This window comes from Microtus oregoni, unplaced genomic scaffold (assembly GCF_018167655.1).
Source record: "Microtus oregoni isolate MIOR12 unplaced genomic scaffold, Mior012 000105F_ref0000443, whole genome shotgun sequence".
Classification (NCBI taxonomy): domain Eukaryota; kingdom Metazoa; phylum Chordata; class Mammalia; order Rodentia; family Cricetidae; genus Microtus; species Microtus oregoni.
In genome coordinates this window covers 1-71,525 of record NW_024544720.1, presented here as the reverse complement: position 1 = coordinate 71,525, position 71,525 = coordinate 1, and the positions used below count along the sequence as shown (strand labels likewise).

The 71,525-nt window shown below is 46.9% G+C and overlaps 2 protein-coding genes across 2 annotated transcripts; one reads left to right on the top strand and one right to left on the bottom strand.

Moving 5' to 3' along the window:
• Positions 1-4,328: 4,328 nt before the first annotated feature.
• LOC121443392 (procathepsin L-like) lies at positions 4,329-7,504 on the top strand. Its single transcript, XM_041645149.1, has 7 exons — positions 4,329-4,454; positions 4,728-4,850; positions 4,945-5,091; positions 5,275-5,499; positions 5,995-6,157; positions 6,920-7,028; positions 7,405-7,504. The coding sequence occupies exons 1-7, from the start codon at positions 4,329-4,331 to the stop codon at positions 7,502-7,504; spliced, it is 993 nt and encodes a 330-aa protein (XP_041501083.1).
• A 25,821-nt stretch (positions 7,505-33,325) lies between these two features.
• On the bottom strand, positions 33,326-71,521 carry LOC121443335 (death-associated protein kinase 1-like; the record flags this gene model as incomplete). The annotated part of the gene is made up of 14 exons (XM_041645054.1): positions 33,326-35,831; positions 38,810-38,998; positions 41,272-41,392; positions 46,013-46,151; positions 47,011-47,208; positions 49,071-49,259; positions 50,214-50,436; positions 57,242-57,319; positions 61,779-61,877; positions 66,775-66,972; positions 68,243-68,440; positions 69,220-69,318; positions 70,325-70,423; positions 71,465-71,521. Coding segments are annotated over 14 exons (3,120 nt in total), but the record flags the coding sequence as incomplete, so codon positions are not given.
• Between the last annotated feature and the right edge of the window lie 4 nt (positions 71,522-71,525).

The following is a 71,525-nucleotide window of genomic DNA, read 5'->3' as shown; positions in this document are numbered from 1 at the left end:
GAGCACAGACCAGGCAGTGGGAGCACAGCCAGCCAGCGGGAGCACAGCCAGCCAGCGGGAGCACAGCCAGCCAGCGGGAGCACAGCCAGCCAGCGGGAGCACAGCCAGCCAGCGGGAGCACAGCCAGCGGGAGCACATGCTGATCAGGAGGAGCGAGAGGGCCCTGATTGGAGAGGACTGGGAAGGAGGGCGCTCTTGCTGCATCCTGCTCTTGAGCTTAACTGGATATGACAAGGAAGTGCACAGTGGGACAGCTTGAGACTGGAGTCTAATGTGATTCGGGCCCCTGCATCATTTTGCAGACTTTGTAGGAACCGGTGTTTTCCATGATTGACATGGATATTCATACCTTCAGCTCCCCTGCTTCAATGTCCTTCCCCACTTCTCCAAAACTTAGTTTCCTGGTATAATTTTAACTTCAGGTCACTGTGAGCAAGTTAGGCACAGGTGCCATAGCTTTCTCCCCTGATATGGCTGATGTTGACTCAGGGTTATTCAGTTATTTTAGTAAGATTTTTTTTGTTTTACGGGTATAGCTTCTGGTGTTATGAGGAGAAACAACCTCACAGCAAAGACCCCAGCCCTATGGCTCTTACCGTCTTTACGCCCCCCTTTCCCAAATGTTCCCTGAGCTTTAGCTGTGGGAGAGTTTTGTAGATGTAACCACTGGGACTGGACTCCACAACTTCTCCTTTTGGTTGGTTGTGGTTTTCTGGAATATGAATGTATATGCCAATACATATATGCATATAAAACAATTTATGATAAAAAAAAAGCATCCATGAAGTTGAGGAACAGGGAAGGGTATGTGCAAGGTTCTGGGAAGAATGGAAGTGGAGGGGATGGTAATTAAATTACAATCTCAAAAGGAAAAGTAGAAAGAAAGACTAATATGTAAAAGGCACAGACAACTGCTTGTGTAGGCAAATTTAAATGCTAGATGGAACTTCAGACACCAAGGCGCAAATGCCCGGTGAACACTGGGTGTGAACAAAGCTGTGGTGAGGAATCCAGGGCTGTGCTGGAACGTGACCTCCCTGAAGCTTCTCATCCTAACTGGAAGAGCAGCAAGGTGTGTCAGTCCAGACCTCCGGAGCTCCGGGAATAGCATTCCTTCTTCCCAGGCGTGGGCAAACCCTCCTGGTGAAGGTCAGCCAGCCTGCTTCCTGACAGCCTAGCTCAGGTGAGCCCTGTGGAAGCAGCTCAGGGAAGAAACTCTGGGTGGGAAGGTAGCAGAACCTTCCTGGATGCACTGCTTTGTAGGAAATGGATCATGGTTCTGAAGACCAAGTGGGGTTGTTTATTCTCCCATCAAGGGCTGAGAAGATAAATAAAATGGGATATCTCCATATGGAGCAGTAACTCAACTTCAGAGCCATGAGACTGACGTATGTGTGGAGACTGCCCATGTTGGAATGGTCACAGCTCTTCAAACAGTTGGAATAGTGGTTTACTTCCAACATGGCTTCAGTATTGAGGGGGATACCAGCTTCGCCCTGCAGCACTCCTCAAACTCACACAGAAAACTGAGGGGTGGACACAGGACTTGGGAGGGAAGAGACACTTACAGAGAACAGATTGTCAGTTTAGGAATACAGAATAATAAACTCTGCAGCTCTACGGTGAGGACCGTGGCAAGACCGTGTGTCAGTTCCTAATTCCAGGGATGGGCTGATGAAGGGGTCACACTTCCTGTTCCTCTTCTGTAACAATGAGAAAGTTATAGGTCTGAGTTTGTTTTGAAATGAATTATAAAGAGTCCTAAGTAGGAATAAGCTTATAAAAAGAATGTCACATGACTCTATGTTTTAGTCAAAAAACTCAGAACAGACTTAGCAAAGGTTTTTTGAGAAAGATCACAGCGACGTCTCACTAAAACTTATTTTCAACAATGTACTTCAGGTGAGGGATGAGGGAGAAGAGTTGGGGTTTATTTTCCTTAATGGGTCAACGACAAGAGCTTCTGTCTGCACATTGTAGATTTACAGTGTTTCCTCACTCACAAGATGTACAAAGTAAACCCCAAGGCAGAGACTGAGGGACCACAACATAGGCTCAGATCTGCCCATCAAGCAGACACCAAATTTTGATGACTTCCCTGTTCTTCACCTGGGTGTGTGCAGAGACCTCACAACTTTTTATTTTGTTTTAGGTTTTTTTTGTTTTTGTTTTTGTTTTTTTGTTTTTTTTTTTTTTTTGAGATGGCTTTCTCTGTAGCTTTGGAGCCTGTCCTAGAACTAGCTCTTGTAGACCAGGCTGGCCTTGAACTCAGAGATCCTCTTGCTTTAGCCTGGCAAGTGACAGAATTAAAGGCATATGTTACCACCGCCCAGTTTAAGACCTGACATCTTTTGCTGTAGCTAAAGATGTGAGACAAGAAAGACCCCAGAAAGAGCAGACAGGATGGAATGAGGTACAAGAGCCCCAAGTCTCAGAACACACTTCATGCCAGTCCATTCCTAGGTTTGCTTTGACCATCTCCTCCCTGTTTGGGGATTGACTTCCCCTAAAGATTCTTAGAAACCCAGCTGCCAGCCTCCCTGACCCTGGGGAGAATAAGGCCAGAGTCTGCAACCACCAGGAGACCCAGCTTAGCTGGGGAATCCAGGGGAGACTCTCGGCTAGAATATAATTGCTCATGGGGCAGCATTGACAATAAATTTAACCAAAATTTCTCCTTCTAAAGAAAAAGTAGGATTATGATGGAAATCCACCCAGAGCTAGCTAGGCCCTTCTGTCCTGAGCCAAGTGAGTACTTTCTCTGCTGTCACTGGACTCACACATTCTGCTTTCCCGGAGCAGGGACCCACTGCTCCTTCCCCACAGACCATACCCAGTGCCTCAGGACAAGATGGAAATCAATGTCAGTGTCAGAATGAGCCTGAGGTCCCAGAGCCTGGAGGTCCAGCCCAATTGCCCACCCAGTCAATTCCAGGGAGGGGTAACTGGGCAGGGACACTGTCCTGGAGCCACAGATTTGGGATTTAAAGCCTGGATCCACGCGCAGTTGGGACAGAGCCTGGGATCTCAGCAACCTCGGAAGACCTGAGACTGTGAAGAACACCTGCCCAGTGGTGGACGTCCCAGGTGAGCCCCATAACTCTCCCAAGGCCGACTGGGAACTGACACTGGAAGAGCACCCTAGAGAGACTCCTTGCTGCACCAGACAGCTGCCTCAGGAATGGGAATATCAGCTTAACCTTAGCAGCCTTGGTGTGGGAATGCAGTGTGGGGTGGATGGGGAACCCGGGGTGTCCCCAGATCTTCAGGAGTTCAGGTGTGTGCCAAGTCTCCCTAACGTCAATCAGGCAAACTTTTCCCTCTGAGTGAGCAGAGCCTAGTGGACTGCCACTGGTTACATGGGTACAGGAAGTACCAATTGTCCTCTATTTAAGCTGCCAGGGCTATCACCTCTTGTGCCAAAAGAGATCACCATTCTCATGTAAATGAAAAAAGGACGATCCTCTGGGCTCATCAGGCATGTGCCCGAGGAGTAGCATGTGGCATGAGTCTGCTGGCATGGCCCTTTCTGAAGAGTCCCTCATAAAGCCTAAACCTGGCATTAGTCTATCCTTGCGTCCCCACTGAGTAGGTGACTACAGCAACCTGTACTCAACCGTGGGACCCTCTTCATTGAGACAGCGAGGGAGAATTCTGAAGGCTCTTCCCAGTTGTGGGGCAGACAGATTCCTACCTGTCATCCTTCTGAGACTCTCTAGAGAAGACCTTTCAGAAAGATTTCAGAAGGGAGAGTGGGCAAGGCTTAGTTGACTCCAGGTGTATATCGGCCAAGAAAAGATGCCTGGTGATCCTACCCAAGTCTTGCAGATCTCTTTGTATGTAATGGGGTCACATTGTGCTTAAGTTGTGCTTAGCGTAGGATACCTTAATGTCCAGGTAACAAAACCTGGGCCAACTATGTCTTAAGAAGTCAGTTGTTGCTTTAACCTTCTGAATCTCAGGAGCATCCAGACCCTGTGGTGATCTAAATGCACAGTATACACACACACACACACACACACACACACACACACACACACAGAGAGAGAGAGAGAGAGAGAGAGAGAGAGAGAGAGAGAGAGAGAGAGAGAGAATCCAAACCCTGGCGCTCTGGGCAGCTGCTCTGCATGTTGTTAGAATCAGGGAATGTTTTTGCTCATCTGTGTTTTAAGCCAGACTCATTCTAAGCTATGTCAACAGTCATTAAGATGGTTAAAATAATTTTATTCTGCCCTAGTGGCCTTAACATCTTCTGTAGAAATAAGAGTTGACTGAAGAATTTCTGAGCTCATAGTCTCGTTTCTTCTCCATCTCTAGGTTCTGGAAGCATGAGTCCTCTTTTCTTCCTGGCCACTCTTTGCTTGGGGGTGGTCTCAGCGATTCCAATGCATGATCCTAGTTTGGATGCTGAATGGCACGAATGGAAGACAAGACATGGGAAAACATACAACATGGTTGGTACCATAAAAACTACCAGGGGCAACGCAGAGAGAATGGTCTTGGCTGTGTCAAGTGTAAAGAGGGTTTACATAGTGAAAGCCAGTTTCTTCAGGGCATGACCACAGTTTAGGAGCTATGAGAGCAAACCACACTGTTGACTGGGGACTGGATTGTGGCTTCCAGGGGTGTACAGTCTCCCTGGGTTCCCACCATCTGTAGCAGCAGGTCCACCAAGGGACCGAGGATTGGTCTTACAGTAGAATGACCACACACTGTATTGATTCCAGCATGAAGAAGGACAGAAGAGAGCGGTGTGGGAGGACAACAGGAAGGTGATTGAGCTGCACAACGAGGACTATGCCAAGGGAGTGCATGACTTCAGCATGGAGATGAACGCCTTCGGGGACTTGGTGAGTGCACACGGACGACAGAACGGGATCTCCTCTCTTCAGCTCTTCGTCAGCCATCTCTCCTTTGCAATGATGTCTTTACTCTTTCTTGAAGACCAATACAGAATTCAGGGAATTGATGACTGGCTTTCAAAGCGTGGAACCCAAGGAGATGGATGTGTTCCAGGAGCCTCTGCTGGGTGATGTCCCCACGTTTGTGGACTGGAGAGATCATGGCTATGTGACTCCTGTGAAAAACCAGGTAGGACATGTTGTATTCTCGGTATCACCGTCCACCACCAAGTCAAGAAAGAAATGCCATCCTTGTCTTGCTGACTATTGGGGCAGCAGGCAGTTCACTGATAGTGAAATTATTTCTTCATGTGAATTGCTGTCAAACATCTGTCTTAGTTTTCTAGGTGAGAGCTTTTTCTTTCTTTTCTAGGGTCAATGTGGTGCTTGTTGGGCATTTAGTGCTGTTGGTTCCCTAGAAGGACAGATGTTCCGGAAAACAGGCAGACTGGTTCCTCTGAGTGAACAGAACCTAGTGGACTGCTCCTGGTCATACGGGAACAGCGGCTGTGACGGTGGCTTGATGGAGTACGCCTTCCAGTATGTGAAGGACAACAGAGGCCTGGACGCAAGGGCGTCTTACGCGTATGAAGCGCGGGTAAGTACAAATCCTAAGATGCTGTCTTTCCTGATCAAGTTTACAAAGCAGAAAAATTGCAGAGTTAATCTACTGTCCTCAGAACTTGTTTCCATGGTAGAATCCATCCTATTAAACCCCGAGTGCAGCGATTAAAGTGTCAGCTTGTGCATGCTGGTCTGATCCCATGACTTCCATGTAGCTGTCTCTGCTTCTGTTCCCACAGAGTGCATGCAAACCTTCCACACATAGTTCATATTGCTCCGCCCTGGATAGCTAGTATCTATAGGAACATACATGGCATGTCATTGAAGATGTGGGGTGTCATTGAAGGCTGTTCATCCAGCCACCAAAATCTACCAGCTTCTCAGGTTCTGAGACGCTTTATGAGTGTATAGACATGGAGTTCACCTGTGTGGATGGCAGCTGAGCTGAGCAGAGTTCTGACTCAGGGTCCCCAGGAGGTGTACAGCAATAACCATGACTTTTTCTTTTTTTAACCTTTGTCTTTCAAAGAATGGACCCTGCAGATATGATCCTAAGTCTTCTGCAGCCAACGTCACAGGCTATGTGAAAATCCCAGTTAGTGAGGCAGCCCTAATGAATGCCGTGGCCACTGTGGGGCCCGTCTCTGTGGGAATTGATTCTCATCACTATTCCTTCAGGTTCTATAGTGGAGGTAAGTGTTCTTCCTTCCAGTAATCAGGGGAACGTGCCTCCAACACCGTCCATGAGTTTGACTTGTTATATAAAATCTGATGTAAATATTTTGAACTGGAGAAATATTTATGCTGTTTCTACAGAACATTATTTAAACACAATTCCATGAACATACAAACATATAGATATCCATTTTCTTAATTAGCAAATAGGGTTTATGTGTGTTAATTTTATTTATTTATTTGTGGCTTGTTTTTTTGTTTGTTTGTTTGTTTTGTTTTGTTTTTGGTTTTTCAAGACAGGGTTTCTTTGTAGCTTTGGAGACTGTCCTGGAACTCACTCTGTAGACCAGGCTGGCCTTGAACTCAGAGATCTGCCTGCCTCTGCCTCCCGAGTACTGGCACGCGCCACCACCACCCAGCAGGTCTTAATTTTATTGAATTTTCTGCAGTTACTGAATCTTTAAGATTTTAAATAGCTAGTCCATTCCTGTCGTTCAGTCTCAGAGGTCCTTCTTGATTCCCGTATTTTGTATTTTCATGTACTTTCTATGGACTGACACACTTACAACCATTCAAGCAAGTATTTTCCCTAAGGACTTATGTGAACCCTTTTCTGTTATGTTACCTAAAAGTGTCTGTGCCCCAAGCCATGCTAACACAGGATCACTCCCATGTGTATGACATTATACCAAAATTAGAAATTCTTCCATTAGTGTGGGTGACAGCAGTCACAGTGGGGTTACTGGAGCCTCTCATTTGGCCTTGATTTTGTCTCTCAGGCATGTACTATGAGCCAAACTGTAGCAGCATTGATCTGGATCACGCCGTCCTGGTGGTTGGCTATGGTGAAGAATCAGATGGCAAGAAATACTGGCTGGTCAAGAACAGGTATAAATAACCAAAAAGCGTTTATGTCGGAGACACTAAAGGAAAGAACTGTTGGCAGGCAGTATTTGGGTGCAGGTGTTAGCAATTTACCCCACATATTTTAAATACAGACGTTTCAGGTTGTGGTTATAATGATAAGACTCTCATGGTTTGGAGAGTGTTAAGATGGAATTTGAACCCATGCATTTCTAGTTCTGAGCTAAATGGGGGTGGGAAGATGCCCTGTCCTATCGCTGCTGTGGTTCACAGTCGCATGTAACCAGGTGTGACCCTCTGCCTTCTCCCATCCTGTCTGTCTCTGTTTCATGGGAGTTAATGTCATGAAGCCTCTGTGCTGTGTTCTTTCCTCCTAATGGCGAATATGCTCTTCTTCCAGCTGGGGCACAGGTTGGGGCATGAACGGCTACATAAAGATGGCCCGAGATCGCAACAACAACTGTGGAATTGCGACATATGCCGTGTACCCCACTGTGTGAGCTGCTGGGCAGCAACAAGGAAGAAGTGGGAATGGCACGGAGGAGGGGGGCTCCCCCTTCCTGGACCAGCCTCTGCTGTGGGGGAGTGACACCTGAGTCACTGCAGATCCACACTCGATGTGACTTCTGGGACATTTTCCTCCAGTCAAATGTGACTGCCGCTCTGCTACTGTGAGCAGATTTGCATTAATGAGTTATGAAATTTCGTTTTTTTACAAGATGGACACAGTTCTTATAAAGCCTACGTTTAGAAGATGGGCGGGGTTTCCTTCTGTCTTTGTTGCCATGGCTTCTCTTAGTCACACGTGTGATTTAGTGTGAGGACACAGAGGAGGTGGCGGTGGTTTAGGGCAAAGGATCAATATTGTCGTCAGGTCAATATTTCAGCCATGATCAGAGTTCATTCTAGACTTTTATGTAGTCACCGTCAACCATGGTGCAACAAGTAATAAAAAAAATCTAATTGAAAATTCTTGAAATTTGAATTTATTTTAATCCACACAAATTTTTAGGTTTAAATTGTTTGCCATATGGCACTGTGGGCTGTCCCGCTCACGTGGGCTGGGTATGGCACTGTGGGCTGTCCTGCTGACGTGGGCTGGGTATGGCACCGTGGGCTGTCGCACTGAAGTGGTTCTGGGTATGGCACTGTGGGCTGTCCCGCTGACGTGGGCCTGGGTGAGGCACTGTGGACTGTCCTGCTGGCATGGGCCTGGGTAGGGGACTGTGGGCTATCCCACAGATGTATGTGGGCCTGGGTGTGGCCCCGTGGGCTGTCTCACTGATGTGGGCCTGGGTAGGGGACTGTGGGCTATCCCATAGATGTATGTGGGCCTGGGTATGGCCCCGTGGGCTGTCCCAATGACATGGGCCTTGGCTTACCTTTTCTTTTTTTTTTTTTTTTATTGCGAAAAGAAGAAAAAAAAACATAAACAAAAAACAAGTTTCCACCTCCTCCCAGCCTCCCATTTCCCTTCCCCTCCTCCCACAATTCTCCCCCTCCTCCCACCCTTCTCCCCCTCCCCCCACTCCTCTCCCTCTCCGTCTCCAGTCCACAGAGCAGTCCTGGTTCCCTGCCCTGTGTTAAGTCCTAGGTCCTCCCCCCTCCGTCCATATCTAGGAAGGTGAACATCCAAACTGGCTAGGCTCCCACAAAGCCAGCACATTAAGTAGGATCAAAACCCCCTGCCATTGTCCTTGGTGTCTCATCAGCCCTCATTGTTCGCCATGTTCAGAGAGTCCGGTTTTATCCCATGCTTTTTCGGTCACAGTCCAGCTGGCCTTGGTGAGCTCCCCGTAGATCAGCTCCACTGTCTCAGTGGGTGGATGCACGCCTCGTGGTCCCGAATTCTTTGCTCATGTTCTCCCTCCTTCTGCTCCTCCTTGGGACCTTGGGAGCTCAGTCCAGTGCTCCTGTGTGGGTCTCTGTCTCCATCTCTATCCATCACCAGATGAAGATTCTATGATGATATGCAAGATATTCGTCAGTATTGCTCTAGGATAGGGTCATTTCAGGTTCCCAATCCTCAGCTGCCCAAGGAACTAACTGGGAACCTCATCTTGGGCACTAGGGAGCCCCTCTAGGGTCAAGTCTCTTGCCCACCCTAAAGTGGCTCCCTTAACTAAGAATTGTGGTTCCGTGCTCCCCTATCCACCTTTCCTTTATCCCAATTCTCATGTTTCCCAGGTCCCCCCTCCTTCCCTTCTACCTTTTCTCTCCCCATCTCCCCTTACCCCCATCCCACCCCCCCCCCAAGATCCCATTTTCTCCCCAGAAATTTGGTCTACTTCCCTTAGCCAAGAGGACAACTATATGTTTTTCCTTGGGTTCACCTTCTTCCTTAGCTTCTTTAGGTTCACCTATTGTAGACTCTGTGGTCCTTATTTATGGCTAGAAACCAATTATGAGTGAGTACATGCCATATTCATCTTTTTGGGTCTGGGACACCTCACTCAGGACAGTGTTTTCTATTTCCATCCATTTGCATGCAAAATTCGAGAAGTCATTGTTTTTTACCGCAGCGTAGTACTCTAGCGTGTATATATTCCATACTTTCTTCATCCATTCTTCCATTGAAGGGCATCTAGGTTGTTTCCAGGTTCTGGCAATTACAAATAATACTGCTATGAACATAGTTGAACAAATGCTTTTGTCATTTGATAGAGCATCTCTTGGGTATATTCCCAAGAGTGGTATTGCTGGGTCCAGGGGTAAGTTGATCCCGAATTTCCTGAGAAACCGAAACACTGACTTCCACAGTGGTTGCACAAGATTGCATTCCCACCAGCAATGGATGAGGGTACCCGTTCTTCCACAGCCTCTCCAGCAAAGGTTATCCTTGGTGTTTTTGACTTTAGCCATTCTGACAGGTGTAAGATGATATCTCAAAGTTGTTTTGATTTGCATTTCCCTGATTGCTAAGGAAGTTGAGCACGACCTTAAGTGTCTTTTGGCCATTTGAACTTCTTCTGTTGAGAATTCTCTGTTCAGTTCAGTGCCCCATTTTTTAATTGGGTTAATTAGCATTTTAAAGTCTAGTTTCTTGAGTTCTCTGTATATTTTGGAGATCAGACCTTTGTCTGTTGCGGGGTTGGTGAAGATCTTCTCCCAGTCAGTAGGTTGCCTTTGTGTCTTAGTGACCATGTCCTTTGCTTTACAGAAGCTTCTCAGTTTAAGTAGGTCCCATTTATTCAATGTTGCCCTTAATGTCTGTGCTTCTGGGGTTATACATAGGAAGCGATCTCCTGTGCCCATCTGTTGTAGGGTATTTCCCACTTTCTCTTCTATCAGGTTCAGTGTGTTCGGACTGATATTGAGGTCTTTAATCCATTTGGACTTGAGTTTTGTGCACGGTGAGAGATATGGGTCTATTTTCATTCTTCTACAGGTTGACATCCAGTTGTGCCAGCACCATTTGTTGAAGATGCTTTCTTTCTTCCATTGTATACTTTTAGCTCCTTTATCGAAAATGAGGTGTTCATAGGATTGTGGGATAAAATCCGGGTCTTCTATACGATTCCATTGGTCAACTTCTCTGTTTTTATGCCAATACCAAGCTGTTTTCAATACTGTAGCTCTGTAATAGAGTTTGAAGTCAGGGATGGTAATGCCTCCAGAAGATCCTTTATTGTATAGGATTGTTTTGGCTATCCTGGGTTTTTTGTTTTTCCATATAAAGTTGATTATTGTCTTCTCCAGATCTGTGAAGAATTTTGATGGGATCTTGATGGGGATTGCATTGAATCTATAAATTGCCTTTGGTAGAATTGCCATTTTTACTATGTTGATCCTCCCAATCCAAGAGCAAGGGAGGTCCATCCATTTTTTGGTATCCTCTTCAATTTCTTTCTTCAATGCCTTAAAGTTCTTGTCAAATAGATCTTTCACTTCCTTGGTTAGATTTACCCCAAGATATTTAATGCTGTTTGTGGCTATCGTGAATGGTGAAGCTTCTCTGATTTCCCTCTCTGCTTCCATATCCTTTGTGTATAAGAGGGCGACTGATTTTTTGGAGTTGATCTTGTATCCTGCCACATTACTAAAGCTGTTTATCAGCTGTATAAGTTCTTTGGTGGAGTTTTGGGGGTCGCTTATGTACACTATCATATCATCTGCAAATAACGAAAGTTTAACTTCTTCCTTTCCAATTCGAATCCCCTTGATCCCATTATGTTGTCTTATTGCTATTGCTAGAACTTCAAGCACTATATTGAAGAGGTATGGCGAGAGTGGACAGCCTTGCCGTGTTCCTGAGTTAAGTGGGATGGCTTTGAGTTTCTCTCCGTTTAATTTGATGTTAGCTGTCGGCTTGCTGTATATAGCTTTTATTATATTTAGGTATGACCCTTGTATCCCTAATCTCTCCAAGACTTTTAACATAAATGGATGTTGAATTTTGTCAAATGCTTTTTCAGCATCTAATGAAATGATCATATGGTTTTTTTCTTTCAGTTTATTTATATGCTGGATTACATTGATAGATTTTCGTATGTTGAACCAGCCCTGCATCTGAGGAATGAAACCTACGTGATCATAATGGATAATTTTTCGGATGTGTTCTTGGATTCGATTTGCCAGTATTTTGTTGAGGATTTTTGCGTCGATATTCATGAGTGAGATTGGCCTGTAGTTCTCTTTCCTGGTTGAGTCTTTGAGTGGTTTTGGTATCAGAGTAATTGTGGCTTCATAAAAGGAATTTGGTAATGACCCTTCTGTTTCTATATTGTGAAATACATTAAGGAGTATAGGTATTAGGTCTTCTTGGAAGTTCTGGTAGAATTCTGCATTGAAACCATCTGGTCCTGGGCTTTTTTTGGTAGGGAGGTTTTTGATAACAGCTTCTAATTCTTCGCGACTTACAGGTCTGTTTAGATTGTTCACCTGGTCCTGGTTTAGTTTTGGTAAATGGTATTTATCTAAAAAAGCGTCCATTTCTTTTACATTTTCCAGTTTTGTGGCATACAGGCTTTTGTAGTAAGATCTAATGACTCTCTGAATTTCCTCTGTGTCTGTGGTTATGTCCCCCTTTTCATTTCTGATCTTATTAATTTGCGTGTTCTCTCTCTTTCGTTTGATTAATTTGGATAGGGGTTTATCAATCTTGTTGATTTTCTCCAGGAACCAGCTTTTTGTTTCATTGATTCTTTGGATTGTTTTCTGTGTTTCTATTTTGTTGATTTCAGCCCTCAATTTGATTATTTCCAGTCTTCTACTCCTCCTAGGTGAGTCTGCTTCTTTTTTTTTCTAGAGCTTTCAAGTGGGCTGTTAAGTCTCCAATATGTGCTTTCTCTGTTTTCTTTAGGTGGGCACTTAGTGCTATGAACTTTCCTCTCAGGACTGCTTTCATAGTGTCCCATAAGTTCGAGTATGTTGTTTCTTTATTTTCATTGAATTCAAGGAAGACTTTAATTTCTTTCTTTATTTCTTCCTTAATCCAGGTATGGTTCAGTAGTTGACTGTTCAGTTTCCATGAGTTTGTAGGCTTTCTGGGGGTAGCATTGTTGTTGAATTCTAACTTTAATCCATGGTGATCTGATAAGACACAGGTGGTTACTAATATTTTTTTGTAACTGTGTAAGTTCGCTTTGTTACCAAGTATGTGGTCAATTTTCGAGAAGGTTCCATGAGCTGCAGAGAAGAAGGTATATTCTTTCCTCTTTGGGTGGAATAATCTATAGATGTCTGTTAAGTCCATTTGCTTCATTACCTCCATTAATTCTCTAATTTCTCTGTTAGGTTTCTGTCTGATTGACCTGTCCATTGGTGAGAGAGGAGTGTTGAAGTCTCCTACTATTAGTGTGTGCGGTTTGATGGCTGCCGTGAGTTTTAGTAATGTTTCTTTTACGTACGTGGGTGCTTTTATATTAGGGGCATAGATATTCAGGATTGAGACTTCTTCCTGATGAATTGTTCCTGTTATGAGTATAAAATGTCCCTCTCCATCTCTTCTGATTGATTTAAGTTTGAAGTCAACTTTGTTAGAAATTAGTATGGCCACACCTGCTTGTTTCTTAGGTCCATTTGCTTGATAAGCCTTTTCCCAGCCCTTTACTCTGAGTAGGTGCCTGTCTTTGTGGTTGAGGTGTGTTTCTTGTAGACAGCAGAATGTTGGATCCTGTTTTCTTATCCAATCTCTTAGCCTGTGCCTTTTTATAGGTGAGTTGAGCCCATTGATATTAAGTGATATTAATGACCAGTGGTTGTTAACTCCGGTCACTTTTTAAGTAGTAGGGTTTGTGTGTTTTCCTTCTTTGATTTGCGCTGGTGAAGAGTCTCTAGATGTCTGAGTTATTGTGGTCATTGTTGGACTCCTTGGTTAGTGATTTTCCTTCTATTATTTTCTGTAAGGCTGGATTTGTGGCTACGTATTGTTTAAATTTGTTTTTATCCTGGAAAATTTTGTTTTCTCCATTTATAGTGAATGAAAGTTTGGCTGGATATAGTAGTCTGGGCTTGCATCCGTGGTCTCTTAGTTTTTGGAGAACATCTATCCAGGACCTTCTGGCTTTCATGGTTTCCATAGAGAAGTCAGGTGTAAGTCTGATAGGTTTACCTTTATAAGTAACTTGGCCTTTTTCCTTTGCGGCTCTTAATATTCTTTCTTTATTCTGTATATTTTGTGTTTTGATTATTATATGGCGAGGGGATGTTTTCTTTTGATCCAGCCTATTTGGTGTTCTGTATGCTTCTTGAACCTTCATAGGTACATCTGTCTTCAGGTTGGGAAAGTTTTCTTCTATAATTTTATTAAGTATATTTTCTGTACCGTTGAGCTGCACTTCTTCTCCTTCTTCTACTCCAATTATTCTTAGGTTTGGTCTTTTTATTGTGTCCCATATTTCCTGAATGTTTTGTGATGAGAGTTTGTTGGACTTGCTGTTTTCTTTGATCAGAGTGTTTATTTTCTCTATGTTATCCTCAGAATCTGAGATTCTTTCTTCTATCTCTTGTATTCTGCTGGTTATACTTGATTCTGTAGTTTCTATTCGTTTACCTAGATTTTCCATGTCCAGTCGGCCCTCTGTTTGTGTTTTCTTCTTTGCCTCCATTTCAGTTTTCAAGTCATGAACTGTTTCCTTTATCTGCTTGATTGTTTTTCCTTGGTTTCCTAGGGTATCATTCACTGATTTACTCAATTCCTCGAACTTTCTATTATACTTCTCATCCATTTCTATAAGGGCGTTTTTTATATGCTGTTTAAGGGTGTCAATCACTTTCATGAAGTCAGTTTTTTCTACTTCTTCTTGATTAAGGTGTTCATGTCCTCCTTTTGTGGGGTCACTGGCTTCTGGTGGTTTCGTGTTGTTTTTCAGATTGTTGGGAGAATTCCTGCATTGGCGTCTGCCCATCTCTTCCTCCCAATACTCCCCTTTGGATCTTCTTTTATAGGATCAGGTCTTCTTGCAGACTGATGTACCTTCCCAGTGATGTCACTCCCCAGAGATGTTTCTCCACAATGAGGTTTCACTCGGAGCCCAGATCGAAACTCTGCGCTGCTTGGTTAGCTCGCGAACAAAGGGCCCACCCCGCTCGCTACCGGCCACCCCTTTGTCCTCCCGGTTTGGATTCAGTCCCAGCGCCCTAGCAGGCTGGGCAGGGAGGCGCTATGCCCCAAAGGAGGGAGGGAGACAGGGGGTGTGGGGATCTGGATGTAAGCTGAATGGGATAGTAAGAGAGAGGCGGTTTGGGCAGTATAGCCCCTGTAGGATGGCCAGGAAGTGTGGGCGGGCTGAGGTATGATCCCAGCTGCCGCAGCACTCACTCACCACAATGATGTTTCACTCGGTGCCCGGATCGGAACTCTGCGCTGCTTGGTTAGCTCGCGAACAAAGGGCCCACCCCGCTCGCTGCGGGCAGGCTATGGGAACAAAGGAGCTACTGGCCTCCCCTTTGTCCTCCCGGTTCGGATTCGGTCCCAGCACCCTAGCAGGCTGGGCAGGGAGGCGCTATGCCCCAAAGGAGGGAGGGAGGGAGGGAGACAGGGGGTGTGGGGATCTGGATGTAAGCTGAATGGGAGCTTGGCTTACCTTTTCAAGCGTATCTGAACAAAGCCATCACTTCCGTTCATTCTGTGACTTTTGTCTATGCTTTTTAGGGTTTGAAAAATTTTACCACATATATTTCTTTGAATTTTGAATCAGGAGAAATATTGGACCTGAAGGGGAGGGCACTACAATTTTGGAGAGGCAATGTGTCTCCTACTTCAGAGGGGAAACAGAACATTAAACATGTGATATTATCTTACAAAGTACAAGGGTTTCTCTCTGTACATATAATCCCTTTCCAAATACGTGCATACGCAGAGATACTTTAATTTTATTGCTACAGCAATATCTCACTGGGACACTTCAAGTAAGATAATGCTGAGTAACAAAAACTAATGCAATATTAAAACCTAGCATTTCCAACCAGACCCCACTTCCTCCCATTGCCAACATCACTGGTAACAATTTGCCACACATTCTTCCTTTCCTTCTTTATGAATAATACACAACTATTTACCAGTTTCGTAGATAGAGACCTTAAATTCGATTTGCCCTTTGATAATATTCTGGGATGCATGTTCTAAGATTTCACTTTTGTGCTCAGTGGTGAATGCTGAACCCTCCCATGCCTCTAAATGTGAACCGTATCTAATGATCTCTGGCAAATACTTAATACTAATTATATAAGTCTTTACATATGTGAGAGACAGGGTACCGACACTTACGTGTTCACCTCTGAAAGATGGCGGCGAGTTTCCAGGCACAACAGTATGCTTACTCAAAAAGCATTTGCCATTCCTGGGTATTATCCACTCCAAACAACCCACTCCATTCTCAGGAGCAAACAAAAGGCCCTTCCTTCTCCACAGTCTCACCAACCCTAAACCAATCCTCAACAGTTTGGTCACAGCAAGTGGCTGGAGATAAAATCTTCCCTGACTCTCCTCTATGGTTAGGGGAGAGTTTGAGGATCATGCCCAGGGCTTTATCCCCTGCTGCTCCAGGTGGTGGTTGTGGCGGGGGGGGGGGGGGGGGGGGGGTAGCAGGACCTCGAGGAGCAGCTGCAAAGGAATAGTGGCTCTCATAGAAATGGAGGAAGATCAATGAGACACCTATATCCTCAGAGATTCATCTCAGAAGGCTGAAAACAAGATGCTTTGGAGGGTCCTGCAGGAAGAGCAGGCAGGTCCACAGAGCAGGGGTTCTTAACATTTGGGTCGCAATTCCTTTTGGGTCCACCATCAGATCTCCTGCACATAAGATATTTATATTAGCTGGGTGGTGGTGGCACATGCCTTTAATCCCAGCACTCAGGAGGCAGAGGCAGGCGGATCTCTGTGAGTTGAGTCTACAAGAGCTAGTTCCAGGATAGGCTCCAAAGCTACAGAGAAACCCTGTCTTGAAAAAAAGAGAAAAAAGATATTTATATTATGATTCATAACAGTAGCAAAATTATAGTTATGAAGTAGCAACAAAATAATTTTATGATTGGGGGTCACCACAACATGAGGGACTGTATTAAAAGGGTCCCAGCATTGGGAAGGTTGAGAACCACTGTGTTAAAGCCCCCGCCCCCCCCCCCCCATCCCACGGAGTCCTAAAGTAGAAGAGAAAGAGTAATGGTGATTCCATCAGGGAGGAATGCTGTCTTCCGAGTCAGTGCTCTCTATAAGGCCATGGTGAAAGCCTGAATGATCAGATGTCAAGTCCCACACAGGTGACACAGAGCTTGCATCTAAAGGGCTATTCCACTACTGTTCCTAGAATGTCCACTCTAGACACAAATGTGGGTAGAATCTTTGACTTGAGAGCCAATCAGTGCGTTCCTTTGCTTTTAGCCTCAGGCTCCAGCTTCTCCTCTGGCTTTCTATTTGATTGTCAGTTGCTAAGATTCTGGTGGCATCTGAAGTCAAGGAAGCAGCTCTATCTGTCACAGGGAGGTCATGGGCTTATGGGGGACTAGAGTCACAGGTTTCAGGGACCTGGAGATTGTGGCTGAGCACTGACAAGCAGAATACTGTTCTGGGTGAGTATGAAACTTTATCTTCATGGTGAAGTGATATGCACAAGTGCTGGATTTCAGGTTTGTCAGTCACAAGATTTAGCTGCGCCCTGGGGCCATTTTCAACTTCTTTATCCTTATCAGAACACATTCGTGTCTTCAGGGCACCTAACACAGGGAAGACACTCTGTTTAGTGCCTGACAGAATACAAGGAAGACAAAAAAAAAAAACAGCTGATAAAGTGCTGGGTCTGTGTACACAGATGCAGACTGCACATCTGTGGGTCCAAGCCCACTACCTGGGGTGCACAGGCAGAATGACGTCATTGACCCGCATCATGGAGCTGTACAATGTCTAGTCATTGCAAGGAGGGTGGAGGTTGAGAGGGGACTTTGTGGACCATGGAGCTGAATTCTTCTGAGATTGTTATAATGTCCCTGACCGTGAGTGACCGCTAAATACTTAAAGAGTTGCAGAATTTGTGGGTCAAAAAGTCGCATAGGTAAAGAGACAAATTTGTCTCTTCATCTCAGGCATTCTGATTGGGGTCAGGTGAAGTTTCAACGTTTTAATTTGATCTAGAGTTATCTAGAACACAAGCCTGCAGCCACCCTCGTGACCAACTTCTTTCTTCCCCACATTTCCGATGCTAGGACTCTCTGCAGAGTGAACTGTACCCTGGAACTGTGATTCAGAATGAACCCTTCATTTCTCAAAACATCTCTTGTCAGAACATTTTATCAAAAACAGAAAATTGACAGGTGATACTTGAGTTTAAAAATCCTTACTGATAATATTGCCTGTTGTTTTTTAGAGATTCTTTGTAGATACCAAGCATGTCAATGTTCCTTATACCATACTTGTGTATGTAGAACCAACACAATTTTCAATGAAATTCCATGTGAAAAGAGAAAACAATGTTAATTTTGTTTTGTTTTAAATTGATAAATGACTATTGTGCTTTCTAATTTCTGTTGGCATGATAAAACACCGACCAAAAACAACTTGGGAAGGAAAGGGTTTGTTTTAGCTTATAGTTTACAATCCAACATGAAGGAACTCAAGGCAGGTGCCTGGAAGTGTGAATCCAAGCAGAAACCTTGGAGGCACTCTAGTTACTGGCGTTTCCCCCAGGGCTTTCTCCACCTCTTTTATAAACGACTGTGACCACCTGCTCAGGGATGACACCACCTTCAGTAGGCTGGATCCTACCACATCAATCACTAATTAAGAAAATGTCTCAGCTGGACAAGACTGGAAATGGAGGGGTGTGGATCTGGGGGAGAGGGGAGGTGTGGAGTGAGTTCAGAGGAGTGGAGGGAGGGGAAACTGTGCTTGGGATGTATTATATGACAGAAGAATCTATTTCCAATAAAAAAGAAATATTTTGGGGGGGGAGTTTCTTTTATAAGGTATTTAATAAGATCCAAAAATTAAAACTAAGCCCAATTTGCAATTACAAGGACACGCAGTGGGTACTTGATTGAATAATGAACAGACATTAAAATATTATGAATAGTTAACATTCTATGTAAGATTTCCTTAGAATATGGTTGAATGTTAAGTGTTGTCTGAAAAGAAAAATAACACTATTATATAAAAATACTGACAATAAAAAAAGAAAAAAATTATAAAAAAAAAAGAAAACGTATCAGAGACTTGCCTATAGGTCATTATGATGGAAGTATTGTCTCAATTGAGGTTCTCTCTTCCCAGATGACCCTAGCTTGTGTCAAACTGACAAAAAAAAAAGAAAGAAAGACAGAAAAAGCTAATCAACATACTTAAACTGTTTGCATGGTATTTATTATAATTTAATTAAGCGAAATGTATTATCTCCACTGAGGAGTATATATTCTCCCCAGTAAGTTTCTTAGGGTCCATCTCATCTGTTTTCGATGGAGCTGATATTTATGTCAACCTTTAATTAACAAAAACTTTTTCATTTATTGACATATTTTTTTTAAAAAGATCCACAGGTTAAAAGTTTCACAGGGGAATTTTAAGAAGGAAGGCAATACCTTAGTTACTGCCCAGACGGCTGCACCTTTGTATAAAAATTGATTCTTCTCCCTGCAGACTGCTTTTGTAGTTCTCAAGGAGGCTACTTATTGGGGCCCTTCATCAGGTGCAGTCCCTAAGAGACAACTGTCTTCCTTGGTGCCATTGTATAGGTAAGATGACCACATCAGTGGAGGGTGCAGGAACACACAAATGTAGCACTGAGAAGCTCTCTGAAGGGAAGAAGCAACCAAGATGAGCAGCCTTTCAGTGAGCAGAACTTAGCTGAGTGGGAGGATCTTGACTTTCACCCTTCCCTTATACCAATCCCCCATCTGCCTGCATCAATTTGCTTTGAAAAAGGGGGGGGGGGATCTCAAGACTGAGAGTACTATGAGAAGTGGAACAAACTTTAGCCATCATGAGAAGGTGAAAGTCCAAGACTCCCTAGAGCTCTTATCTCTGCTTGTATTCTACTCACCTGTTGTCATGACAGAGTAGTGAAGAAAAGACTAACTCTTTGACAAGGAAAAGAGTTACCAATGGCCTTCAACCATAATGAAATACATTATGGACCATTGCAATAGGCAGAGGCACCATTGCAATGGGGCCTTGGAGCTGAGGAAGGAGATAGGTTTAAGTACAGCACAGTCATAGATGAGAGGCCCAGGAGCACATGGTGGAATCTCCGAGGTAAGGAGGACTCTGGCCAAACAGCCCTAACAAGATTCTTGCTGCAAAGAGCCCAGAACGAGCAGCTGTCAGCTAGGGCATGGTGGGGAAAGAGCAGGAACCTGATCAGATATGAAGCACAAACAGATATTCGGAATACGGGCTTCGCTTAACTGACTTCAAAAGACTCTTTGCTAAACCCGGTCACAGATGGAACCAGTAGAAGACTCAAGAGCCTGGCTGGAGTCGGCCCAAATGGAATCTTTGAAGTCAGGCTGGCTGGACAAGGCTGAGGTCCCGCATCTACCTGGAGCCTCCAGCACCTAGAATTGCATGCTATCCTCTATCTCACTGGAGTGTCCACCCTTGACTGTTTAGAGCAAACAAAATTCTGCCCCTTCTTAAAACCTAACTTTTAAGTCAAGACATAAAGATCCCTAAGTGAAAATCAGTTATTCAAACAGTGGAGTTCATTTATCCACTGACCCTAAATGCATACCTGAGCCACGTTTTCAAAAGAAGACGCTGCTTCCAGGTATGGTGCTGGATGTTTGCAACTCTACCTTTTGACAGGGAGATCACAAGGGCAGCCTGGAGACATGGTGAGACCCTGCCTCAAAAGAAAGGGAGAAAAGGGGGTAAAAGACGCTTGCATAAATCATCAGCGTCTTTTGTGATCCCCTCAAAATCAAAACCAAGGAGCTCTGAAGATCTGCTAAATCATTGCTTCCACCCTGTGAGGTGATGGTTCTTTCCTGTGTGCTCTGCCCCTCTTCCCAACTACTCAAATTATAGGTTGCTGCTTCCTGTTCTTGATGCAAGTGATCCCAAGCTTTATCCCCAACTCTGTAGGGTCCAAGGAGAAACCAGTTTCTACTCCATAAAACACACAGAGGCTAGTCTTCCTTCCAGCCCAGTGTTCAACTGCCCAAAGCACTTACAAGTTCAGCGTGGGCTGCACAGATCCTAGACAAGGAGGCGACAGCCACTTCTCCAAGTGCATTTTACACTCACATGGGGTCTCGACTGGTGTGATGTCCTCTTCTGTAGAAGTCAGATGGTGGCAAAAAGTACAAGTTAGATCTACGAAAGAGAAACTCTAAGACCTGGAAGAGGGTTTGTGGGTTACTGACCTGGGGTGAGACTGGGAAGGTGAGGATTAACCCCCACATACTGGCTCCTTACTATCTCCTGAACCAGGATGCTGAGCAATAATCCGACTTAAACATATGTGCCATTATCTACGTCCCTGGCTATGAAATAGTGGCCCAACATGGAATAACCGAGGTTCAAAGAAAGATAAGCGCAGATTGATTCCAAAGAAACTCTCTAGCCATTCCACCTGAGGACAGTGAGATACTACACCAAGATACATCTGCTAAGAGCAGTTGTCAAAGTCATTTTCCTACAACATGAGCAGGGAAGAGGAGCAGGGAAGGCCAAACACAGCACCGTGGCCTTTCTAGGATGCACCAATGCCTTTTGTATCTGCAGATATTTCAATAGTCAGGCACAAATGTGCCTTTTGCTCTCTTGCTAAGATGGTTCTCTCCCTCTTGATCCTACATTTAGACATCTCTTGATCAAGATTCACTCGGTAAAAAAGAGTCCATGAATTCTCTGATGCATTTCCATTCCTTTCCCACAGAGAGACCACTGTTTAGAGCAGCAGCTTCCACACGTCCTCTGCCTGGCTCAAGCGATAGTGCTAATGCTCTGGCTGGGTTTCCACCACTTAGAGAGCTGAAGCCCAAGGCAAAGGTAGAGCAGGAGTGAAGACCTGGTGATGGAGGGATCACACTGAGCTCTGCTGCCTTAGGGATGGAGACCTGTTGATGGAGGGATCACACCAAACTCTGCTGTCTTGGGGATGGAGACCTGTTGATGGAGGGATCACACCAAACTCTGCTGTCTTAGGGATGGAGACCTGTTGATGGAGGGATCACACTGAGCTCTGCTGCCTTAGGGATGGAGACCTGTTGATGGAAGGATCACACCAAACTCTGCTGTCTTGGGGATGGAGACCTGTTGATGGAGGGATCACACCAAACTCTGCTGCCTTAGGGGTGGAGACCTGTTGATGGAGGGATCACACCAAACTGCTGTCTTAGGGATGGAGACCTGTCCTGTTGATGGAGGGATCACACCAAACTCTGCTGCCTTAGGGGTGGAGACCTGTTGATGGAGGGATCACACCAAACTCTGCTGCCTTAGGGATGGAGACCTGGTGATGGAAGGATCACACTGAGCTCTGCTGCCTTAGGGGTGGAGACCTGTTGATGGAGGGATCACACTGAGCTCTGCTGCCTTAGGGATGGAGACCTGTTGATGGAGGGATCACACTGAGCTCTGCTGCCTTAGGGATGGAGACCTGTTGATGGAGGGATCACACCAAACTCTGCTGCCTTAGGGATGGAGACCTGGTGATGGAGGGATCACACTGAGCTCTGCTGTCTTAGGGATGGAGACCTGTCCTGTTGATGGAGGGATCACACTGAGCTCTGCTGTCTTAGGGATGGAGACCTGGTGATGGAAGGATCACACTGAGCTCTGCTGCCTTTGGGATGGAGACCTGTTGGCAGATGAATCCCACTGAACTCTGCTGCCCTTCCAGAGACAATCTTCTTCCGGTCACATGCAGGTGCGTTTCCAAGCCCCTGAGCTCCAGGCACTGGATATGGGATAGTTTCTTTATTTTCAACATCTTAAGGCCGTGTGTGTATGGATGACTTTGAAACTCTTCTGCTGCTGACAAGGTTATTTACTGGGGAAAGTACACAGTTGCCAGCGATGGTGCCAGGAAATCCAGTTTTCCACATATAATGAATGGAGCTCATCATTGGCTTATAATGTATACTGACATTATTTCAGTGGGTCCGACACCTGCACATAAGACATAGAGCTGCAGTGGTCTGGAGAGTTGGCCTGGTGAATAAAAGCACTCACTACCTACCTGATGGCTGAGTTCAGCTCTCAGAATCTACACGGTGGAGAGAACTGACTTCCACAAGCTCCTCCAACCTGTAGGTGTGCACTGTAGCATATGTGTGTGCATGCCACACACACACAGACACACACATGCACACATACACGTACACACACACGCCCACATGGCCAATAAATGCATGCTTTTTTTTTTTTTGATTTTTCGAGACAGGGCTTCTCCGTAGCTTTTGGTTCCTGTCCTGGAACTAGCTCTTGTAGACCAGGCTGGCCTCGAACTCATAGAGATCCGCCTGCCTCTGCCTCCCGAGTGCTGGGATTAAAGGCGTGCGCCACCACCGCCCGGCAAATGCATGCTGTTTTAAAGCAAACTGTAACCAGAGAAAAGTTTTGAAGCATAGAGTTTGATTTTCAAACATGACACAATAATTAAATAAATCAATTGAATTTCATAAAAGTGGACCTTATTTCATTCAGTGTAATAGAAAAACCAATGCTCAGAGAAAAAGCATTTGCCAGTCATGACTCTAATGAGGAGCTAACATCTAGAAGATTGGAAGAACTCCTAAATGCCAACTCCAAAATGACCAAACAAAACAGCCCAGGTAAACCACAGAGCCCCAAAAGAGAGTGTCCTTCATGGTCAACACTGAGCACTCAGCACAGAGAAGACACTCCATCTCATTAGTCACTAGAAATGGACAAATCAGAGTCAGAATAAGATGAAAGAAGAGCAAAAGGAAACAATGTGGCTGAGGTGACCGGAGACGTGTGCCGCATGCGGGCAATAAGGGTGAATCCACTATTACAGACATAGAATTATCTGCCCAGGACTCTCACTTTTGGGTAAATCTGTACAAGGAGTGAAAGCAGTTATTTGTAGGTCAACACTGACCGGAGCATTGTAAACAGTGTCCGTCAAGGAATAAATAAAATGTGGTGTGGACCAAAAAAGTGGAACACTGTTATTCAGCCTTAAAAATAAAGGCATTTGTGACGTAATCTCTGGGCAGCATCATCATTATATTGTGTAGAGGGAATATTCAGACGTAAAAGAGCAAGTCCAGCATGGCTCCATTCCCATGCACCTAGAGATTCCTACGTCTGTTGTGTACTGCTGTCCTGGAGCAGTGGGGGCGGGGTAATTTATGATGAACATAATTAATCGTCTCTCAGTTCTAGGGGCTCAGAAGTTCATTATCAAGGTGCCAGGATCTACGAGTGCCTTCTTGCTGGGCCTCAACATGGCAGAGGGCTTTTTGACAAAAGAGCAACAAGAGGGTGAAGGTCAAAGGTCAAAGGGTTAGGGCATTCCACCCTCAGGTAAAAGCACGACCTGGGACAGACTGGGACCAAGAAACCACACCCAGAGAGGCAGAGAGGTCTCAGGCCACACCCATCAGCTGTGACAGCAAAGATGGGAGGGTTAGGCTCCCAGCAAATCTGTGATTTCAAAGCCAGAGGCCAGGTAGCACAGTCCCAGGATTGCAAGATTGCAATCTCTGAAGAGCTGAATCTGGGAGAGCACCTGCGTAGCTGTATCACCTCAGGTAAGCTTCCCCAGCCCCGTGAGGAAGGGTGAGGAGAGGGATTTGAGGAGGGGATCCTCCAGGGGACAAGCTCTCTCAGGCTAACCGGACCTCCAGAAACAGGAATGTCTTCTCCAGCGGAGCCAATGGCAGAGAGTGAATGGGGCATCCCGCGAGACCTCCAGATCACACGGGGTGGGAGGGGGTGTCCCAGAATGTGCAATTATGTCAAGGTCTAAGTCTGGCAACGTGAGACAGAAAAGCTGGACTCGTGCACAGGAGGATGAGATGCTCACCTCTTCCTGTACCGCCTCTGCCAGGCAAAGTCCTCTCATTTTCAGAAATGGAGACGGCAAAGTGGACAAGGGGTCCAAACACTAACCAAAAAGTTAGCTGCATTTGATACCCGCTGGCAAAGGGAAAATCGGTTTTCTCCAACCATGTGTTATGCAGATCCGCCATGTTCCAGGGCAAACCCTGTGCCCAGGCATATTTGATCAACACAGAATGAACTCAGTGCTGTTTTCATGAACTTTTATTTTGTTTTGGTTTGCTTTGACATTTTCTGTCCTACTGGTCTTTTTCCTATCTGTTTTTTTTGGGGGGGAGGGGGGTCTTACTTTGGTTTTGTTTCTTGTCTCTATTTTTAAGAAGAGGGGGCAGAGAGAACAAGCTTGGGTGGGCAGGGATCTGGGACAAGTTCTAGCTTTTGTGGAACTGTTGTTGTTGCTGCTGCTGCTGCAGTTGGTTTCTTCTGAGACTGAAGGTTTTTTATTTCTTCTTTTATTTTTTTGAGATCATAATATAATTACACCATTCACTTTCTCTCTCCTCCCTCCAAACCGTCCCATATATACCCTCCCTTACTGCCCTATCAATATCCAGTCTCTTTTTTCATTTTTGTTACATACATATATTCCAAAATACACCCTGCTTAGTCTGCAAATGTCCCTTGTACATTTCTTTTCTGCATATTAGATATCCCATTGGTATAACCTTCCCTAAGAACAACGACTTCTCTCCCTCCACATTTCCCTGTTGTTTGCAATTTCTTCTGCAGGGCTGGGGCTTCATGAGCCTTCCCATCCACTTTAGCAAGTCTTCGTTGTTATTCCTTGCTAGCCTTGATTTCTCGGCTAGGTATAAAAGGTTTACTAGAAGCATTGGCTTAATCAGGCCCTCACTTCTCTTCCCTCTACAGATCCTTAAGACATGAGTCCTGCTCTCTACCTGACGATCCTTTTCCTGGTGGTGGCCTTAGCTGCTCCAATATTTGACTCCAGTTTTGATGCTCAGTGGTACAAGTGGAAGATGAAACACGGAAGAACATACAACCCAGTTGGTATCATGCAAACTGTCCAGAGGGACCCCAGTGAGAATGCTCCTTGCTACAGGAGCTCATGACCACAGTACAGGTTCTAGTACTCAGATCTTTCCAAGGCAGAGCCCAATCGACCACAGTGTGTACACATCCCTAGTGCCTCTAGTCTTCAGAATGGCTACCAAAAGTGTACAGCCATCCCTGGCATGAGTCCTCTTCATCCATGCCTACAGGATCACTTGGTGGGCTTAGATTGGGTTTTAAGGGGAAATAAACCCTGCTGGTTTTATGCTTCTAGAGAGAAGAAGAACAGAGGAGAGCCATTTGGGAGAAGAACATGAAAATGACCCAGTTGTACAGTGGGGAAAACCTTGGGAAGCATGGCTTCACCACAAAGATAAGCACCTCTGGAGACGCGGCGAGTGTGGTGAGGATGCCCCAATGCTGCCCTTTCTTCTCAGCTTTCTTTATACAGAACAAATACTCCCCTAATGCTTTATTTGCTTTTTCTTGAAGAACACTGCAGAATTAAAGGTGTTGAAGAATGGTTTTCAGAACCAGAAACACAGGAATGGGGTACACCAGGAACCTCAACAGAAAGAGATCCCCAGACAGACCTGTGGGTGGGAGAGAGAAAAGCTACAGTTCTCCAGCAGAGGACCAGGTAGGACTCTCCACCCTCCCTCTGTCAATTGTCCATGGGATGCCAAGAGGGAGCTGCCGTCCCTGCTCTGTGGAGGGACACACAGCCCTCTGCTTTCCTTTACAGAACTCAGACACGTTACCTGCTGTTGGGTGTTGACAATGGTTCTGTGGGCAACAGCCTCTCCACTCCCTATCAGGGTCTGTGCAATGCTTGTTGGATTTTTGGAACTTCTGGGAGCCTAGAAGGACAGATGTCCCAGGAAACTGGAAAGCTGGACTCACTGAGTGAGCGGAGCCTAGTGGACTGTTCTTTACCTCAACACAATCAGGGCTGCAAGGCGGGATTAAGGCACAGAGCCTTCTCGGGTCAGTTGGGGGCTAGAACACAGAGAGCTCCTACCCATTCAAAATCAGGGTAAATGCCGTTACCTTCACTGCTCTGGTTTCAGAAAGGGAGACACTGCAGAGATAACATACCCGTCTCAGAACTGACATTTTAGAGGTCAGAAGCCACGTCTGCAAACCGTCAGTTCTGTTGTTAGGAAGTGTTATCATCTGCACTGCTTTGCAGTAATGAGAAGCTCAGCGGAGCATGCTCTAGTGTTACCTAGCACGAAGCAAACACAGACAAGCACCCAAGCATCACCATCTGTGGCTCTCAACAAGTCCTTTACAAAAGGATATGTGCTAATCTGAACTATTGTTAGTTTCAAATGAGAACCTAAATCCTGACCTTCAGTTTTAAAAAATGGATTCTACTTTAAGGTCTTTTGTGGTATTTCTGTCATTTTCCTGAGTTTAGAGATATGTCAGAGGATATGTCACTGCCGAGTACATGGAGACGCTTGGCTGAGCTTTGGCTTTGTTTTTAATTTATTTTTCAGGCAATTATTATGATCCAAATTGCAACAAAACCCTGACTCGCACTCTCTTGTGATCAGATATGACTTTGAAGGAACAGAATCTGACAAGAAGAAATACTAGCTGGTCAAGAACAGGTGGGAACTGCCAAACATACCTACATCCGAACATCAAACACAAGCTTCTTGCTTGCAATTAGAACCTGGCCAGGTCTCCAAAGGCTTTATGCTCTTACCCTGACCAGAGAACCATCACACCTGGCCACCATACAGTGATGTCACAGGTCTCCCAGGGGTATTGACACTGTGTTAGTACGGTTACAAAACTAAATTCTGAACTTCTTTTCTTAATTCTGAAACACACGTACCTGGAAAGACGTCTGCCCTTTCTGTACCTGACTTTTACAGTCTGTGTTTCTGTGGAGCCTACGTCCCGAGCAGAGTGTTTGCATGAGGCGATAACAGCATTGGCACACACTAGTGAAGACTGTAGTCCTCATGTACAGTGGAAACATGGCATGCTCTCAGCGAGGGTACAAAATGGAGCGTGGATGGGGATGGAAAGATTGCCAGAGACCAGAGTAACAACTGTGGGATTGAGTCAGCCACCATCTGTCCCTGAGATGTCACACCATGACAAAGGAGGGCTGATTTTCAGGAGTTGATTTATGCCTGGCCAGTCCCAGATCTGGGCTGACAGGGTAGTTGCCCCACAGAAAGATTCTGTCACCAGTCAAGTTCAAAGGCTGCCAGTAGGAGCTGGACATGACAGTCATATATTCATGCACTTCTAGCCCTAAGGGTAAGATAACTGCAAATTCAACGCCAGCCTAAGCCAAACCACAACTCAAAAATCAAAACAATAGTAAACTCAGCTCTAACAACCAAAGAGTGCGGGGCTGATGAAGGCTGTCTGCTGAGGTACTTACTCCCGCTGGCAGGACAACGTTCTTTCATTTCATTCCTGCCTTCAGCTGAAGGGCAAGTGAGACTTACCTGTGTGATGGGAGGCGATCCGATGAACACAAAGTCCACTAACTTCATTGTCTATCTCATCTATAAGCATCGTAACAGAAACACACAGAACATCTGACCACATCTGTGCTAAAAGGCCCGGCAAGGATGACTATCAAGCTTCACCACTGCCTCACAGGTCCTGCGTATCTTGTATTCATTCTCCTAGGTTTATTTTGGTTTCTCGTGGAACAGGACTTGCGTGTCTGTTGGAAGTCTCTGCTGGACTGTCTGTTCCAGTCTATGGACAATGAACTCATAGAGAAATTGCCAAACTTAGTGGGAGTATTCAAGACACTAATGTCGCTTAACATGCCCCTTCCAAATATTATCTAAGTATGGTGATGCTCACTGAGCTAAGAATAAACATTAAAAATGACATGCAATATTATCCAACCAAATGTCCATTTGCAACATGATTTATTACCATGCAATGTTAGGTAGGAATCCCCATGTTTAACTATTAATGCTTATGTGCAATCACTTAAGAAATAACTTAGGGCCAGCAAGATGTCTCCAGAGATAGAGAAACTATGCAAGCGTGCCAACCCGACTATGACCCCTGGAACCCATATAACGGTGGAAGGAGAGAACTGACTTAACAAGGGCGCTGTCTGACACCCACCTTCATGCCCGTGCCATGATGTATGCCTACACACATGCTTTATGCTGACATACACAATAATAAGAATGTCTGCCTAAGTAATACTTGAACAAGGACAACACCAGCTGACATCCCAGTGGGGATGGAACAATCTCACTAGGTCCCTAGACGAAGAGCTCCAGGCAATTAATGGCTTCTGAGAGAGGGAGAATCAGTCTTCTTCTATGAGACCCCGATAGTTATCCAATCCCTAATGGAAGCAACTTAGCAGATGTATTTATAAATTTACATGTATATGTATATGTGATATATATGTATATACCTATATAGATCAATGATATTAAAGAATAAGAGATGACGAATTTGAGGAATGTGGGTGTACAGGAGAAATTAGCAAAAGAATGAGGGAAGAATGATGTAAATACAGAAATAAATAAAATAAGTCACTGAACAAAAGAAATTGAAATGCCAGCAAATCTACAGCTTATATATGAGAAAAACAAAACTTCAGTAATCCTCTAAATTTGATAAAAGTCCTAAAATTCCATGTAGCTTCATAAATAAATGGGTACTGAAGCGAGAAGCTCTTAAAAACTACAATAGCCACGACAGTGCGGATACTGAATTTCCTTCCCGATCTTGCTAACGGTGAAATATTACAAAATCCATTGTGTGTAGCAAAAAAGGGGTAGCCAGAGAGAATTATAAAGTGCCAGCTATTAAGAGTTAATAAAATAAGGTTTTTCTTGGGGAAGCAGCGTATAACACACCGTTCTTGGATTGGTAGAAACACTTTCTCTCCTTAGAGCTAATTATTACATGACAGAGGTAAAAACAAGCCATATATTTATATTTTATGTGCGGTTCAAAATACGTTAAAAAGGCTGAGGGTGTGCGCAAGTGAGCATTTGTTAGTATGCATGAGGCCCTGGATTTTATCTCCAGAGCCACAAAAGAAAAACATGCCAAAAATAAAAATGTCCCTAAAGACGTTTGCGGAAGCTGTACTCATAACAGCAGGAAATGCTGTGGTGTTACAGCAGGTGACTACAGCGCTCCAGAGTCATCACTAATGTTTCTAAGAGGCTTCTAAGGCCATTGAAAAGGAGCTGTGTCATGGTGGGATGTTTAAAAACAGCAGCAAAGAAAGCATACAGTCCGTATCATCGCAACCATACAGACAACGTCAAAAAATGGCCGAAAGGGGAGACAAGCAGCAACTTCTCATTGCATGAGATGCCCTGACAGCCAAAGGGCCCACCCCTGCCCCAGGCAGGGCTAGTACTGGGCTCGCTTTCGGCAGGGGCAGGGGCAGGTACACAGCCGCAGCAGCAGCTGCGCGGACCCCTGCCCCACCTCCAGGCCAGCTCTCATCTCTCTACTGTGAGTGCGAGCGTACTGATCACAAACCCAAGTGATTTGGAGGAGCAGCCTGTATGGGATGCTCCTCGTGGGAGACAAGGGATGCCATGCTGATGCCTCAGAACCAGGGCCCCTGCTGCTCTCTCTGCTCACAGTGAGAAGACGTACACACAGCTGAATCAGCCAGATTCTGGGGGCAGAGAATTCTTTTCTACATACATGTGCATAAATGCAAACACAAACACGTCTACATATAGACATACACATACACCCTTATTCCTACACACATGTGACTTAGCACACGCAGGTGGTTATGTACATGTTTCTGCACATATATACAAACTTACACTTAACATGCATGTACATGTTTATACTCAAGGTATACATGCTAATGTATGTGCAGGTACCATATTTAAAGGATTAACATGAAAATAGAACAGACTTTACAGGTGGACTGGGGGCAGGTGAGACAAGAACGGGAGGATCAGGTGGGGAGGGGGAAGGGAAATGATAGGGTTGAGAGGGAATTCAGGGAGAGACAGCTGGAATTAAGGGGCATTTGAGGGATGATATGGAAAGCAGTGCACTGAAAACTTCCTCAAATATTTGAAGGTAATCCTAATGAGGTCTCCTAATAATGGGAGAAACAGGCACCAAAAGGCCATCTCTTGTCATTACACAAGTCTTTCAGTACCAGAACTTGGTTGCATTCAATTGAATTGTTGGCCAATGGGGTTTACATAAAAATCCCAAAACCCGGGCTGTTGCGAAGATAAGGGGTTGCTCTCCTAAACTGACTGTGGGCCCCACTGCTGAGGACAACACTCACACAGACTCGCTGAACATGGAGAAGTTGAGCTAGGGCCTATATGAAACCTTCACCACTATGTTGTTGTGTCTTTGGTGAGGGAAGGTGCTTTGAAGGCTACCAAAAGAAAAACAGAAATACCAATCCAACCACAAAACCTTTGACATACATTTTTTCCTGCTTGCAAAATATGTTAGGGCAATGGTGGACTAGAAGTTGTGGGAGTAGCCAACCAATGTCTGATCTGACTTAAGGGCCCACTCCATGAAATGAAGATTCCCAACACTGCTTGGGCAACCAAGAACCAGAGACTAGATGGGCCAGAGATCTTCTTCTCGCTACTTCTACTTCTTCCCCTTCTTCTCCTTCTTTCTTCTCCTTATTCTTTCCCTTACTCTTCTTTTTATTCTTCCTCTCCTCCAGCCCCCTTCACTCCACTTTCTCCCCTTGCATGAAAAATAAAGAAGATGCAGAGATAATGTACTTGAGTTAATTTTTTACCCTCAGATCGTCGCCTGCCATAGACTTACAGTTAGTTCTGAGTCCTGAAGGGGTACCAAAGCTGGTACCCAAGGCCTCTGATAATAATCAATATAAAGTATATACTATGTCTCATTGAGTCATCAACAGAGAAGCTTCCTCTGGCAGCAGTCAGGAAATGATAACAGAGGTCCACAGAGAGACATTATGTGGAGAAAGAGTCTAAATGGGATGTCTCCATCAAATCCCTCCCCTCTGATCCCAGGGAACCCTGTGGAGGAGGAGATGGAAGGAGTGTAAGAGCCAGAGGGGATGGGGGACACCAGGAGAATAAGGCCCGCTGAACCAACTAAGCAAGGCGCAGCTGAGCTCACAGAGACTGAAGCCAACAGGGCCACCATGAGCCTCCACTAGGTCCTCTGCATAGAGATTGTAGCTTTCCGCTTAGTGCTTTTTGGGACTCCTGGGTGTGAGAACTGATGAATCTCTGATTCTTGTGCCTGTTCCTGGGACTCTTTTCTTTCTGTTGGATTGCCTTATCCAACTTGAATATGATTTTTTTTTTGCTTTATCCTATTATGTTTGATTTTGTCACATTTGGTTGTTGTCTCTTAGAAGCCTGTTCTTTTCTAGTGAAAGACTGGAATCAGAGGGGAGGGGAGCTGGAGAGGAACTGGAAGGGATAGAGGGAGGGGAAACTATAATCAGGATATATTGTATAAAAGAGTCTATGTTCAATAAAGGGAAACAAATGGGGAAGAAAATGAAGGACCCACATGAGGCAGAGCCATGCACAGGGTCACCTGTGGTTAGACGACCTGATTTTAGCCAAGTCACGACTGACTGAAGTGTGCCATTTTGTCTAATTCTCTTCGTCCCATTAGGTCCAGACCCTAAGGAGTGTGTCGGAAGGAGCTCATCCCTAAGCTGAATTTACTTCTACATTCTGTGTTTTGGATGGAACAAGATCTTCCCACAAAGATAGATAGCCAGTATTCCCACCCCGTACTCCTTACAAGGCTGTGGACGGCCACTGAAGCCTTGAGTGCCTGGCGGAGTTCCCCTCACCCCGTGCACTTGAGAGTGACTGGTCTTCCGACAGGGCAGGCCCACGCTGCATTAGAAGCACTTACACAGCTTCTCTCCTGATCACTCCACACCCATGCAAGGCCTCACTCCCTTCTGACTCAGAACTGGGGGCACATTGTCTCCAGCAAGCAATCATTGGGACAGATGGGGGAAATGGCTAAGTCCTCCACTAGGGGTACCCCAAGAGTTTCCCAAGGATCCCTCTTGTCTGTGAAGGTGTGTGTCCGTCAGTTTCCTGTTACCTTAGCAAATAACTAAGATACTCAACTTATACAGAGTAAAGATTTATTTTGTGGATCCCGAAGTTTGGGTGCATGGTCGGTTGGCTCCACTGTTCTGGTCACGTGCTAAGATGGGAGACCATAATGGGACACATGCAGAGGGCACCCGCCCCTGATCCTCAGTGCTGGGGTTGGCTAAGTGGTTGCTAGGGATTCCCACTCGGGTCTTCACGCTTGCGGAACAAGCTCTCTTCCTCACTCAACTGTCCTCCAGCTCTTTCACCAGCTGAGGAAGGATCTCAAGTAGCTGAAGCTGGCATTGACTCCTTAAGTGTCCATGGTGACCTTGAGCCTCTAATCCTCCTGCCTGTACCCCTTACGTGGTTGGATTACAGGCACGTACCTACACATGCAGTTAGGCACAGGCTAACGGCTCTGGCATCTTCCAGTAGTGCAACGATGGGGACCCAAACCTTTATGGATCTTTGGGGAAGCATCTCAGATGCCAGCTATTAAAAAAGGTAATGGTTACTCCTTGACATCTTTTCAGAGGATCTTCCTGGTTCAACTCTGGCCAAAGGATTCACCGAAGACAAGGACCTCCGTCCTAAGGACCATGTCATCTAATTTTATAAATAAAGAAGCACTTAGACCAAGCACAGTGCTTTCCAAGGGCTGAAGGTTAGTTAGATTGTCTGCATTCTAGATTAGTTGGTGACGTGGAACAGAACACTGGGAGCCAAACTTAAGAGAGAACAACTTCTTCTGAATCAAGGACTAACCAATCAAATGCAATACGCAACAGTTTATTTATAAAACAAAAGAAAAAAAACAAACTTAATTCTTTTACGACATCTTATAGATTAAGTAAAAATACCAGTATTAATATATATGTATATACATAGTGCATATATATATGTACAGATGATACGGTAACGTAACATGCTTCTCAGGACAGAATTAAAACATGTTCCTTCATAGTGATTTAGAATTCGATCACAATCTCAATCACCCCAAGAAAACTTGTTTCTTCTCTTTTCTTTCTCTTTCAGACTTCAAGTACAGGAAGTGATCAAACCAGGATCTCAACATAGGACCCATCTGCTATGCGCCAATGACAACGGACTGCCACAGATTATGAGCTGGGGTCTTCGGAATTCTTAACACGGGTCTCCATAACCCTACACTGTGTCAACCTTCTACCTGAGATGGGAGGGAGCGGTGAGGCATGACGGTCGGTAGGTTTCATGTACATGTATGTTCACATGGATGTCTTAACAAAAGCAACTTAAAAGATGTCTTCTTACAGCAACACTGGCCATGAACACTCTGGGGGGAGGATTCCTTTTTCCTCTTTCCTTGCCAAATGAAACACAGAGCCCCCTCCCTAGAAAAAAAAAGGGGGGGGGGAAGAATACCAAACCAAAACCAACAACTCAGAGTGAAGCACCTCTGGCGATGATCAGCGCACAGCAAGGGACAGAGAGGTAGCATTTCCTTGGTGACAGCGCCGGGCTGACTCAGACGATTTCAACACACTCTCTTCTGCAAAAGGCACTCACATACTGTCTGTTTATAAATCATACAGTGGGGTCCAGGCATGGGAGCCTCTCCTACAAATATAAAAGAGATAGGCTGAGGAGCTGCTACAGCAGAGAAAAGGTAAGAAATACACATTGTGGATAAATGTCTGCTCCTTTCTTTCTTTTTCTTTTTTAAAAAAGGATAATTGGTAAGGAACTTTAAATTTTTTTCATTGAAAAGTTTGGAATTCCAATAAAATTATGAATATGAAGCAAGGTATTAGAGAACGAGAGATGGAGTCCAAAACACTGACAGGAGGGGGGCTAGCTTCCCGCGTGGCCAAAGCGAAGCATGTGGTCTGCTCTTGACTGGGGGATGCGTGAGAGGGAGGGGAATGGAGGTAGGGAAGCAAGGAACAGGATGGGGGGGATGTCTTCAGAAGCAGAAGGAATGTACTGAGAAGGATGGGGAGCCCCACCACCACCACCCTTGCATCTCAGTCCATAAAGGCCCTGCCCAAGCCAAGGCTGCCCTCACCGGGACACCACCGAGCTAATGGAATTGTATGAGGTGCCACTGTTACAGCTTGAGGCGTAGGCCTCCTGGCCATTGCCATCAAGGTTGATCTTGAACACGGAGGAGGCCTTCAGTAAGAAGTCGGCAGCGTCTCGGCGCCCCAGCTCCCGGAGTTTGGATATGAGGATGCCGACCGTACTCTCGGGGTAGGAGGTCCATTCCTGCAGCAAGGCATGCGCTGGGCTGGGAAGGAAATCCCTAGGCGACCTGGTGCTGATGTTGTGCTTGGCCACCATGTCTGGGAGGCCCAAGTTCATGGCCAGAAGGCACCAGTCCTTCCCCATGGGGTCGGGTGGGTCAAGCAGACGGCTCAGTTTCCTCCGGGTCAGCAGACTCAGGTCTGACGCGTGGATGTCCATGCCGAGACTGGCCTGTGAGTAGACGTCGTGACACCCGAAGCAGGTGATACTGCTGAAGCTCTCCTTGTACCCTCCCATGGTGTTGGTAAGGGAGCTCTCCTTCAGGGTCTGAGCGCGGAAGAAGTCGCGGGGCTGGTAGACCATGACCGGTTCATGGTGTTCCCGCAGCTGCTGGGGGCTCAGGTAGTGCTTTACTGTCAACAACCCCGGCAAGGTGGTGGCCATGACATTCTCGATGGTGCTGCACACCGAGTCCAGCAGGAGGCAGCACTTGATCTTCTCCGTCTCCAGCCCACGCACCTGAACCTCGATGCCCTGGCCGTGGTTGACCAGCAGCACCAACAGCTCGGCGCCTCGGTTGGCGATTCTGCAGCCGCTCACCCACAGGCGGATGTCGGCGTCACCCTCGGCACTCTGCTGGTGGACCCACCGGCACAGGTTGACCTGAACCTTGTGGAAGATGCCACAGGGGAAGGGAGTGAGGTGCTCCACGGGGACGATGCGCACCCCACCGTACACCATCACCTCATCCTCCTCATCCGCCCAGGAGCGCTGCAGGCTATCTGTTTTGATCAGAGCGGGAACATCCACCATAGTCCCACTACTCAGGTCCCGGGCACAGATGTCCATGGCATCCAGTATCTGTAGTAGCTCCTCCACATCACTGTCGGGGACCAGGCGTTGTATGTCTTCCGTGGTATAACGGCCCCGGTAATGGTGTAGGGCCCGCGGGGTCTCCACGGAGAGCAGCTTCCCCAGGACATTGGTACAGAGCCACCGAGGGTCGAGCAGCAGCACGTCCTGGACCGTCTCACTCTGCATGATGTTGATCTGCCGGAGGCGACAACTTAAAGTCACCAGAGGGAAAGGGCACCCGGGCCAGAGGGGGAATCCACACTCTGCAGCGTGGATCCATCTCTAAAGCCACCCCTGAGCCCTGCCCTAAGGTGGTTCAGGAACATCAGAGGGGCGTTTCCCAGAAACGTGGCCCATGGAGGGAAAAATCCAAAGTATGTAAAGACGGAGGTGAAAGTAGTAACAACCCAAAGCAAGAAATAAACACTGGCGGGAGACGAGGAAAGAAAGTGAGACGAGAAGACAAAAGGACTGGCTTCTGCTGGGACCCGGGTCTAGGAAAGCCCACAATTAATAAAGGAAGCTATCAAAAGAGATTACCGGGCAAATGGAGACCCTTGGACGAAGACCGTAAACTCAGCCACTGTCCTGAGTCAGGGCTGTGTACATATGAACACAGGACTGTGATCATGTGTTTTGCTGAGCTTTGCATGGAGACAGGCAATGATTTACAATGAAGTATGGCACAATAAATTTTAAAAGGTGAGAGAAAGGAGGCAAAGGAAGCAGAATATAAAGACTGGCTCAATGCCAGTTGAGAAGGTGTGGTTTTGTGGTAGTATCTTTCTGTTTGTTACTGTGTGGCCCAGGCTGGACTTGAATTCTTCATCTTCTTGCCTCAGCTTTCTGAGGGCTAGGATTACAAGCATATCCCATGATGCCTAGCTTCCATAGTGATGGAACTTTCTAAGAAAAGGTCTAGAAAATTGCAACTAACATACTAAAACAATATAAGGCTTAAAGACACTTAAAAACAACAACAAAAACTTTTGTGTGTGTGTATATACAAAAAAAAAAAAAAAAAAAAAAGCAAAGCCAAGCCAGAAATCACCTTTTCCTTCCTGGCCCTTAAAGGTTAGTCTAAAAATAATGGCGTTCCCAGGTGGGCTTTCAGTGCAGGTGCCTCTGGCTCCACCTGCTGGCCATGGGGCGCCACTGCCCTAGTGCAGCTTCTTGGGACTTCATGTTTGAGCCTCAGACTTAACTTCTCCAGAGGAGACAGGGCCTTTACCTTTACCATTTCGCCCTAACTAACTTCTCTCCTCCTAAGGAGCTAGTAGTTCATAACCAGACTTAAGGATTCAGCCTCGTAGAACTGGCCCCACCACGAGCGTTCCTTTCCTTTTCTCTCTCTCTTCCATCTCTGTTCCTTTCCTTTTCTCTTTCTCTTCCATCTTCGTTTCCTAAAGTCTCAGGGTCAAGGGGAGAGGAGATCCTACATCGCGACTTTGAAAATGTCTGGTCAAAAACTAGGAGGTAAGAGTATCCTATCAAAGTAGAAAGTTTATTCTCATGGGAAAGCCACCTTTTATGTCTAAACATCTAAATGCCTTCACCCTGTTCCTGTCTTCTTCCTTGCATTCGGTTACTTTACATTACGCCTAGTCAGTCAGCCAATCAGCTGGCCTTACTGTTTGAGGTCCTTCCGGGCCACTGGCTCTAGATTCAGTATTCGTTTCAAGAATACACCACTCAGACAAATGCAGACCCTGACATGACACCCACACCACTCAGACAAATGCAGACCCTGACATGACACCCACACCACTCAAATGGAAGCCTTGAGGTGGCACCCCACAACTCAGACAAATGCAAGCTGACAAAACCAATGGCCTCAGCGGTTTTCGATATCCCCAGATGCTTTTAATTGTTAATAATTGCTGCTGCTGCTCTGGACACAGCCTAGCTCATGTGGCCACTAGACTTCCTAGGAAGGAGGAGGCAATGGCCCCCATTTTCTGGGGACAGGCATGCAGGATGCAGTCAGGACGGTTTCCATACTGGGCTAAGTGCCATGCAGTTGAGAGTCAATTTCTGTCATTTTTGGTGGGTGTGCTTGCTGAGGGGTCCTGACTTAGAGTGTCTTCCTGTCCACAGACACAGTCATGATGGCACCTCATGGGTTTTTCTTAGTATTTGTCACCCCAGGACTATGTCCACAGCCAGGGCCTCTCAGTTCCCTGACAGCAGCCAGCCTAGAGCTGCCAGGAGGAAAAGGGAATTAGTAGGTGGCTGAGGGGGCAAGAGAGACCCAGTGGCCCAGGACAAGAGTGCTAACTAATGGGGCCTAGAAGACAGCAGCAAACCAAAGAAAACAGACCAGTCGTTGATAGAAAGGAATTGCTCCTATCTGTTGTGAGCTTTGCATACATCTCGCTTCTAATAATACAACTGTTAGCCTGAGATGCACACACATTCCACTCCAAACAACACACCTAGCAGTCTGTTAACATTCTAGGACCCCAATGTCTATCAAACTACTCACATACATGAGTGTATGCATGCACAGGCATGCATGCACACACACACACACACGAGCACACACACACACACACACACACACACACTGAACAATGGAATAAGTCTCTCCTTTTAACAACCATCAAACATATTCTATTCAATCTACTCAAGTCAGGGTGTAATAGTAGGAGAGCCAGACCCAGCCTGAACCAGTTTTGATGCAAAAACAATAAGAAAAACTGTGTCAGGAAAAAAAAGCCTCATTTATCATATTATACCTATGCATAATTGGGCATGCACATGACAAAAATCAGGTGCATCATGGGAAGGGACATTCACATTGAGCCAAAGCTTACATAACCTAAACCTGTCAATTAAAATAGAGAACCTCCCAAACCTTGCTCCTTGTAAGCAGACTTACATAAAGAAGAGCCAGGCTCTTGACCGCCCTCACCTGTGACCTGCTGTCAGTCTGGTCAGTGTGTTTCCTTCTGATCTGCACTGCTGCTTGGCTTTCAGAAAACTATTCTTGTGATGTAGGTAAATCAGGCGAGCCATTAGTTCAAGCCCTCAAAAGAGCCTCAAACCCAGAAAGACCAGGCCCAGATTCCGACCACTTGGCAGGGTGAAGAGAGCCTTGTGGGATGAGAAGCCACAGGTAGCAGGGTCCTTTCTCCTCTAGCAGCGGGAGCTCGCCCACCCTCAGCCCTCACCTCGCCCGTGCTGTGCAGCTGCTGCGCGATGCGCCTGAGGTCATCCTCAGAGGCCAGGGGGTTCAGCTGGTCCTGCACGTCATACACAAACTGCTGCAGCGACATCAGCTGGTTGGGTCCGTTGAGTTTCCGCCAGGAGGGCAGCGTTGAGATGATCTTCTCACACAGGTGAGTCATGGGAGGGCAGCCCTACACAGGCAGGTGGGACAGATTAGCCGCTGTGCAGCTGACATTCTGGGAGCCCAGGAGAGACATCACTTATCCACGCAGTGCATACCCAGAGAAGTCAGCGCTTTATTGACTCAGTGAAGGACTCTATCGCTAACCGAGGGTTGTCTCTAGGCATCATCTAATAATCAGGCACGAGGGATTTGATAGCCAAGGTGGTAAAACAAGCCAAGCTATAACATGCCTCACATTCATATAATCCCACAGCCTCCTAACGGGAAGCCACACAGCACAGAGGTGTCACACTACTAGTGACACAAAATCACATCTTATGTCACCTAAGATGCGCTCCTCATTTAAAAAAGAAAAAAAAAAAGCAGAACTGGGAGCCGGAGAAATGGCTCTGGGGTTTAGAGAGTTTGTTGCTCTTGCAGAGGAATGGACTCCATTCCCAGCATCAACATGGTGGCTCATAACCTCCCATAACTGCTGTTCCAGGGGATCTGACGTCTTCTGATCTTTGTGAACGAAAACAACATGCAGGCAAAACGTTCATACACATAAAATAGAAAAAAATGAAAACAATTTAAAAGAAAAAGAAAAACTGCCCAGGATAGAGACAGTTCATTTGGACTTGGAGGGTGGCTGGTGATGACAGAGTCACGCCCAGAGAATTCAAAGGCGTCCTGTGCACGAGGGACAGGCGCCTTGCTCCAGATCTGGGAGGAGACCTGGTTTCTTTCCCGAGTATTTGTCCCCATCTGTGGGGCCAGGCCTCCAGACCACCCCCATATGGCGACTGAGACACGGTGCCACCACAACAGGAAGGCAAGGCTCTGTGAGGCACAGGCTGGTGTGTTTGCTATGGGAGGCAGGGATGTCCGAAGAGGACAGAGTACAGGGTTGCACCACTGGGCCAGAGACGAGTGCACATTCACTCAGGGCACTGGGCACCTCCCTGAGGCTGGTTCAGCCCTTCCCACCATGGCACTCCTGTCTCTCTCTAGGGAATCCTCCATCTGTCACAGGCACAGACACCTCCCTCCTCTATGCATTATTTTCTACTGCACGATTTTCTCTGACGAGGAAAGACAGACTGGTTTTCAAAGGGGTACAATTCCTTGGAAAACTTTTAGAAGGAGTCTCCAAGTTCCGAGTTATTTTAAAAACACTCTCCAGAATTCCCATCATGGTATTTATTACTCTACATGTGTGCACGGATAAGCTTGAGTCACCCACTTTGGGGATCATCCAACTTAGTTCATCCCAAGCAGACAACCCACTTGCCAGTTTATTAAGTCACATTTTCTCTGTTAAAATGAAATAATATTTTTTCTTTCTCCCCCCTTCTTGATACATGTATGTGTTCTTGTATGTGCTCGCAACGCTTGTGCACACGTGTATGCCAGTAGTATTCCTCAATCGCTCTCCACCTCATTGTTTGACAAAGGGTCCCTCACTGAACCTGGGACTCACTGACTGACCAAAGCAGCCGACCAGCAAGCTTCTGGCATCCTCCTGCCTCTAACCTCCCCCACTCTTTCCCACAGGGTTGGGGTACACGTGTGCCCTTACATGCTTGGCTTTTCTAAGGATTCTAGGGATTCAGACATCATGCTGTACACAGAGGGAGCACTTACAGACTCAGCCATCTCTTTGGCTCAGCTTCTCTGTTTGCTAGCAAATGTCTGTGGACACTGTGACCTCTGAGGACAATGTCTAAGCTGCTCTTAGCGGTTTTAATTATAACCCTGTGAAACCTGTTGTCTTCTTCCATTTCAATTTCAAGATGAACATCCCAATGTCCTCCGCCCTACTCAGAATCTGGGTAGAACTCTATTACATTTGGGGAAAATACAACGCTCCCTTCCTATTTTACCCACGATGTGAACTCAGTCTAATATGGTCTCGTCTGTCAGCACACATCCTTTGGTTACTTTTGTTAGTGGTTATTTTTCTTTTCTGAATTTGTTACACATACTAAAACAAACAGACTAAAACTGCTGGTGTAATTTATAAAAGGAGATGTTATATGTAAAGAACTTGATACATCCTGCAGTGGTGGCTGTTGCCCCTAACAACCCTCCGTCTACTGCCTTGTCTGTTTCTCTCTCTTCCTGCCTCCCCCAGAGTAACAGGAGGACATCACTTGCATACAGACCTTAGTCCTGGCTCCTACTGCCAGCCTATCCCCCAGAAAATCAAACCAAAGTGAGGGCAGTACAGTGGGGTCAACTCCTTGGTCAAGGCTGGCGTCTCCACGGTGGAGTCCAGGTCTCTCCATGTGTACTCACAGAGACAATTTGACTCCGTATTTCTTGCAGGTGATTCCGAAGAACCTTGATGTCCTTAGACCCAGACGCACCCGCATCCAGCACAAACAGCTTATTTGAGACATGGAGGTCATTCCCGAACCTATGGACAAAGCAGGAGCCACATCAGCTCCGGTTCGACCTTCGGTGTTCCCGTGCAGTGGCTGGGTAGCCACTAGCCCCAGAGGCTGATGGGAGGGAAGCAGGGAGGACCCTAGTGACCCCGAACACGCTCTCTGTCCCTGCTGTTAGGTTAACTCTGCTGGTCCCTTTGGATGCTGTGCGTGGGAAATCAGTGTGCTTTTTCAATCATATAAGCGGGTAGAAGAAGAGAAGGTAGAAGAAAGGACAGAAAGATGTCAGAGCCTCCTGATGCAGAGGCTCGGGTGTTTACTTTGCAAAGAGCAGAAAATGCTGCTGAGGGAAGGCTAAGATCAAACAGGACAAGAAAGTCACACCGCGGCTCTAAAACTATTCACATAGACCTCTTCTCACACCAGGAGGAAAGCAGCTGTATCTCTCATTATAATTCAAGATCTGAGTGCCAGCATATTACAAAAAACTGCAATGTCAAACTTTAGGCTTTAATGATTCATTTTTTAAATTTATGTATATGTGTCTCTGATGGAGGAAGGTCATTGGCTAATAAAGGAACTGCCTTGGCCCATTTTATTGGTTAGAAGATAGGTGGGAGGAGTAAACAGAACAGAACGCTGGGAGGAAGAGGAAGTGAGCTCAGACTCGACAGCTCTGCTCGCTGGAGCAGAGACACCATGCCCCGCTCCCGGGCAGACACATGCCATGAAGCTCCGACCCAGGATGGACTAGGCTAGAATCTTCCCGGTAAGACCGGTTCTCACAGATTATTAGAGATGGGTTGATCGGGATGTGAGAATTAGCCTGTAAGTGCTAGAGCTAAAGGGCCAAGCAGTGTTTAAATGAATACAGTTTGTGTGTTGTTATTTCGGGCATAAGCTAGCCAGGCAGGCGGCCGGGGTGCTGGGAACGCAGCCCTGCCGCCCTTATTACTACAAATGGTGCCCACGTGGACAACTGAATCCACAGAAAGCCTGAAAAGGCTTGGGAAAGAGTAAAGCATGTTTTCTGGATAGCAACAATTTCTTGGGTGCATTCTGCTTGCTAGAGGCAAGAAAGCGCTCTCATCTAAGAGAAGCTTCCTGACTCAGCTTTAGCTGCAAAACCCTGCAGCTCATTAAGAGGTCCTGCCACGAAACACTTAAACGGTGTTGACGAAAAGCTGAACGCATGCTTTTTGGTTTTCAGCCGTAGCAGGAAAAAAGCTGCGCCGTTTAAAAATGCCGGCTTTTTGGGCTGTCCTGCCAGGGCAAACTCTGACTCTTTTACGCAGGCGGTTCGTGTGGTTTGCAAGCACAGGCTGCTGAAGCTCGCTTGCTGGCAAGGACCTTGAAATGCCATAGAGTTGTGGCAGTAAACATGCCTACAGCCAGTACCTCAGCCAAGAGGCTGGAAAGCTAAGGAATGGACTGGATCTAGCTGGCAAAGCCACGCCTTTAATCCTACCCATATTGCTCAGTAATTTAAAGGCTCGTGTGGTCAGAAAAAGAGAGATATACAGTAAAGAGAGATTCAAAGACAAAGAAAATTTCTAAATGGTTTGAAGTGTGTTAAAAATATATGCAGACTAAAATTTAAAGTTCTTAAAGTAACAAAAAAAAAAGGAAGAGAGTTGTTGTATGTGGTACACACCTTTAATCCCAACACTTGGTAGGCAGAGGGAGATAGACCTCTGTGATTTCAAGGTGTGGTAGCACACGCCTTTAATCCCAATGCCTGGGAGGCAGAGACAGGCAGATCTCTGAGAGTTCAAGGACAGCCTGGTCTACAGAGTTACTTCAGGTCAAAGATACAGAGAACCTATCTCAAAAAGCAAAAAGTTAAAAGTAAAAATAAACAAAATAGAGGTTAAAATAAAACGAACAAAGATGGAAAATACACAGAGAATCTTGATACTGTATGCTATTATGCTCTCTTTGAATTGTTTGAATGCTGAGGAAGGAGCAACAGCTGCTAAAAGATATTTATTTGTAAATGCTGCTGAACTAATCAAACATAGATATTTTGATGCCTTGACATTGAAATTTGGATCTAAGGACATGATGCTTTGGAAAGGAGTTTCTTATTTTGTTTTCACAGAGGATCAGACCTTGTGGATTGCATTTATTCCGATTTGGTATGATGGACCACGCCCTCCTGAAGGGATGTTGTGAACATCTTCAGAAAATTGCTTCACTCAACTGCCAACTGAGATGAAACTAGCACACAGGTTATACCATGAAAGACCTAATTAACGACGCCCCCATTCAGCAGGAAGCAGTTTGGAGACAAAAAACTGCGCCCATGTTCCCAAATATGGTTTATAAATGTCCTTTTACATTTAAAGGGGGATATGATATAGATATGAATAATTTACATTAGTATAGATTTTGCTTTATTGATCGAGATTTAAGGTCAATTTTGTTATATATGTAAGTGTTTCTGATTTTGATTAAGGTATTGTGATTGTGTAGTTCATTTAAATATGTACTGTATAATTAAGAAATATATAACTGAGGACTTTTCATGACAATGAGACACTCTGCTCCTGGCAGCACCAATCTACTTCAAGAGGAAGATGGGCATCGAAGAGGCTCGTTATGGAGTTTGATAGCCATTTGGGCAAGAAACTGCTCTTGCCTGGACTATTGCATAAACTGGACACAGAGAACCCACAGAGAGAGGACTACTGAACTTGCCTAAGGTGAGATGATCTTTCGGGGTTCCTGATTCATGAAAGAGTCTGCGAGACATTCTGCAGGACACAACAGATAGTGACTGAACTGACTTTGAATTTTCCTGCTTTATGGAAATGTCTACTGGATACCATGGGCCTGAAGGCTGAAGATGGATGCCCCAACGGTACAGAGGAACTTTGGGTGACTGTCCAGGCAGCGAGATGTCTCTGTCATTTCTAGAGTTTTAAAAGTTGCTTTTTTCTTGTTTGCTTAGGTAGTATTGTATCTTTCTGGAGTCTTTGATGGAGTTAAGAATAGTTAGTTATAGTTATAGTTTTCCTTAGTTATGATAAAGATTATTGTAACTTTTACTTGATAACTGTTTTGTTATATGTAATTTTGCTATGTTAAAGTTAAAGCTTTTTTTTTTGTTTAAACCGAAAAAGGGGAAATGATGGAGGAAGGTCATTGGCTAATAAAGGAACTGCCTTGGCCCATTTTATTGGTTAGAAGATAGGTGGGAGGAGTAAACAGAACAGAACGCTGGGAGGAAGAGGAAGTGAGCTCAGACTCAACAGCTCTGCTCGCTGGAGCAGAGACACCATGCCCCGCTCCCGGGCAGACACATGCCATGAAGCTCCGACCCAGGATGGACTAGGCTAGAATCTTCCCGGTAAGACCGGTTCTCACAGATTATTAGAGATGGGTTGATCGGGATGTGAGAATTAGCCTGTAAGTGCTAGAGCTAAAGGGCCAAGCAGTGTTTAAAAGAATACAGTGTCCGTGTAATTATTTCGGGTATAAATCTAGCCGGGTGGTGGGAAGCAGCCCTGCCGCTCATATTACTACATGTCTCTCTGTGTGTGCCACCTGCACAAGAGGGCACTGGGTCCCCTAGAACTGGAGTTACAGGCTGTTGTGAACTATATGTGTGGGTGCTGGGAACCAAACTCAGGTACCCTGGAAGAGCAGCCATCTCTCCAGCTGCCAAGTTTACGCTTGCTCATAGAGCCTTGGAACACGGTACGGAATGAATGTGGTCTGTCCTCCAGGGGTGCCTCCATTATAGAGGCTCTGTCCCCAGGGAGGTGATGTGTCTAATGGGGTCTTTAAGAAATCACGCTTAACTGAACACTGCAGTTTCAGGGGTGCTGCCGTGCCAAGGATTACGGTAGCTTCCAGAAAATCTGTGAACTGTCAAGAGAGCCTAATTCAAATTCCCTCCCTGAATTCCTATCCTTACACATTGTCCACCATGATGCCAAACACCAGGAAGTGATGTGATCAAGGGGTCCTCACAGGACTGACGAAATGGGGTTTAGACTTCTTGCTTCCTAAGCTCTTAGCTAAGAGCATCTTCTTCTATTAGCAACCCAACTTCAGGTGTATCGCTACAGCAATAAAAATTACCAACAGATTCTAAGTAAAAACTTATATTTACGTCCAGTTCTTTATAAGAGAAACAAGGGTCTTATATGATAATACTCAACAGGAAGGCACTCGGATCTTTTCTATTCTGTTCTGTTCCATCCCATCCCAACCTACTCCATGATGTAGCTTGGACGTTAACCTAAGTGATGTTATAATCCAGTGTGTACCTGCAATCGACATGTTGGGAAATATTGACCAGGGTGCTGCTACCCATGTCAATTCCGAAAGCCTGAGAACAGAAGCCACCTCTGTGTGGAGGTACTGGGTGAGAAGGTGAGAGCAGCCTGTGGCCTTTTACCATGCTCTGTTTGCGTATAACAGCTGTATTACCTGTGTAATTAGTACTCATTGCTTTGATGAAAATGAAAAGTTTAACAAAGGGGGAAGTTCCTTCACCCGCTCCACCCCACCCCACCCGAGCAGGGCCACATGTTCTCTGCTGCATCCTCTCACCCGACCCAGTTCCCCTGTTCAGATGCTCACCCCATCCCCCCAGATGCTCACCCCACCCCACCCCCACCCCTGTGGGCTGCGCTCACCTGTTCCTGATCTCTTTCAGCAAGGATATATCCTTATCATATCCAAACTCGCCTCCAGCAGGCCGAGGGATGTTCATGATGTCAGCATGTGTGGCTACCAGGACAACTCGGAGTGGGTTCTTCAGCTTGCCTCCAAAAGCTGAGGGAGAAAGTGTACCCTTTGAGAGTCTGATCTCCTCCCTGGCTGGTTTCTCCTGCCCCAAAGGCAATGTGCTGGCCTCCTGCCTAGACCCCCTGTGCAGGTGACATACAACCTGCCCACAGGCTAGAGGGCAGGACTAGGGAGTACAGCCTCTGGTTCTGATCCTCCGCTAGAGTTCTCAGCAGAGACAAGGGCAGACTGCAGGACAAAAAGCTGCTCTTGGGGGCTCCCTTAAAGAGACCACATGTGAAGGAGACATTTGCAACCACAGACAGCTTTCACGGGAACAAAAAAAGCCTTCTGAATGAAACCACACACTGGAGAAAGCCAAAGACAAGTGGTCTCCAACTCACACAGGCAAGGCCTCTGCTCACAGGAGTGTTTTAAAAGAGATGTGGCAAAGGAGAAAGAAGAGGCAAAACTACGTCCCCTGGGAGATCAGCCCTGCTGATGTCATGAGCCTGGGCTTTCGGTCGAAGGAATATGGCTGCTGAGCATCACCCCAAACCAGGGACAGCTGCTCCTGTTGGAGGCCGAGCCCCCTAGCCAACGTCATGAGGCAGGCTGCCTGGGCCTTTTCACCAGGGCCGCAGATGGAAAGATAACCCCTTCTGCTGCTGATGCACCAGTACTTTCCAGAAGGGAGCAGGAGCCGTGGACGGAGGACTCCACAGTGCGCTCAGCCATGAAGACCTTGGTGAGGAAGTGCAGCAGGGGTGAGAAGGGGCTACCAGGGATGGTTCAGAACTGGGAGGAGGTCAGAGCTGGGAGTCCCATTCTGTAGGGTCTAAGTGCGGCCAACACGAGGACCCCAAGAGAAGCATTGCAGAGGCAGAGGAGGAAGGACCTTGCTCACCTATGGGTTCTTCAACTGGGACCAGAGACTTCAAGAAACTGAGCCAGAAAATCACTTGGTTCAGTTGGATCTCGTAGGGTTCTTCTAGACTGAAAACGATGACATGGATGGATGTGGGATCTTTGGCAGCGAAGTAGTCATAGCAACAAAAGTACACGGGGTTCCCAGAGAACTCCCATACACTGAAATCACCAACTCCTTCAGAAAGAAAGCAAAGGCTGCAATCAGGAAACATCCCACCTAACTTCAGGGGCTGTTAGCATTCTAGGGACTCTGCACAGGGCTTGTGACACCTGCAGCATGTGTCTGTGTAAGGACACAGCGACTTCTGCACAGGTCCCTGTCCAGTGCTCTATGCCTATCCCTCTCATCTACGCCTACATGACCCCCCTAAAGGTTTTCATTAAGATCGCCTTGGCTGTATCTACTGTATGTTTACTCCAAATTGCCGGCAGATATATGTGTGTTATAGGCATGTGGGGCCAGAGGCAGACATGGAAGTGCGTGTATACAAACAAACTTTTGCTTTCTCTCCCCTTTCATATTATTATATAAAGAGGGTGAGAGCCAATCATGGAAAGAGATCAGTCCTGTCAGATTCCACAGGAGAATGAGCCAAACACGCAGAACACACACACCCTGTAATTGGAGGCTCAGCATAGTATGGAAAGTTCTCAGACCAGAAATAGAACTTTCAGCACTGGAGTCCTGGTTTGTGGTGGGGATTTTGAGTGAGTCCCAGATATGAGCGCCTCCTTTCTTCATGTTGCCAGGCCAGCTCTGTCCAGGGATGCTGGGGAAAAACACAGTTTAAAATGGGGGGGGGGGGGGGGCATGGACTTTAATCCCAGTCATTGGGATCAGGAGCTCTTAGACCTGGGCCCTTGGGGAAGCCCTGGGGACCCAGCAGTCCATGCTGTTACAGATCTCAGGTGATTTAGGCTGGTGTTAGATAATCACAGCTTCAGGTAATGTGTCCCATTTAAACTGGTGTTAGATAATCTCAGCTTTAGGTAATGTGATGTTTTTCACTAAGATAATCACAGAACCTCACCAGTGTGTCTAACCTGTGGTCTGTGGGCCACATTCCAGTACAGCTAGGAATGTGATTCAACACACCTGTGAATGATGTCATTGCCACAGTGTTGAAGGGTTGGACACACCCTGCTATCTTCTGAAATTCTCCCACGGCAGACAGGACAGCAGCTCTGTCACACACATCCCTCCCGACGCCCTCTGGGCGTGCCCATCCCTGTGTCTTTGTCCCTGTTGAGGATCTGTGAGCTGCAGGCTGCATCCCCAGTGACCTGATGGAATGGCAGAGCCTGGGGCATGATGGGAGGTGGTCATGTGCGAGGCCCTCAGGTAGATGTTAACACCTCATTAACTTTAGCGCCTTGAGAGTGGGTTATTATAAAGAGAGGCTGGCCACATCCCAGCTCTCTGGCTTCTTCTCAGCATGCGGCCTCTCCTGCCATGATGTTTTCTACTTGAGACTTGGCAGGAGTGCCCCACTCTGCAGTGTGGGGTACTAAGAGGGGAGGTGTTGAAAGGTGGTGGTAGAGGAAGGTAGAAGTCTGGGGTGCTACACTGAGGCTCTCCTAGGTTGCATGAAAGTCTGGGTCTCATAAGCAAGCACAACAACAAAACACTCAAAGAATTCTCTACGTGTATGCCGGTGTTAGCCATGATGTCAATGTGTAAAACATCGCCTTTTCAAACTTGCTTCATCACCATGAGGGGCTGTGTGCATCATTAGATCCCCACCTAAACAGGCAGGGGGTCTGCTTTTCAAAAGGTACTAATCACCCAATCTACTTATTAAGTACCCACTGGGTGCTAAGTGTTTTGCTAGGTGCTGACAGTGCCCAACTATGTAGTTTTGCTTCTAGTGTGTTAGCTAGCTATGGCTCAGGCCTGAGTCGGCCCCATCAATAGTCTGCACAGGACTTTCCTTGGATATAGCAAATACTGCTTAGCAAAAGCTGCCTTTGGGTCAGGACTTGAAGCCCCGTGAAAGAAAAACCCAAATTCCTTCCCTCCGGGTAGGTGGGGCATACCGTTCAAATAAGCGTTCTGGATGTCGATGGCCTTGGTGGACTGGTCGTCGGCCGAGCAGTGCAGGTGATGGGACGGAGCCACAAACACTTCCAGCATCCCTTTGGTGAGGCCCGGCTCGAACATCATGCTGCGGCTCCTCACGCTCACGTTCTCACAGCCGGGGTATAGGTTGTTAATGCTCACCGAGACTGTAGAACAAAGGGTTAGGACTCAGGATGTGGGGTTCCCAAAGCAGGGGAGGAGGAGAGAGGTGGATGGTGAGGGAAGAGGTGGGTACAGGTTGTGAATGCTCACTGAGACTGCAGAATGAAGGGTTAGGACTCAGGACGTGGGGTTCCCAAAGCAGGCAAGGAGGAGAGGGGTGGTTGGTGAGGGAAGAGGTGGGTCTGAGAAAGGGAGGGCTATGGAATGGAGGATTAGATGCATGTCCATTGCAGTGTATCTTTCTATAGTTCCCAAGCCTCACGGGAGCATTGGGGACCCCCAGGAATGTCTCATGCCCAGCACCCGTGTTTAGGACAACCACCTAACAGGAATGGATATGGTTAGCTGGCTGTGGGCACAAGGTAGCAGAGGAGGACAGGCAATATTGGCAGGAGGCCTTTTCTTCCTACGTCTTAGTGATAAGTGTTCATGGTGTGGATACAGGGCTGAGACAGGCTTGTTTATAGCAAAATAAAAGCTATAGCTTGTGAAATCACAGAAAAAAAAAACATTGTTGACTATTGCCCTCTAGTGGCAACAGGAGGCAGACTTGAAGGGAGAGCCTATTTTGGGCTGAGGGTCTTCAGCAACTTCCTAGGCAGGTGGTCAAGAGTTGTTCCCAGGAGGCTGAATGCCTCCCTCTCTGGTACAGACACATCAAGACGGCCACCGTCCCCAAGGGAGCCACAGAACAGAGTGAGGCTGTGGCTGCAGGTGAGAAGTGTATGTAAGGATCTTTGGAAAGTCAAGTCCCCACCAGCCTGAGTCACCCCAGTGTGAGCTCAGAATCCCCAACACTTGTCTCACTTCAGGAGCACTGTGAGTTTCTCCAGAGTAGCTAAGGACCTGCTGGAACCTCAGCCTTTGCCTCCGGCACACCTCACTCTAAAGGCTGTAAACCCAACAACCTCAGGAAGTGTGGCCCGGGGAGCGCCTACCTGTTGGCTTAGCAGCCAGGGGCGATGGAGGGAAGCGGGTGGAGTTCATGGAGGAGAGCCTGGGCCTGCGCCTTCTGAAGAAACTCCTCAACAGCCCACACTTGAGAGACTCCACCAGTGTGGATTTCCCAGACCCCGAGTGGCCGAACAGTTTGAGTTTGATTCTTGGCTGGAGATTCTGCGTGGGTCGGAGCTGCTGGATGAAGAGTCCTCTGTGTGTGTCCTGGAAGAGGGGAAAAGTGAAGCTCTTAGCAGACTGGACCCCGTGGTTCTTGGCTTTCTGGTCCTGGGCCTGTACTTCCTTCTCTAGTCAGGAATATATTTCTTTGCTGGCTCCACAGAAATGTTTCCAAGCTAAAGGAAAACACACAGCATGCAGTCACTGTTCTGAAGAATGTACGTCAGGGGTTCTAGTCTCTCCCCTTGCTGTCAATCATCTCTGCTCGCCCATCTCAGAATCCCTTTGTCATTGCAGGACTCCCAGTCCATTGGCATTCACTACCCCTGCAATCTGTTCAGCCCCTGGCAACCTCTGTCCCCTGTCTCCGGATCTGCCTGTTCCCATGGCATCTGGATCCAAACAAATTGGGTGGAAAAACCTGTGAAGCATCAACTTAGGCATGAACTAAGATGAACTCTGTCTGACCAGCTAAGGGTCTGTTCCTCTGTGTAGAGAGCCTGGGGCATGGGTGGTACCGTCATGGCATAAGAGGGTTGTCGCGGCTCCTTTCTGGGTTGTGACGGGGTTCCTTGAGGGCCACTGTGATGGTATATGCAGGCCTTTTTCTATTTGTATGGAAATTCTGGTCCCTTCACAAGAAGCCTGTTTTGGTACGTATGGGAGATGGATGTATTTTAGATCCCTGGTGACACTACTGCCCCCTCCTGGGCGCTATGGGAAATGGATGTATTTTAGATCCCACAACGTGAGGGTGTTTGGGCACTGGATGGAAAGGTGTGCCTCTATATCTCCTACAGTGAAGGATATTCTGGGTCCCCGAGGACTTCTGAGTACCTGATCAGTGTTTACACACGAGAGAAATCTTCTGAGAAGTCGTCTCAGCTTAGGGCTTAGGTGCACGTTTGCACATAACTGGGGGGTGGGGGTGGGGGAGGGGAGCAGAGTTTTCCAAGATTACAAGTATCTTACAAATTGGCTGGCTCATACAGTGTTTAAACCTTTCTTTCTTTCTTTCTTTCTTTCTTTCTTTTTCTCTTTCTTTCTTTCTTATCTGTGTGCACACTGCCGTACGTGTTAGAGGCTGCATGAGAGGGACGGTTCTCTCCTTCCACCATGAGGGTCCTCAGGCTGATAACAGACACCTCTATTTCCTAAGCCATCTTTTTGGCCCTGTCTAGACTTCTGTTTGGCCTTTATGCATTGAGACTGTTGGAGCCCTTGCTACCCCTGGAGCTGTGCTGCTCGAGTTGCTGTGTCAACAGTCCAATGGGCACCTGTGGTGAGTGCTCAGTAACTCCGGGGCGATGGCAGACTCCCTAGATCACTACCAGGGCACCAGGGACCCAGGGCCCAGCATTTTCATGCTGAGTCTGAGATTTTACAGAGAAGGATCCATCCGCAAGATGTTCTTAGATCAGTGGGATGGCCTTATGGAAGGAGTGTCGTGAGCTCCCAGGTGACTGATACAGAAGCTGTGTCTACGCCTCCCCTTGGCCAGGTAAGGAAACAGGACATGGAGTAAATCAGAATCTACTACTGGACCCTTTACCCTCTGTGGAGTGTCAAAGGCTCCTCGGTCCTTCGCAGAGTGTAAAAGGGAGGTGAACGGAGCACACACAGACAGGAGGCGGAATCTCAGGCACAGGGGACCACACAAGCCATTCGCAGGCCATCTCACTGAAGACAGCCCCACTGGGGCACTGTCTCAAACACGAGGTAACCGTGGTGGCCTCTAGACTTTAGTAAGATTCATAAACCACCACTAGGAAAGTGAGCAAAGTGAGCCCTGCCTACTTATCTTTCTATAGGGTGTGGCTCGTCACTTTGGCACCTCTTTGTGGCTTTGTTTCAGAGGCAAACCTATTCACTGCTGGGGCAGTGAGTGGAGCATGCCCACCTGCCTCCAGAGCTGGGGCTGGTCACTCATGTCTGAATCATATGCCAGCCAGCTAATTAATAACCGATTTCAACACACCCTGTTTTATAAAAGAGGACAGTGTTTGGCTAAATCTATACCTTGGCTTTTATATGAGGCCCTTAACTCTGGGTGACCACGCAAGCAAACACATATTCTCACATTTAAAGTGGGGGCCAGGGACATCAGACTGGAGTGGGTTTCCAAGGAAGGAATCCTACATTACCCCCTCCTGCCTATGTCCAGGTTCCTTTCATGCCTTCTCTTCTGTCCACCAAGAGATGACAGCCTTGGCCTGGAGGCTCTAGAGCAGTAGTTCCCAACCTTCCTAACGGTGCAACTGGCTAATACAGTCCCTCATGTTGCAGTGACCCCCCAACCATAAAATTAGTTTCATGGCTACTTCGTAACTGTGATTTTGCTACTGTTATGAATCATAATATAAATGCCTGTGTTTTCCCATGGTCTTAGGTGACCCCCTCTGAAAGGGTCACTCGGCCCCTAGGTTGAGAACTGCAGTTTTAGAACTTAAGCCAGGAGGAATACTTTCTCACAGGGATGGGAGGAGTATACTGCAGTCTTGGAAAACAAGACAGAGCAAAAAATCCTCATCCTCATGTGTGAGGGACTCTAACCACATGCTGCGGGATGATTTCTCCTGCTCCTCACTTCAAACCCTGGAGATTCTAAACCCAACGAGTTGACACAGGTTTCTATAGCCCTCCATGGGCAGTCGGAACATTTTCACTTCTGGCCACTAGATGGCACAGCAGAGACAAGCTGAGGAGCCTGGAAGGCCGTTTTCATCAACTGTTTTCCTACCCCAAGGAATGGCTCCAGATCAGTTCTAGAAGGTGCTATGTATGTTAACTGGTTTGGCGGGAAGCGCGATTATAGTTCACCAGAGTGAATAGTTAACTGAGTGAATAACTCTAAGGCTAGACCTAGCTCCAACCTAGACTGGCCAGGCAGGAGCTTGTCCACCCAGTACCCGGGAGGAGTAGCCAGCTGGGGCAATGGTGTTTCTTCAGTCTTTCTCAGGTCTTATGGTGTGCACCAGTGTGTGTTCCTTGGGTCTGTGGATGTGACTGGATCACACACAAGGCCAAGGGCACTAGAGGTTTGGGTGAGTTCTCTCTGTTCAGACTGGACATCATTTGGTAAGAGAACACTAAGGAGTATGGGTTTATGATCTGGAACCTTCCAGGTGGTTGTGGGGGAAGGGGTTGTCAGACAGGTTACACTCACCACTGAGGAGCTTGCTTTAAGTGCTTGTTTAGGTAGTTACTCATTTGTTAGCAATTGGCCAGCCAAGTCCAGCACCATGCTGGCTATCAATGGCTCCCACTAGGCTCTCCTCCAGACCCTGACACCACAGCCTGAACCTAGAAAAGGTCTCTGGGTTTACAGTTTTCTTTCTACAGCAACTTTTCCCCTGGCAAATTAGCATCCACTTTCCCACCAGGAAAGATGACTAAACCCACAGGCTGGAGAGGAAGACGACCAGCAATCTGGAGACGCCAGATAAGAGCCCAAAGAAGAGACAGCGGCTTCCAGCATGAGGCGGAAGCTGTAAGGCCCTAATTATACAAATGCTCTTCACTCCTGGTGAATTTTAATTCTGGGCAACTCCCAACACTGTCCATTTTCCAAAACATTCCTGAGCACTTCTGCCTAGACATGGGCACTTTTAATATCAATTTACGGAAAGTCTGACTGAAAAGACAGTCAAGAAAACCAAGTCCCCAAAGGTCTGATAAACATGGAAATCGCAGGGACAAAGGTGGCAGCGAAAATGAACTTCAAGGACAATTGGAAAGCAGACCACTCCCTGCGGCCACATCAACCTTGCATTTAGATGAGGAAACTTGGCCTGGCTAGACAGTGCAGCTCAGGTGTGTGGGGTGGCGAGGCTAATGAGCTCTGTTTCCTGGAAGAAATCACGTGAGTGTGTGTGTTGTGTGTGTGTGTGTGTGTGTGTGTGTGTAGGCGCATGCATGTGACAAAAGGGATACCTTCCTCCTGTTAGTTCCCCTGGCAAGGGGCAGCCAGGGCACAGTTGTGGTGCTTGTAGAGCCCACCAAACCACAATGCACTAAGAACCAAATGTTCTAAGCCCTCCATATTGAACTGGACCAGTGCAGACTCCATACAGCTCAGCCCGACCTCCTGGAATTGACCTGGGCCCCCGGTGGTCCTAGCCTGTCCAGAAAGGATGCTCCTGAGGTCCTGTATCAGCCCTCACTGCCTAGTGATGAGCACGGACCCTCTGGCTCTCACGCTGGCATTCTCTGGTGGCAGTGGCAGGCTGGCTTTGGATCTATTTCCATAGGTCAATCCCCTGATTTTCTTGACAGCAAAACTACCTTCCTAGGAGGTGAAAACACAGGGGGTGAGCCTTTGAGAACTGCAGTGACCACGTGGACTGTCCCCAAGTGAGGAAGGCCAAGGCCCACTTCTCCTTCGAGTGGCTCTAAGACAGACAGGGAACACAGCCCGGTATGTGTAGGTAACCTTTGGTTTTCACAAAGGAAAGGAGAGAAAAATAGAGGTTACAACAGGGGCCTGGAGGCTGGAGACCAAAATAAGTCTGCAATACAGGCCTTGCACCCACCTGTAATGCCAGGAATGCCCCGGTGAGCGTGGCAGAGAAGGCAGAAGGGTACAGTGGCCACTCTGCGGCCTTCCCTCTTCTCCCACATTCTCTGTTTGAACAGTCTCCCCTCCTGGTGACCCAGTGAGAAAATGCAAACAAATGCACCTGACTTTCTCTGCAGGCACTGGCTTCTGCAGCAAGCCACTGCCATCAACACCCTGACTTTCTCTGCAGGCACTAGGGAGTAATCTGACCTGCTACAGGGAGGGGGATTCTTGGCACAGACTCACTGCGATGTCCCCATGCTGGCTGGGAATACACAGTACATAGGCCCTGTGCACACAGAGAGATTCAGAAAGTGGAGATACAGTGTGTGAGATGGGGCTCTTGGCTTTCCACTAACCCCTCCCTCAGTCTCTTTGAGGCCCAGTTCCCCACCTTCTCTGTGAACCCTGGGGACATAAAATGACAGAACAGCTACATGACCCCAGGGTTGCCACCAAAATTGCCAGGGTCCACTTTAGGGATGCTCTTCAGGGTGCCAACCAGAAAGGAAACCATGTGTTCAGGTGCTGTCCTCAGGACACATTTATCTCAACTCTTTTGGCCCTAAATACCATCCTGTGAGGTGCCACCTCTACCCATGGGTCAAATACAGATGTTGAAACATAGATTTGGTGAGCAATGGACCAGTTCATCCAGCAAGAGCTTCATGGGGCTGGGTCCAGAATCCAGGCCACCTGCACTCCTTAGTTTTTGCCAACTTGATATAAATTCGAGTCACCTCAGAAGAGGGCTCCTCAGCTGAGGAATTGCCTTCACCAAACCGGCAGATCTGTGAGGAATTTTCTTGATGAATGATTAGTTTGTGAGCACCCAGCTCACTGTCGGTGGTGCTACCCTGAACAAGCCATAGGGAGAAATCCAGTAAGCAGCACCCTCCACACTAGCAATGGAAATCAGGGTTTCTTGAATGTTCTGGAAGATCTCTACCAACTGAGCTACATTCTAGCCCTAGGGTAAGGGCTAAAATGGGAGGACAATTTATCTTTTTATTCTTTGTTTCAGCCTAGAAACATCCTAAGCATTAACCTCCTGTACTTACAACCTCTTCATAAGCATCCATAAAGGTGAAACACCATCCCGTTCTCTGTGACAATTTGCTACACATTAGTGTCGGTGACCTGATGTGTCTAATTTTCGCTACTACACTTTAAATAGGACTACAGTGGATACCTTTGTGTGTTAACAAATAGATATCTTTTCTTTTCTTTCTTTCTTTTTTTAAATTTGGTTTTTCGAGACAGGGTTTCTCTGTGTAGCTTTGGAGACTGTTCTGGCCTCAAACTCACAGAGATCCACCTGCCTCTGCCTCCAGAGTGCTGGGATTAAAGGCGTGCGCCATCACTGCCTGGCAACAAACAGATATCTTAACCAAAAGGGATTAAGCATTCTGAAGTCTCTAGATGCATGAAACAGGCTGCAGACCTTACACCTGTATTTGCTTGTTTTATGTCTTTATAAACAGGAGCTGGGAATTCAAAACAAAAGAGGGAAAGAGACATCATCAGTGTGTATCCCCCTCCACTGTAGGGGTGTGTGATGGTTTGAATGCAATTGGCCCCCATAAGCTCATAGGGAGCAGCACTATTAGGATGTGTGGCCTTGTTGGAGGAAGTATTTCCCTGTGGGGGCAGGCTTTGAGGTCTCCTTTGCTCAAGTTGTGCTCAGTGTGGTACGCAGCTCACTTCCTGTTCCCTGAAGATCAAGATGTAGAACTCTCAGCCCCCTCTCCAGCACCATGTTGGCCTGCATGCCACCTACCATGATAATAGACTAAGCCTCTGCAAGCCAGCTCAATTAAATGTTTTCCTTTATAAGGATTGCCATGGTCATAGCATCTCTTCATAGCAATAGAAATTCTAGCTAAGACAGGATGGTTAGCAGAGAAAGGGTTGGGAAAACCAAACTAACTCAGTGAAGGGAAATACTAAGCTAGTTTGTGCGTCTGCCTGGTGTCTGAGGAGATGTTGGATCTCCTGTAAGCACGGGGCTTACAGATGGTTGTGAACTGCCTCGGAGATGCTGGGAATTGATCCCTGGCCCTCTGCAAGAGCAACCAGTGCTCTTAACCACTGAGCCTATCCCTCCAGCCCCCAAATTCATTTTTTTACAGCCAAGTGTAGAAGAAACCCTATGGGTGCTTCTGCATGTGTGCCCACTGACAGCACATGGACAGATGATCTTCCTAAACCCAAGCCTGATGCCTCCCCCAATAGCTCACAAGAAAAACTTCTCGCAGAAAAACAAAGCCGAAAACTTCAAAGGAAGCTCACCTTCCGTAGTCTTGCCAAGAGCCCCGCCACATGCTCGTGCTGTTCCGACCTAGCGAGGTCTTCAGCTGTCTTGCCATCCTGTAGGAGACAGACGATTAGTGAGTGCCCTTCCCCTGAAAAGCAGAACTGCATAAGACCCAAACACACCAGCTTGAGGAAGAAACAGGCGCAGCAGGGTTAGAAGAAAGTCAGGTAAAAGACCATATCCCAGCTTGTTTCCCTGTCCAGAGAATCCTTATTTTATCCGGTGGCCCAGGAAAGAAAGATGTCAGAGCAAGGAACACATCAATGTCCTGCGGGGATGGCAGAAAGATGCTCAACCCACAGACTCAGCGCAAGCTCATTCTCTGACTGATTTCCTGCCCTGAGGCCCCGTCTCTAACACAGCAGTCACGTGTGTCCGCTTCAGTGTCAGCTCATGTCTCTCAGTTCTAACACATACAGACCTGGCCCTCAGACAGTGCCACGGCTGGGAATCACTGTGCCTTCCAAACACAGACTAGCACAGTTTGGTGGCTGACAATCACTGAGTGGGGACAGCACTTTGATCTTTACTGTTTAATTAGACTTCTCACAGGGCCATGGTTTCATATGAAGGGATATATTCTTATTTATATACCATGGGTAGGACCATCTCCAGGGAACCTTCTGGTCCAGACCTGATCCAGTTCACAGTGAGGCACAAGAGTGACCTCATGGTCCCTCAGAGGGACAGGAGCTGTGGTTGTACCCCCCTCCACACACACACACACCATGGGAGAAGGACACAACCATTGAGCTGAAGTTTTATTCAGCCCTAAAAACCAATTTTCAAGTCAATGAAGACACCTATTCATCAAAAGAAAAGTAAGTCTATGGCTTCATTACCAGCATTTGGAGGCGAGCCATCCTGTGGCGGCCTGGAATGCCGAAAGTCTGTCTGCCTGCCAAACTCCCAGCTCTTCAGCTTAAGCTACTCCAGAGATACTCATGGGGTCTCTCAAGCCCAGCAATTCCTAATCTCAGTTCTACTGGATTATGTCATTCTCTGCTGTGGAAAGCCATTTTCTACCTTATACAGTGGCTAACAACACTCTGCCATCTGCCAAGGGGCCGGAAACATTCCATAACATCTAGCCGGAAAACTGCATGTCTCCAGAGAATTCCAAGTGTCTCTTGGGAACAAAATTGCCAGGCTGAGAATGAACGCTCAACCCAGGCTGAAGGTGCAGCTCAGGTGTGTGTTCCACAGAGGGGTGCTTCAAAGTCATGGTCACCCTGTTCTTACTCTGTCCCTAAAATCCTCAGATGAATCCAACAGGCAGGCCAGGCCTTCTCCTTGGCTATGGGTTGAACGGGGTTCCTTATTGGACACTGCACCCCTCACCATCTCATCAAACTGACTCTGCATGGAATGCCTTTGGGAGGGAAAGAAGCAGGATGTGGCTGCCTCAGACTTTCCAAGGTAACATTCAAGGCTGAGCTCTGAGGACATGAAGGTCCAGAAATGTGGAGGAGGGCCTGGTGTTTAAGTGAAGCTGCAGACCTGGGACCCAGAGAGAAAACAAGGAAGGCTGGACAACAGGTATCCAGGAACAGGGGAAAGAGTCAGAGGCAGGCATAGGCAGAGACGAGGCAGGTGTAGGGAGGCAAAAGTGGGTCAGGACTAAGAAAAAGGATAAACAGGAGCCACTGGTACTTGCTGGGCAGTAAGAGGAAGAGACCAAGTCAGAGGGAGTTACATCAGAGAGAGCGTGGAGGCCAGCCACTGTCCCTGGGGTGGCTTTCAGTTATTCCATAGCCCACGTGGACCTACAAAGGTCCTACAGATGACTTACATGCCTTGATCATTTTGATCACATACCGTTTTATTTTATTTTTGATACAGCATCTCACTATGTAGCTCTGGCTGGCCTAGAACTCTCTATTCAGACCAGGCTGGCCTTGAACTCAAAGATTTGCTTTACTTTGCTTCCTGAATCCTGGTATCAAAGGTGTACACCACCGTACCCAGCCACTTCTTTGGTAATCTGTCTTCATTTATACTAAAAGAGACAAGTTCCTAGAGGGACGGGCCTCTGCTGAGTCAGTGGTTGAGGAAGACAAGCCAGTGGAGAGTCGGGGAGGGGGAAGGCAAGAGGAAGGGCGGGAGCCCTCAGAAACCATTCCTGCAAATTCGTGAAGCGTTCCATATTTTTTCAGGCTCTTCAAGAATACAATAACTAAGAAGAGAAAATTTGCAGAAAAGAAGTTGAGTGGAAAACTGTTGAGACTCCACCAGAGTGACCCTTGGAAAACTATATTCCTGTACTACAGAGTGGAGAGGGGTTCTTTAATGTCACTGCTGCAATGTTTTTCTAACCAGTAATAAAACCTTGATTGCGAAGAAAAAAAAGAAAGAAAGATAAAACCAGGAGAGACACTAGAAGGCGCTGTGGAGCCAAGTGTTGCTCTGACACTCTTCTCAGAAGGAACGGGAAAAAGTTACTGGTATGGCTGTCACACAGGGCAGCAGCCCCAGCCCAGGGTCAGAAATATGGTCCAGAAAAAATGGATGTCAGCGCAGAACACGCAAGGCACTAAAAACTTGGTACAGGTGAGACAATAGGAAAGACATTAACAATCTTAAAACACAGTTGAGATGATATTCTGATGCTCTACTGAAATTTGCTTCATCTGTTGTTTTTAGTGGAGCTGCTAGAGAATCTGAAACAATAACAAAGTCTGGGCTTCGTTTTTGGTGAGGTCCTCAGCACTTGGACACCCCACTCCTCACACAAAGGCAACATTGCTCTAAGAGGAAGAGGCCTGCCTTCCCCTGGCTAGATTGCCAGGTGCCACAGGAGGCTCTCAGTGCTGCACGGTTCCCGGAATCCTTACAGCTCAAGACTCTGTATTTGGTGCTTTTCTGGAGCCTCTAATAACTTCAAAATCACTCAGTGGCTATCCTCCATGTCTAGCTCCTGCAGAAGGGTCAGCTCCACCAATTTCCCAGGACCCGACTCTTGCCTCACCCAGTGACTCCAGATCAGCTGTTAAGACTCTCTGATCAGCATCCCTCTCTCATGTTCTAGAAGTTTCCCTATGTCTGTCTGAGTAAATGGTGAGGCTAAGCGAGGAGCTATAAGGTGTGGACAGAAAACCCCAAAGAGCCCCTCTAGAAGCTGGAAGAGACAGGGATCAGAGGAGAAGGTGGCCTGGCAGAACGGTGGCGGGGAACAAAGGAGACAGACACCACAGAGAAGCGGGAATGGAGAGAACCAGGGGCTCACAGAGGAACACAAAGAGACCGGAGGCCACACACATTTCTGGCTCCAACAGCTGATAGCATTTCAAATCACCCTTGTTTCTGATTTTCCTATGAGGCATCATCTGAGTCGAAGAAATATTTTTTTTTTCCTTTTAAGCATGCAGGATCACTAACCCGTAGGTAAAGACTGGGTTGACAAAGGAATGAGGGCAGCTCAGGTCCTTGTACGGCAGGGGTAAAGAAATACCCTGAGAAGCGTGCCCATCCCACACAGGGCATTGTTAACATCTGTACCTACAGAGAGCCCAGCTCTGCAGAGAACAGAACTGTTCGGTCCTGAGAGTGGCTGGCACCACAAAGACCTACACACACTCTGCGGATCACGCCAGGTGTCTGGGGCTCTCCAGCATGCACAAAGACAAAAGGAGAATGAAGAGAGCGGCTCTGCCACAGGGAAACGTCATCTGAAAACAAGCAGCAAGATGGATGTGGCTCGCCGTGGGCTGCTCGGTTAAGACCTTGAAGATCTCGGGGAACCAGAGCTGCGCTTCCGACCTCAGAGCCTCAGGTGGGCTGCCACATCAAATGCCACATGATCGCCTTCACAACTGACTGCCAGCAAAGCTAAGGTCTGTGAAGGTCAAGACCTCCCCACACAGTCAACCCACTGTTGGGCCAGCAGCAACTTGAGCAATAGTTCATGGCCACAACTGAATGGCCACCTCATCTTGTTGGCCAAACTCTTATCTCTGGTATTTTGGGAAATGAGAAGCTGTTGGGGTACTGAGCCTGAAGCGAGAAGCGAGAGGAAAGGACTGTGTCCGGCTTAAAAGTAATGTTCAGGCCCAGCAGCAAGGCAGACACTAAACTGTAGACACCTGTCCTTTGCCTTTCAGCCGCTCATGACCCCCAGGGTCACACAGGGGATCCAGCTCCTCCCACAGGCACCGGGCCTCCTGTGCCCTGGGGCCAACGGGAAGCACTTATGAAAGAGAAATCCAGACGTGGAATAGAGTTAAGCAGCACGGTTGGGTTGTGTAACACAGTAAACAAAAGGCCAGCTCGAGCCAGTGGGTCGCTGGCGGAGCGGGCTGGCGAGATGAGAAAAGGATGAAACATTAACTAGATATTAAACTGGGTCTGTGTGGGCAAATGTTTATGTAACTGCAGCCGAGAGTTAAAGCTTAATAGCAACCTGTCTGCTTTAGAATGCAGTTGCCAGGCAATACCTTTCTCCCCGTGCCCTTGAGGCATGAGAAGTTTCCATGGCTCTCCGCAGCCAAACACCCGCACCTGCCTGGTACTCACCGAGGTCAGAGCCTCCACGTTGGCGCCCATCAGACAGAGGTAGCGGACCACGTCCAGGATCCCATTGTTGGCTGCAAGGTGGAGAGGAGTACGTCCATACTGGGAAGAGGAAAAAGAAAATACCAAAGGTGTTCTCTTGGCTGTTGCCTGCAAAAGCCCATAGCTCACAGCCACTGTCGTTGGGGGAGAGACAGCATTACGTAAGGGGCCTGGGCCCACCAGAACTAAAGAGGAGGTTCTGGCTCCCACTGAGGCGAGCCTGCCAGGCAGAACATTCTCAGGTACTCTGAAGTTGAAAGACTAGCTTCAAATACACCTTCAAAGGACAAATGAGGAGGCTAGCCACAGGGTAACCAAGTTCCCTGCTGTGTTGGCAGAGAGAAAGGCAAGAGGCAAGAGCACGAGACAAGAGACATCCATGTGTGCCTGCATCATAGAGTTCAGATCCAGAGAGCCGGGGAGGCAAAAGGAGAAGGGCTGTGGAGGGGACTCTAAGGAAGTGACGCTTTGAGGCCATGCCTATCATGGCTTTTATGCCTGTGGTTGTCAAACTGCGTGTCATGCACCCTGGGGCGCTACAGTGAAGCCCCAGGGATAACAGCCGCTATCTTAAGGTTTGAAGGATATGGGTGAATATCTCCTCCAAGGAACTCAGAGTAGGTGTATTAGACTGCCGGCTCTCCTCTCGGTGACACATGTCTTTGCAGGTCTGCTCTGAGGAGTTATCAGCCTCTACACTAAGAAATAAAGGTCTTGAAAACAGAAGTTGGAGAGGTAGTCCACAGTTAAGTGAACTAGCTCTTCTTCCGGAGGATCTAGCACCCACACAGTAGCTCACAACTATCCTTAACTTCAGTTCAGGGGATCCAACATCTTCTCTGACCCCAGTGGGCACCAGGCACACGTGTGGTGCACAATAATATAAGCAGACAAAATACCCAAATACATAAAGTAATATTTTTTTAATGTTTACATCTCAAAAATAATCTTGTGAAATGGGGGAGAGGGAGGCACCTTTCCTACTCCATCCACAGGGGGAGCACCAGTGCAAGACACAGCAACCATGCACACTGGTGACTGAGCATGCACGGAGTAAGAGAGGGGATTCCTCTCCACAGGTGTTTGATCTTTCTCAGAGGCTGCTAAGTTTGGAGCCTAAGAGACTCCACAAGCACAACAGTGAAATTACAAAATCGTTTGCTCTGAATAAAAATCAGCGAGACAGTACGGAGTACGTGAACAGTTGGATCTTGGGAATATTTGCTTGCACAATGTTTATTTTTACATGGGTCAATACATTGTCATTTCAAGTGTTTAATATAGGAGGAGTGTGGCAGAAACTCAAACCCTCAGTGCCACTGGGCCTTTTCCCCACGGCCTCCTGCTCTGCACTCTCCATTAACACACCAGAGCATTTCCCTCCCACCTCACATCTAGGAATATTGGGTAGGAGACAAACAACTGAACTGACGAACACATGATCACATTCTTCGATCCATTACTGGCTTATCCTCCTGACACGGGTTTCTGTATCTGTAACTCAGTCTGTGGCATGATTTGGAAAGTCTGAATGTTACTCAGGCCATGGTGACGCCTGTAGCCAGCCCGCAGGGAACAGAGCTGGAAGGAGTGTTCCACAGCATTCCTTCTGCCAACAGAGCTGTGACATGGGTTTTGTTTTGCCATCCTCTTTACAGGTGTTAGAAAACAACTCCTAACTTTCAAACCTGCAGGAGTTAACGTGAGAAGGTAAGGAGGTAGCTGTGCAGATCTGGGTGGACTGTGTGGAAGATGAAATGTAAGGCAGAGAACTCAGGGCACACAGTTTTATACAGGGGAGGAGAGACTAAAAGGAAAGGCAATAAGGAAATGGACCCTTTTTAAGAACCTCATAAAGTAAGTTTAGGACAGGGTCTCATGTAGCCTGGGCTGGCCTTGAACTTGAAACCCTTCAGCCACCACTTCCCTCTGGTGTGTAGCACTGGATGTGACAGAATTCAAATTCCTTAGTGTAACACTCTAGGCTTTTCATGTCTGGACCCCCAGGGCTCCTTCCAGCTCTGTTTTCTCCCGTTTCCCATCACCTCTGCCCTCAGGAGCTGCATACCTGTGCTGTGTGCACCACAGCCCTCAGGAGCTGCATATGAAGACGCAGTCTAAAGCTGCCTCTCCTGACCTCTTCATCCAGCTGGATCTGTCACTTCCAAGAAGCAAACTTTCAGATTCCTCCCCTATTTCCGGAGCACCTTGTGCCTGCCCCATGCCTGCCCCAGCAGTGACGGCAGGGGATTTACCACTTTGTATTGTGAGTCTGGTTTTCTAAAGTAGCCTGAAGGTAGAACCACCCATGGCTGAATCCTCGCTTCCTCAAGGACCTGGGCTGTGCAAGAACAGGCTGTGCACCTATCCCACCTGATGTCCATTGCTTGTCATAGGTGTGGGTGGTGTCTGTCTGTATGTCTGTCGGGCTGAGGTGCCCTGTGAGGTTTCTACCTTAGTGACACTGATGTCAGCCCTTACTTTCTCTCATATCTGTTCGCTAACACTACTGGGTTAAGAAGTAACCACCCTCATCTTCAAATTAAGCAGAAAGAAATGTCACCATAGAGTGACAAGTCCCTGCCCTCTTGGTGTGAGAACAGCAGGATTTGAATGGTCAAGTTTATCTCCAGAGGACTCTAATCTAGCAGCACAGCACTATGGGGAAGGAATGGCAGCCTGCCCGAGGAGCACGGACACCACTGTGCTACGTCTGCTCTGACAAATGGCTACCCGTGTGGGCCTGAGTAAAGACAGACTGGACAGACTTGGGCGGGGGGAGCTGTGGCTGGGACTTACTTTCCCCTGCACACGACTTTAAATATCTGCTTCTTCACCAGAGGAAAGGCAGAAAGATACGGGGAGAGGGTCAGGGATGGAAGAAAACTGGGAAGAGGGCAGAGGGACAGAAACAGGGAAAGAGCGGGCAAGGAGACAGAGGGAGCATGGGAGTGGGTCACTAGAGCACTACCTCTCAGGATGGGTAGGCTACAAAAGTGGCTTCTATAAAGCAAAGTCAGCTTCCTCCCGTGTCCGTCCCCAGTGTGATGCCATTCAGCACACGAAAGCGCAGCCAGAAGGCTCCACACAAGTCTGGACAAGTTGCAGATCGCAAGCTGTCCCTCTGCAACTCGAGGTTTCGCCTTGGATGAGCACCACGCACGACCAGAATCACCCACTGAAGGCCCTCTGTGCTGCCCCAGCACAGTGTGTGATCGGCATACCCAAGTTTGTGAACCACTGTGGCAAGTTCCCACCAAATGAGCCAAGTGTCCGCTCTGTCCACTTTTGTGGTGCTGTGAACAGGACCACAGGCCTCTCCTCATCCCAGGCCAGGTGTTTTTAAACATGGAAACCTAAACTTGTCTTGGTGGATGTTTGTGCTGGAGACAAGCTCTTTGCATGTAGCCCAGACTTGCCTCAAATTCATAATCCTGCCTATACGTCACAGGTACTGGGAGCACAAGTGCGTGCCACCATGCCCAACAAAGCTGGACTTTCTAATGGACGTGTTTAATAAGATTTTGTCTTTAGACACAAGATAGGACATGCTTTTCTTGTTTTATATTGGAACTGAACTCTGGGCCTTGTCCAACCTAAGCTGGTGTAGCCCAAATGCTGCGCACAGGCTGTCCACCGCGCCGCCTGCATGAAGGCTGAAGGAAGTCTAATGTGCACACGTCCATTGGGGCCATTTGGCCTCCCTCTTAAGCCACTCAAATATCTATCTTGGCGCAATGAGGAAAGGAAAACCAGGACAGCAAGAAGCAGCTAAAGGGAAGACCCAGGATACAGCCTTCACAGGGTCCCAGAATATGAGGATTACCAACTTCAATTTGCACCACAGTTAATCTTGTAATCTGTAAGAGGAACAGTAAGACGATTCTCCAGCTGTTTCGTGTATTAATTATTTTACCTTGAACAAAATCATAAAGCCCTATGGCGCATATATACCACCTATAAACTGACCTCTCCTGCAGTTTAAATTTATTCTTCTCAACTTCATTTTAACATGACCTTAAGAAGAGAGTGTGCCTGCCTTTCACAGAGTTACACACTGAGACTACACAAATATTTTACTGTTCTTATTTTGTACTGAAAATCGATGTGGGATCCAGTGAAATGGCTGGTGACAGCTACAGTCCAGAATCTGCACTTGGGGCTTTTTAGGGACTGATAACATGCAATTATTTTCATTCCTGTATTACTTATATTTTTTAAGATTTTATTTATTTATTATGTATACAGTAGTCTCAGTATTCTGTCTGAATGTGTGCCTGCAGGCCAGAAGAGGGCACCAGATCTCACTGCAGATGGTTGTGAGCTACAATGTGGTTGCTGGGAATTGAACTCAGGACCTTTGGAAGAGCAGGCGGTGCTCTTAACCACTGAGCCATCTCTCAAGCCCCCTTTATTACTTATAAGTTGACAGTATTCTTTTGGTTTTACCAAATTTGCATAGTGCATATGCATGCACACATACACAACTGTATTTGGATCTTTTGTCCACAGACAACTCATCAGAGACAAGGAAGACAGTGCACCCAGAACCTTGATCAGAACACAGCGTCGAAAGTATTTACTGAGGACGGTGTGTATGGGAAAGCGGCCTTTGTTTATACCATGAGTTTCAACTCTTCTTGGAAACACAAGCACATGTCTATGTGTACACATGCACAGGTTCACGCACACACATAAACACATGCACACACACATGTACACATACACGCACATCCATTCATTTCACAAACACAAAAGTGAGAGGCCAGGATAGGCGAGAAGTGTATGTTAAGGTCCCAATTTTCTGTTACTCTGGGAAACTACTCAACAGTCACACGGCTCAAAATGGCACGGTCCCCTAGCGACCGTCATCCTCAGCTATGACAAGAAAATATTATAAACTTGGCAAGAACCCGGCAGCCAGTGGGAATCTGGGGATCCCACCCTCTGCAAGTACCTTGTTTGAGATGTCCAGATTGCAGCTGGCTTCGCAGAGGGCCATCACGATAGGTGCGCTGCCGTCTTTGCAGGCCACGTGCAGGGGTGTGTTGCCGTGCCTGTCTTGGAAATCCACGAAGCACCCATGGCCGAGGAGGGTCTTGATGACCTCCATCTGACAGCGCCTCACCGCGAGATGAAGGGCAATGTGTCCATCCTGGAACCAAGCCCAAGCCCGTGAGTGCTCTGGTTTCCACCCTCGGCCCTCTCTCTCCCCTGTGCGAGGCTTAGCTGGAAACAGGGTGGCTTCAAACACAAGAGAACTTCAGAGTCATTGCCTGGACCCTGGAAAGCGGGGCTTCATCCATTTCACTCCGCATAACTGGAGCTGAGCTGAACACCTGCCGATTCATTTAGGCTCAGAGAGAAGGTCAGACAGCAAGATTCTGCACCTGTCTTAGCACTGGTAGGCTGTAACTAGTAGGTGCCAATTGCCCTTGTGAGCAGATGTGAGAAACACCACTAGTGGTGGCACACGTAATCCCAGCACTTGGGAGGCAGAGGCAGGCGGATCTCTGTGAGTTTCCAGGACAGGCTCTAAAAGCTTTTGCCTCAGGAGAAAGAGAGAGAGAGAGAGAGAGAGAGAGAGAAATAATTCCCCCCAGGGCTGTTGAAAGCTCAGAAAGCAGATGCAAGAACCCGGCCAGGGAATTAATAGCACCCTGGTACAGGATCCCTGGGAAATAGTACAGAATCCCTGGGGAATAGATGTGCTGAGCACTGTTGAGAAACAGAGCTTGGGGCCCCATCTCTATTGCCTCTGCCTGAGTTTCTCCACTCAGCACTCTTGGCATTGGGACTTTTGATTGTCTAGAAGAAACACTAGCTCCATCTAACAGATTCCAGTAGCAAATACCCAGCCCAAGTTTGGTAATGAAAATATGTCTCCAGATATTTCTATAAAGTCCCCTGGGGACACAGCTGTGTCCAACTGAGACTGTACCAAGGCACTGCCCCCAAAAAACAATTGCTACATGAACTATAAGACCCTCAGTCTAACTGTACACAGTACTGTTACTGTATCTGTTTAAGTTCAAGTTCAAATAGATTGTGTTGAATTTGCTTAGGTAAAAAGAGACCAGCTGGTCTAAAAGTGAAATTGTAAAACAAATAATAGTGATTTATTGCCTTTTTACAAAAGAGTAAGTGACAAAATAAACACCCATTTCAACATGTATCTAAAATTTGACAATGTGGTCCCTGTTCCACAGTTAACCAAAGTTAAAAAGATTGAAACAGTGGCCAAACTGGCTTGCTCAAGCCATAAGTTTAGTTACACATCAAAAAGAAGATTCTAGAAAATTCCAGAAATTTTTGTAATCAAAGAAACGAAATCACAGTATACTAAGTTCAAGTAGGCAAGTGTCTTGGTCCCTCTACCCCATCAGATCACAGTGAGTGCCACGTAGTTACCCCCAAAAAAGTACCTTGTCAGAGGCATTCAGGTCAGCTCCATGTCCAACCAGACACTCCACGATATCATGATAGCCCCTGGCAGAAGCTGTCAGCAGCGGGGTCTCTCCCTCCCGGTTCTTGATATTCACATTGCAGCCAACTTCACAGAGGGCTTTGGCCACGGAGTAATAGCCATGCCAGGCAGCGCAGTGTAGGGGGGTTTCTTCTTCCTGCTCAAGGACATGGGTACAGAGAAGGAAAATGCAGATGGCAGCAACATCAAGGCCACGGAGGACAGAGACTGCAGTCAATGGGGCAAAAAATTAATCTGAGATAACGACACCAGCGGGAGCCGCTGCCGTTAAGAGGCAGACCCAGGGCTTTCCCTGGTCAGTCTGTCCCCTCGGCAGGAGTGCTAAGTGAACTTGGCTTTCTCAGCATATTAGAGGTCCCTGAAGAGCAAGACTTTTGCGTGGGTGAACTCAGAATACCTTCTGGCAAAGCTGCTCTTCTTTATTTGTCTCTGAAACTAGCAGGAAAGCTCTCCTCTGAGCAGGAGTCCCAGCAATTTCAGGGCTTTGATTTTTGCCAGGTACCTAACTTCAGGATGGCTCAGGGGAGCATTCTGTGAGGTAGCTTGATGACATCTCTGTAACTAGTCCAGGAAGCACTGGCCTCAAAGCTTGGGCATGTGTGGGGGTGGTGGAAGGTTTGCACTTCCATCAGCGTTATCAAACACATCTGTCTACAAGGTTCCGTGAGAAAGAAGTGCTTACAAACAGAACTCTGAAACCCAGACTTGGCAGGGTTCAATCCCTGGTCCCACCACAGACAGCTTGAGCAGGCTGTGGAACTTGCTGTGTGATTTCCGTCCCTATAAAGCAAGGATACTGATATCAGGCTGTCCCGGGGATTAGAACAGGTGAATGAAGAAGTTAGACGGGGAGCTGGGTGCAGGGTGCTGTCTGAGAACCTGTGCTCTGCAGTGGATGGCAGGAAACTGACCTACCTTGTCCTGGAAATCAGGGTTAGAACCGAAGCTGCAGAGAAGCTGCACCACATCCGCGTGTCCGTATCGGGCTGCCACATGAAGGGCTGTCTCTCCAGACTGCAAAAGAAGACCAGAACTCAGAACCGCTCAAGAGACCGTGCCTTCCATTTGCTACCCAGAGATGAAGGGCAGGACCTGGGGTCAGGCAGCCCCTAGGCAGCAAGGGCTGCACACTCAGATCTGGTTCATCTCGTCACTAAAAACAACTCGGTGAGACTATGTTCCCGTTACTGTGAGCGCCATGTTTTACCTCCTTCATGGACAGACAACTTCAGCAGCTCAACTTGAAACTAAGACTCTCCCTTCCCCCACTCTTGTACACACGCACAAACCCCTTTAAGGTCAGGCTCATCATTCTGCAATTATTTAAATGTGTAGCTTTTTAATTAAATTATTAACTACTTTCTCCTTTCATTGCCTTATTTGTGCTCAGAGACTCATTTATTGCATTCTCCGAGATTTTAGAGAACACAGCCATTTGCTCCTGGTATATTTCTGTGAATAACAAATATAACTTATGATGCTTTGCTTGTGTCTGCACCTGCCAGGGTCACGCTACCCTAACTACAGAAAACATTACTGTCAACTGGCAGCAAACTGCGGTGATGGATTCCTTTGCTGCTGTCCAGATCTTAGTCACTCATAGAAGGCCGTGTGCAAAAATCTTGGTCCCCTGGCTTTGAGTGATAGAACTTTAGTAGGTGGGGGCTAATGGAAGTTAGGTTACAATAAAGGAGACATTGAGGATGTCTCTCTTTGTCTCTGTCTCCCTCCTTCCTTGCTGACAGGAGGTGAACTTTGCTCCAACATACAACTTTAAATACTTTGTTTCCCCAAAAGCCTAACAATAGTTAGAAGCATCTAAGGTAGAAACTCAGATTTAAATATTGGGCCAAGACACAGTCAAAAGAACAACAACAACAACAAAAAAGAGCCTTTAACTTTAAATCCCCTGCTGCAGAATGTGGTCCTCAATCTTTATCTTTGGGTTCTGGTGTACCAAGCAGGCCAACACTCAATGTAGCCCAATTCCTCTTGTTTCTCTTAAGATGCACGGTCTTACCTTGTCTTTAACATCCAAAGGGCATTTGTTCTCATTGAGAAATTTCAGAGTATCCACGTGACCATGCCGAGAGGCCCAGTAGATGGCATTGGATCCTCCCTGCAGGGAAAGCAATGCAGAGTCACATCCAGAACTCCTGGACCATGCACCCATTAGAATCACAGGGCTTCCCTTCTTGTGGTGTAACAAATCCCAGAGGAGCCTCTTCTCGGTTTCAAGGCGTTGGTAATTATACCATGGTCATGTACCACATTAACAGCAGGGGAGGCTCAGTGGGAAGCTGAAAGAGGGTCTCTGTGTTATCTTTGCAAGTTTTCAAAGTAAAAACAAAACTTTCTTTTTTCTTTTTTGAAGCCTTTTCAATACCAACCTCTAGCTAGATCTCCTAACCGTACCCTCAGTATCCACAGGGGACTGATTCCAATCCAATCCTCCACACAGGTACCAAAAGAAAAAATTCATGGGTGTGCAAGTCGCTTCTACAAAATGATGTAGCTTGCACAGAACCGGCACATCCTCCAATGCACCCTAATCACCTCTGACTTACTCCTAACACCTGATACAGCTGAAACACCATGGGAACAGTTGCTATGCTTCAGCATCTAGAAAACAGTGAGAAGAAACACATTCTGCAATTTATTGCCCCCTCCCACACACACTCTCAGTCCGCCTTTGGTCAGATCAGGGATGGAGCTCATGGCTCTCCGGGACAAACTAGAGTTTTTATGGCAGCTGATGAGAGCTCCGTGGTCGTGATCATCAGCTGTCACTGAATGACGTCTGCCTTTACAACGCTGTTTACACTAGGATGTGTGTCCATATCCAGATTCGTGATGCACACACAGGCTAATGAATTTCTGATTACATTAACTACACAGTAAACACTTTTCCAGGTATTACTTGTAACACTGCTGAGTAAATGTGATCTGCAAAGCATAAGGCACGAGAAAGGGGCAGAGCCTGAAGGGGGAAATGTGAGCACCTTTGCCCAGGACTTGTCAGCCTGTGCAAGGCTCTCTATGCAGCGCCATATAGGAAATCACAAAAGTATACACGCTCTCCCACTTACTGCCCATCTGATTAGGAAGACAGCGGGGAACCCATGATAAGAATTTGTTTTTAATAATACAGAATTATGACCTTATCCTGGACATCGATCCTTGAGCCTCGTTTGATGAGTAACTGAAGCATCTGGATATTC

Excerpts from the sequence above, each read along its gene's own strand:
- LOC121443392 (XM_041645149.1), top strand. The coding sequence starts at position 4,329 with ATGAGTCCTCTTTTCTTCCTGGCCACTCTTTGCTTGGGGGTGGTCTCA. Across the intron at positions 6,158-6,919 it reads CTTCAGGTTCTATAGTGGAG|GCATGTACTATGAGCCAAAC; the intron begins GTAAGTGTTCTT and ends TTTGTCTCTCAG. Across the intron at positions 7,029-7,404 it reads TACTGGCTGGTCAAGAACAG|CTGGGGCACAGGTTGGGGCA; the intron begins GTATAAATAACC and ends CTCTTCTTCCAG.